This window comes from Channa argus, chromosome 9, assembly GCF_033026475.1.
Source record: "Channa argus isolate prfri chromosome 9, Channa argus male v1.0, whole genome shotgun sequence".
NCBI classification, from domain to species: domain Eukaryota; kingdom Metazoa; phylum Chordata; class Actinopteri; order Anabantiformes; family Channidae; genus Channa; species Channa argus.
In genome coordinates this window covers 6,195,732-6,267,288 of record NC_090205.1, presented here as the reverse complement: position 1 = coordinate 6,267,288, position 71,557 = coordinate 6,195,732, and the positions used below count along the sequence as shown (strand labels likewise).

At 39.2% G+C, this 71,557-nt stretch overlaps 3 protein-coding genes and 4 long non-coding RNA genes across 10 annotated transcripts in view; 6 read left to right on the top strand and 1 right to left on the bottom strand.

The window, feature by feature from the left end:
- Window positions 1-12,575, top strand: part of LOC137133447 (CD209 antigen-like protein E) — a 12,871-nt gene extending 296 nt beyond the window's left edge. Inside the window, exons 3-7 of the mRNA XM_067517108.1 lie at window positions 180-359; window positions 6,378-6,520; window positions 6,612-6,715; window positions 12,131-12,198; window positions 12,406-12,575. Coding sequence (XP_067373209.1) covers window positions 180-359; window positions 6,378-6,520; window positions 6,612-6,715; window positions 12,131-12,198; window positions 12,406-12,575 — 665 coding nt within the window. The remainder of the gene's footprint in view (window positions 1-179; window positions 360-6,377; window positions 6,521-6,611; window positions 6,716-12,130; window positions 12,199-12,405) is intronic.
- A 4,702-nt stretch (window positions 12,576-17,277) lies between these two features.
- LOC137132654 (uncharacterized) lies at window positions 17,278-17,934 on the top strand. The gene is made up of 2 exons (XR_010915166.1): window positions 17,278-17,382; window positions 17,770-17,934. It is a non-coding gene; the product is annotated as an uncharacterized lncRNA (long non-coding RNA).
- A 4,962-nt stretch (window positions 17,935-22,896) lies between these two features.
- Window positions 22,897-27,580, top strand: LOC137132650 (C-type lectin domain family 4 member M-like). Its single transcript, XM_067515461.1, has 6 exons — window positions 22,897-23,013; window positions 23,131-23,232; window positions 24,450-25,766; window positions 26,106-26,248; window positions 26,907-27,010; window positions 27,415-27,580. The coding sequence occupies exons 1-6, from the start codon at window positions 22,944-22,946 to the stop codon at window positions 27,575-27,577; spliced, it is 1,899 nt and encodes a 632-aa protein (XP_067371562.1). The 5' UTR covers window positions 22,897-22,943; the 3' UTR covers window positions 27,578-27,580.
- Window positions 27,581-37,515: 9,935 nt separating this feature from the next.
- On the bottom strand, window positions 37,516-45,480 carry LOC137132653 (uncharacterized). Its single transcript, XR_010915165.1, has 3 exons — window positions 45,206-45,480; window positions 38,282-38,391; window positions 37,516-37,885 (listed from the first exon to the last, which is right to left on the bottom strand). It is a non-coding gene; the product is annotated as an uncharacterized lncRNA (long non-coding RNA).
- Window positions 45,481-46,233: 753 nt separating this feature from the next.
- Window positions 46,234-64,110, top strand: LOC137132651 (CD209 antigen-like protein C). Of its 4 annotated transcripts, none has more exons than XM_067515463.1 (7): window positions 46,234-46,659; window positions 46,774-46,875; window positions 47,469-48,344; window positions 48,704-48,843; window positions 49,522-49,625; window positions 53,665-53,814; window positions 63,644-64,037. In XM_067515463.1, the coding sequence occupies exons 1-6, from the start codon at window positions 46,590-46,592 to the stop codon at window positions 53,807-53,809; spliced, it is 1,437 nt and encodes a 478-aa protein (XP_067371564.1). In that variant the 5' UTR covers window positions 46,234-46,589; the 3' UTR covers window positions 53,810-53,814; window positions 63,644-64,037. The 4 variants fall into 4 exon arrangements, 3 of the variants coding, with proteins under 3 accessions (XP_067371564.1, XP_067371563.1, XP_067371565.1); XM_067515462.1 differs by lacking the exon at window positions 63,644-64,037 and adding an exon at window positions 53,935-54,200 and having other exon boundaries at window positions 46,235-46,659; XM_067515464.1 differs by lacking the exons at window positions 46,234-46,659; window positions 46,774-46,875; window positions 47,469-48,344; ... (1 more) ...; window positions 49,522-49,625; window positions 53,665-53,814 and adding exons at window positions 59,281-60,245; window positions 61,048-61,212; window positions 61,891-62,055; ... (1 more) ...; window positions 62,888-62,991; window positions 63,372-63,524 and having other exon boundaries at window positions 63,644-64,110.
- Window positions 64,111-64,924: 814 nt separating this feature from the next.
- LOC137133601 (uncharacterized) lies at window positions 64,925-70,843 on the top strand. Its single transcript, XR_010915260.1, has 3 exons — window positions 64,925-65,357; window positions 66,015-66,150; window positions 68,347-70,843. It is a non-coding gene; the product is annotated as an uncharacterized lncRNA (long non-coding RNA).
- Window positions 70,844-70,907: 64 nt separating this feature from the next.
- LOC137132648 (uncharacterized) overlaps window positions 70,908-71,557 on the top strand; it is a 3,201-nt gene continuing 2,551 nt past the window's right edge. Inside the window, exon 1 of the long non-coding RNA XR_010915162.1 lies at window positions 70,908-71,046. This is a non-coding gene — a long non-coding RNA (uncharacterized lncRNA). The remainder of the gene's footprint in view (window positions 71,047-71,557) is intronic.

Here is a 71,557-nt window from a genome sequence, read left to right as displayed (position 1 = left end):
TATTGCTGTCTTTTGTCAATTGACTTATGGTTTATTTATACTAATATTATATGTGTTACGATACTTGTCAGTGTAGTCTATCCAGTCTACATTTTACAAATGTAGTATTTTACAAATGTAGACTGGATGAAGATTAAATTATGAGCATCAGATACAAACACGTCACTTCATTATTTCAGATTATAACTCGGTGCTCGTCGCAGCTGCAGAACTCTCCACCATTAAAAACAACTTGACTGAACGTCTCCAGGACGCTAAGAACAAAGTGTCGTCCTTGACTGAAGAGAGAAACCAGCTGAATGCCAGCATCATTCAAATGACTGAAGAGCGGAAGAAGCTTCAGAGTTTGTCCACACAGAGTATATAAATATAAATAAGTATAATTATCCATATAAAACTGTCAATTTATGCATGTTCAAGTTTGCATAGTAGGAATGATGAAAAACCTTTTTTGCATTTATCTAGTAGTAATTTGGAGGGAAAAATTTATACTGTGTACAAAAATGTTATAAAGTTTACATGTTTGTAATTTGTTTTCTTACATGGTTTGTATTTAATATTTATTGCACTTTAATCACAAATGTGGTTGATTTGAACATCGTGCAAGGATTTAAATTTATCATCAGATATTCCTAAATTGTAATGTGGTTAAAACGATCATAAATAATTGGAGAAACTATAACATTTTTACAGATCTGAAGATGGATCAATGGATCTCCACTGATTTTGAAGTAGGGTAAAAAATGTGCTTTATCTTGTAGAAATCAAAATGTCATCTATAATTTGTAAAGTCAGGTCCAAAACTGTGCATCCCCCTTGATAAATGAATTAAATATTTACTTTGATTTTTGATGAAAGAACATTTTACCAGCTGCATGTGCATTAAATACAATGTTAATGAAAAGCAATCTTTGTTTTTTTTTTATATATATTTCAAAATGAGAGGATGAAAACTTTTGTACATGCACTCACCAACACTGCTACACCACAGCTGTTTAAATAGGTCAAACAGTCCTCATGTCTTTACTGAGGACATTAAAGACCAGAATCCTAAACAAGCATCAAGTTCCTCTGAACAGTAAGTCACATACTTACATTACTGTGCTTGTTGTGGTATCGGTTTGTTTTGTTCAGGTCCTGGGTGGAGAACCAGCCTGATAACGGAGGCAAACATGAAACGCCTGAAGAGGACTGTGCACATATCACAGAACACACTGCAGAGTGGAACGACCTGCCTTGTAAAACGTTCCTGCGCTGGATCTGTGAAAAAAAGGACAACATTGGTGAACATGTTGCATCAGAGATATGATGATGCTGACACAGTGTCATCTTTGACCCTGTACTGTTATGGACATTGTATGATCCAGTGGTGATTTATCATACTTTGGGTACAAAAATGAAAACTCTGGGAACAATTTCAAGACAACCTGCAAGTTAGTTTATTTGTTACTAAATATTTGTTCAATTATATAATGGGTAGCAAGAGTAGATGTGCATTAATAAACTGGAAGAAGACTTTCGACTTGAAAGACCTCAAATCAGAACAACTCCTGTTTATAAGTTGTAAAGTGGACAGAAGTTTGTTAAAGTAAACTTTGTTAATAATCACAATGATTCCTTTATAACAGTACATTATAATACAGACACGTGTTTTTTTAGCAGCAGGAACTGGGAGACAGCAGGAACTATTCAGGATGGAAGGAAAGATGAATGCAACAATGTACCAAGACATACTTGATGAAAACCTGTTTCAGAGCACTCTGGACCTCAGACTGGGTTCATCTTTCTAAAGGACAACGACCCTAAGCAAACAGCCAAGATAACAAAGGAGCGGTTACAGGAAAAACTCTGTGAATGTCCCTTAGTGGCCCAGACTTGAACCTGATTGAATGTCTCTGGGGAGAACTGAAAAATGGCTGTGCACCAACGCTCCCCATCCAACCTGATGGAGCTTGAGAAGTGCTGCAAAGAAGAATGGTGCAAAAATTGTCGTGTCAAGCTTGTAGCGTCATACTCAAAGAGACTTGTGGCTGTAATTGGTGCTAAAGGTGCTTCAACAAACTATTAAGCAAAGTTGGTGAAAACTTCTGTAGAAGTGATTTTTGTTTGGAAATTTATTTAAAATAAAAAACAAAGATTTCAAAACATTAGATTCATTTATTGAATCAGGGGTGGATGTGATTGCCAGATAATCGGGTAATCAGTTGGGTCCAGTAAATAACCTCACCATGGAGTGATGCCTTCTTGTTGTTAAATCATCTGCCCACAGCTGAATAAATTAGAAACTAACACAAGCGTTCTGTTATGGCCCTGTATGAGTCTAAATAAGCCTCTTTACCTTTCACACATTTCACGCTGTGTATGTGTTTGTCTCTTTTCTCTATTTTCACACTGTACTGTTTCCTCCTCCATTGTGTCAGTGTCATGATTCTGACTTTCTGTTTTGAGAATGCAGCTTGTTTTTATGACTTTTTATGATCTGTTAGTTGATTTGCATCTTACTGCTGTTGCTGTGTTATCTGTTTGTTCATTGCCAGTCATTTGCACCTCAGGCTCATTGTATAAACTACCTGATCTCTGCTGTGCTTCGCCCCAGTGCCAAGTTGTTAACTGCTGGTGTGTTTTTTCCAGCCGTAGTTCTTGGTCTTGATTGTATAAACCAGCCTGGATTTTGACCTATTTTCGTCTGTGGCAGTGAATTTTATTGGCTGATGAGTTGCGTGTAGGAAGGAGGAAGCCAGTGCAGGCTCCTCAGGACAAAGCAGCTGTTGTGCTGCACATTAATTAAAGAACTGGCTCTAAAGTTGCCCCACAATGGTGGTTTAAGTAGCTTGATACAAAACAGGTGCTGTGCTCTACTTGTTTCAGCTTGTGTAAATCTACCGTAACTAGCAGAAGTTAGCTTAGCGTTACTCAGCCTACCTGTTGTCTGCAAGGAATGCTAACCGTGGCTAGCGTCTCCAGGCATAACTATTAAAGTTCCTATAATGTTAAATAATTATGTTTCACAGCCACCAGGAGCCTGTACATGGTAACAAATCCAAACGAGCAAAATTAAACATTAAAAATGTATGTTCAGAAACACATGGCAAATACATGTTAAGGCTAACTTAGATAAAGCTGTCAAAGGCAGATTGGTGGGGAAAGACCAGCTGGGTGCAGCCGTCTTTACTCTGACCAGACGAGGACTGAAATGCACAGTTTGGAAGTTTGACAGAATTCGTCAGCATTGTGGAGATGATTTATTTTGAATTCAAAGTAATAGTCTCTGGAGCAGACTTTAACTAAAGTGTGTCTGTTGTAGGTGCATCATTCCAGTTTCCTGCCAGTGAACCTGCTGCTAACAGCTAAACTGAAGTGAATGCTGTACACCACAGTGTAGATATTGTTACGTATGTCCGAGGCATCACAACTTTTAAAAACTCAAATATGAGCCTTGTGATACTCACATAACTGCCCACTTCTCTGTCAGATTTGACAGTGATTACAACTACAATGTTTCCGTAACACTAAGCCAAACTGTTTCTCCATTTGTTTGATTTGAATCAAACTCAGTAATTGTTAATGAAATGTGTAGTAAGTAGATGTCACATCAACTCCCTGTATTTTATTGTAATTGCAATTGAACTTTACTCATTCAGTTTGTGTTTATGATGAATCACCACCAGTTAACATAAGCAAATAAAACTTTTACATACATTAGTCCACATTAAGTGAATATTGATGTTAGATTTTGGTATTAAATTCACGTTGCCACAGGAATTCTGTCTGTTAGAGGGAGGCTTCAAACAATGAACAGTTTAGTCAACTGAGCTACTGTATTTTATTATATGTATATAGACGTTGTTAAAATGGCACTTTACTATGTTCATACTAGGCTCATACAGTAACACTACATTTGGATAAAAGGATATTAAATTAAATCAATAGATAGTTATATTGGCACCTATGTGTTTATCACTGCATATAGCAACAATGTGACTGACTATGTTAACGTAACAGTAAACACGATTTAACAATGTAATAGTATCACTTTTATTTTGTTCACCCCGTTGGTGTCAATAACGTTAAATAACAGAAATCCAAAATCACTGAATCAAAAAATCATAAAGGTGTAAACTCAATCATAAAGGAGGAATTATTGGAGCTGTGTAGGACTGAGTTAGTGTAGCTGATACACTCACAACTGAGTAGGAAAGAAATGTAGTGGAGTAAAAAGTATAATATTTCCTTCTGACATCTACTGAAGTAGTACAAGCACAAGTATTTCAAAATTCTTTTACTCAGTTAAACACTTACTCTACAACACAATCATCAAAACGCCAAACTAGGGAATGTTTTATGTAATGTTCATTTTAGTCCTTCAGAACTGAATAATCTGATCAGTGAGGTTGTTCTGGAGGGAACTTGTGGAACCTCATCTCAGAACGACATCAAATGATTTGCCACCCATGTGCAGATTTAAGACAGAGAGAAGGAAAGAAAAAAGTAAATAGACTGTAAATCTACATAAATTAACAAAGGTGCTTTTATAGAATCAAAATCATACAAAATAATACTGTACCTTCATGACTCATTTAGTAATAGTATTCAAATTGTACTCATTTATCAGTTCAGAGAGGAAGCTGTGAGAAGTTATGTTCTGGTGGCAGAGGTCGGTGTATCTTTCTCTGGTCATCCACTCCTCCTGGTTCATGACCTTGGACCCCTTCCCACATTGTGCTGTGACTGGTTTGGTTTCATATTCACAGACAGTGCGTGTTCTCAGTTTCTAGTGTTTATACAATTTCTGCTGAGTCCTTAGGTATTAGACCAGGGTAGTTCAGAACCACAATCCAAACACCTTGATCCATAAAACTACAATAATACAGTTAAATATCAATAATACAGAACAACACAGATTCCATTTTAAACACAGAATCCAAATCCAATTATCCAGAAAACAGAGAGCCAGAGGCAGAGCTCAGAATCCACAGTATCTTTAATAGTCAGGGATTCAGAGGATCAGACAGTCAGGCAAAAACTCACATTACCGAGGTCTTAAGCAGAGAAGGCAGATTAGCAGGCAGATTACAGATTATTATCTGATTCCACTGTTCAATGGTTATGTGGTCAGTTTTAAAAGCTCGGTTAAAGACTGACACAATATTTCCACCAAACAAGACTGTGTCTTAATCCCTTTGTCAGTCTCATCAGTTCACCTTATATCATATATGAACATACTCAGTACCGAGCTAAGGCAACAAGTAATTAATCAAGAATTCAACAAGATAAAAGCAACAGCACCACTCTGCAGGAAATTACCATGTGTTCTGCAGTCGATACAGATTAAAATGTTTAGATAAGAATATTACAGAATCATACCCAGGCGTGTGTGTGTGTGTTTGTGGGTTGCTTGTTTCTTTGGTTGAATGATGGGTAATTAACACACAAACTATACGTTGATGTGATTTCCTGTAAAATTTCAAAAGAACAAGTTTCCTCATTTACACGTAGCATCACTTCTGCTGCAGAGCTGATCTTCAGTAATTAAGTTGCCATTTACTTTCTTCCAGACATGCAGGAGATTAATGCAAATGCTGATCATGACAAGTTTGTTGATTCAAAAATGTCACAAACAGGTAATTTAATATTATACAGATACTGAAAGACTGAATTATCATTATTACTGTTGTATCATATTCACTGGTCTTTTCTCTGTTCAGGTCCCAGGAGCTCAGACAGAAGATTTTATAGAGCTGTTGTTCTTTCTTTGGGGCTGCTGAGTGTTTTCCTGCTGGTTCGACTCGGCTTTGGTGTTTACTGTGAGTCTGGTTCACTGTTAGATCTCAGCCGTTTTCTCCTCTTATACTGCTTTTGTGTTTTTATATAATATATAATAATAATTATATTATTTTTATGTTGAGCAATGAAAAAAGTTTAACAATATCTTATGTAAAAGATTGCGATATATTTTGATGATATGAACTGTGTTAAACATATTCGTTTTCAGTGATGCACCATTACAGTAATAGCAGTAAGAATTGTACATATAGTCTTATATCATTTTGATGAACGTTGTCCAAATTCTTTGGCTCAAACTGTGCGTGAGCTTCTATGCTGCATTTTAAACATGTGGTTTTGCTTTACAAATAGAAATGTATATGTTTTTATTCTAAAGCTTTATTTACAGTAACTAAGAAACTGTCCGATGTGTCTGAAGAGAGAGACCAGCTGAATGTCAGCCTCACTGAAATGACTAAAGAGCTGAACAAGCTTCTGAGTAAGTACACACACAGTGTAAGATCAATGTGGTGAACATAAAAAGTAGATGAGCACCACCACCATGAGTAAACCAATTCTGATTAAGTATGTTTTACATTTTTAATATGTTCCAGGTAAAACGTGTCCTGCAGAATGGAGCATGTTCAAATTTTCTTGTTACTACATCTCCCGTGTCTCTGCTTCTTGGAAAAGAGGCAGACAGGACTGCAAAGACAAAGAAGCAGATCTAGTTGTGATAGACAGTGCTGAAGAACAGGTACAGTGTGGATGTTTTAGGACACTGAGGTCAATGACAAAGGTAAATGTGAACACTAACCTTTTAATAATTTGTTTTTGCTTTCATACAGAAATTCCTCTCAGTCTTCATCACAGCAGGAGCCTGGATTGGTTTGACTGACAGTGAAGAAGAAGGCACCTGGAAATGGATTGATGGATCTTCACTGACTCTGAGGTTGGACCTAAATTAGTTTCAGCAGCACAAACTGTAGCCTGTAACAGGAGCATCCTTTTGAACCAGCACCTTACTGAAAGAATTTCAGTGTGAATCATATGAATAGAGAAAAACAAACATATCTTTGCTCTGCAGTAGCTACAGTGTCCTGCAATGGTGGCAGACGTACAGTAGCATCTGTAAATTCAATATTCAAGTAGCGTGAAGATGCACTTGTGTAAAAGTACTATACAGGTATATTAAATTATATTAAAAGCAAAATACAGTAAAATATATTTCAAATATTTTAAACAGATACATAACAATATAAAAAATGTATTTAAATGCACTTTAGAGTTAAGTCCACTTAAGTGTATTTTAGTAGATTTTTATTTGTATTAATTGTACATCATTAGTAGACTATAAGTACATTGTAAGTACATGAACAGTAGCTCACTTGAAATACATTTATCATAAGGGAATGGAAGTATACTAGGTATATCTTAATTGCACTTTAGTAGAAGTTTCCTGTATTTAATTAGGTGCCTTTGGTCAGACAGATGTAAAGAAATAAGAAACAGCTACTTTTGCTTCATTTAAAGGCAGTAGTCATGTGTATAAGTACTGTGATTCTCTTGTTGTTTAGACAGTGGGCGGCAAATCAGCCTGACAACGGTGGTGGAGACATAAAGTGGGGTGAGGAAGACTGTGCATACATCCGAAGTGGCAGGGAATTGGAAATTAATTGGAACGATCAGTCATGTGATGCTTCTCATCACTGGATCTGTGAGAAATAGCTTCAGCAGTAGTAACATGTACTTTTAGAAAGTCAGATATTATTCCACAAAAAGTCTTTGGTATCTTGTGTCTGAGACAGTAAGTGTAAATGGACAGTTTATCAGTATTGTCTTCTTTAATTGGTGTCCTTGACACTTTATTTTTGATGTTTAATTAATATTTGTATCTGTTTGTGTTTTATCATCCATTGGTTAATTTGAGTGACACCATCTGTGAAGCATCTTAAACTCGTATTTACTTCACTGAGAGTATTGCAGAACATTCTGCTGCTCTTACTGTTACTTCCTTAGTGACTGTAATGCAACAATATTTGTCGCCACCTTCCGACTTTCACACTGCACAGTGTCAGTTATTTAACTCAATATTTGTGTGTATGTAAAATATTGTGCAAATGTATTGATTCAAAAAAATAAATGTAAATGTCTTATTATCTGAAAAATGAAAAGTGTTGGTCTTTTTACGTGAGGATTTTTGCTACTGTTCTGCCGTCCGGAAGATTTACCTGTATTGGAAGGTTTAACTTGCCCTCAGCCCGGGCTGCAAGGCTCAGCCTTAGGGCTGACTACAGTTTTATGTGAGTTATACTCTGCGCTTAGGCTGCATCAAAGAAGACTAAAGTTCAAACACCAGTCCAAAAACTCAGTTCTGAACGGAGGAGCACAGAGATGTAGCTAACAGTGCAGAAACCTCCACAGTCCCTCAGGTGAGTCTCACCTTTACCTGTCTTTGAGTCACCGTGGTGTTTTGCTCTTGACTTTGTCCTGCTCAGCCAAACAGTGTTTCTAGTGTTTCTGTACTGTTAGCTACAGCAGATAACGTTAGGCGATGCAGGCAGGTCAACAGCTACAGCTAGTGTAGCTAACAGCTAACAAACAGTGGGAGCTAACTTTACACTAAAAGTGCTGTTCAGTGGGAACTGGACTGGTGCTTGAACAAGACTTTCAGAGGACAGAGGACAAATCTTGGAGAACTATAAGGTGAAGTCCAGGTTCCACTGAACAGCACTTTGGGATAACCATGACCTGGATCATAGAATCCTCACATTTTGTCCTTTCAGCTTATCCCGTGAGTTCAGTGTCGCCACAGCGGATCATTGTATATATATGTGTACACACACACATATATATATATACACATATATATACATATATATACACATATATACACATATATACACATATATATACACATATATACACATATATATACACATATATACACATATATATACACATATATACACATATATATACACATATATATACACATATATACACATATATATACACATATATATACACATATATACACATATATATACACATATATATACACATATATACACATATATATACACATATATATACACATATATATACACATATATATACACATATATATACACATATATATACACATATATACACATATATACACATATATACACATATATACACATATATACACATATATACACATATACACACATATACACACATATATACACATATATACACATATATATACACATATATACACATATATATACACATATATATACATATATATACATATATATACACATATATACATATATATATACACATATATATATATACATATATATATATATATTCCTAGTTCAAGTACTTACATTACCTGTCAATACTAGTTTTAATATTTTACCACACCCTAGTTCAATTTCCATAGTCTCAATTACACAATCCCTTGTTTAGAATTATATTTCAGTACCACTTTATTAATTTTACATTAAAATGACCACCACAAAACATGTTCATAATTCAGATTTATCATGAAATAACCGTTATGCTCCTTGCACAGTATAAGTCAGCGACATTAATTGCATTCACTCAGCATCTTCATGAGAAAGGAATATTTTACCGAATTTCTCTTAGTAACTATTACTATCAAAACACTCTTTACACTTCAGTAAACTCTCCCAGATGATTAAGATCGGTACAGCACGGCGCTAAAACATCAAATTAATGCTTGATTATCAAAATAACTAATAATAACGCACACAGCAATCATAACCATGCTGAGGAGCTAGCTTACCGAGACAAGAGAAGTATCGTTAACCCGATGACAACGGGACTCCTGACGTTCGACAGCTTCTACATGAAAACTTTCCTCTTTCCTTTTCCATTTTTAGGATTTTCGGACTCCAAATGTTGTTTTAACATCAATATTAGCACTTCCCAACTCAACAAAGTACATTAGCAATGCTCTTTTGTCTCGTGTGTTCGCTCTGCACTGTAAAACTTCCCGGTAAAATAAATTAACTTGCCTATATAAATTCTGATAATAAAATAAAATAACATTAACATGAAGTTGATTTTTGATTTAACATTTTGTTCCATCTACTTCTATTTTAACCTTACCTGTGCAACAAGGGTTACTTGTTGCACAGGTAGTAGTAGTTATAGTACAAGCACAAGTATTTCAAAATTGTTAATGTACTTGTCTTTAAAAATAACTCCACAATCATCAAAACGCCAAACTAGGGAATGTTTTCTGTAACGTTCATTTTAGTTCTTCAGAACTGAATAATCTGACCACTGAGGTTGTTCTGGAGGGAACTCGTGGAACCTCATCTCAGAACGACGTCAAATGATTTGCCACCCATGTGCAGATTTAAGACAGAGAGAAGGAAAGAAAAAAAGTAAATCTACATAAATTAATAAAGGTGCTTTTATAGAATCAAAATCACACTAAATATGACTGTACCCTTATGACTCATTTAGTAATAGTATTCAAATTGTACTCATTTATCAGTTCAGAGAGGAAGCTGTGAGAAGTTATGTTCTGGTGGCAGAGGTCGGTGTATCTTTCTCTGGTCATCCACTCCTCCTGGTTCATGACCTTGGACCCCTTCCCACATTGTGCTGTGACTGGTTTGGTTTTATATTCACAGACAGTGTGTGTTGTCAGTTTCTAGTGTTTATACAATTTCTTGGGGAGTCTACTGAGTCTTTAGAACCTGCTGACAGCCTTACCACCATGCAAGTCCCACAGGCATATTTCTAAGTTGTCCCCAGTGAGTTAGCAGAGGCTGATCTGATCCCACATCAGGGTGATGTTTTCTCATCCAATCCTTGCACACACTGGACCAGTGTTTCAGTTGCTGTAAGAGAAAATGCTTTATTTCAGCTAAAATGAAAATGGTTACTGTCAGACTAATCAATGCAGTAATGCACATGTAAAAAGGAAACCGAACAGCCTTAAATAACTTCAAATGATTTTACTGAAATGGAATCAGGTAAAGCTTTTAACAAACGTTTAAGTTGTAAAATAATAAACTGACGTTGCTGTGATATGTTGTCAGATGGTTTAACAACAAACCTGGCGGCTTTTTTACTGACTGGAAAAAAAAAAAGACCAACAATATGAGCTTTTCAGGTGTGAAGGTGTGTACACTGACAATTTTGTGGGTTTTAGAATGATGGAGCAAATATACAACTGTAGAGCTCAACATTATAGTCAAATTTATTCACTGTTAGATTTCAGCTTCTCTCTCATCTTATACTCTGTTTTTGTGTTTTTAAAATTACCATTATATAATTTTTATGTTAAGAAATGAAAAGTTCAACAATGTCATGTAAACCATATATAATGTGATATAATTCCATGCTGCAGTTTAAATGTGGTTTTGCTTTACAAATAGAAACATATATGCTTTTATTCTAAATCTGTAATTACAATAACATAAAACAGAAGTTGAGAAATGATATTTGTCATGTAAAAAAACTAAAATAATGTGAACTGTGAATTGTTTTAGCTGTGTCAGACCATAACTTAGATCCTGGTTCAGCTGCACATTTTTCTGTTATGAAAGACAACCAGACCTAGTGTCTCCAGACCAGTGATAAACTGTCAAGTGTGTCTGAACACAGACCAGCTGAATATCAGCCTCACTGAAATAACTAAAGAGCTGAACAGGCTTCACAGTTCATCCAAACACAGTGAGTACGCACAGTGTAAGATGACTATGGTGAACATAAATGTAGATGAGCCCCAATCTGTACTATAGGTTCTACAAATCTAATCACTTCAAAGGCTCTACAGAAAATATCAAATGTATGTATCTTATGGAATCAGGAACTGAAAATAAAGTAATAGGAATTTCAGGCTTAATGGTTTTCAAGGAACAGTGAGCAGAGCCTAGGAGGAGTGTGTGGCAGAGGAGAGGGTGGATAGGAGTAATCAAGATGGCATCAGAGCAAGAACCTCATAGGTGTTGATACTGTACGGGAGAATGACAGACAGAGACAGCAGGGCAGCCAGTAACAGCAGACGGGGGAACTGAGATGGGCATGAGAATAAGAGTTTAGAAGGCAGTAATTCCACAGAAGCACAGAATATAATCTAGAATCCAATGACTTTTGGATGAGGATGGGAGGTGCAGGGGAAAAGATCTGGTCAGTTGTCAAACTTGAGACAAAGAATGGTAGGTGTGGGTCATTTCATATTGCTTCTCTTGGTAGCGACTATCTAATCTGTTGCCTGCTACATAGAGTTCTTTCAGGGACTTGGGGCAGGACTGTCATGTACATGCCTCCTTCAGTCAGTGGATGAGACCTCTGTAAAGTGCATCGTACAGAACTGTGTCATTTCAAGGGCTGTCGGCCGCTACTCTATGAAGTTCAACGAGAGCGTCAACGGCTGGCTGGGAGCCTTTGGACAGGGTGAGAAGGTTGAACATGGCCTCGACCTCTGGGCTAGCAGGGTCAAGCCGCTGTAGCCCAGAGTTGAGCCTGGCCTGTAAGCAAGGCTATGACATAGGGCACTCTGGATTTCTCAAAGGGAAAAGATGAGGGCTGGAGCAAAAAACTGGATCTGGCAATGGGTAAGGATCACCTGACAATACCCCAGTTCTCCCCCATACCATTCAGGTGGAGGGACCTTAGGTTCTCTGGATGGGCTGGAGCTGAAGCTGCTGATAAATAGTGCCATGGTGAGAGGATATAGTGAGCTGCAGAAGTTGCTGAAATGGGGGTTTCAGGGAATATCTGATGGCAGTGAAGGTCTTTCTGTAATTATCCAACACACAGAGATCCAATAGCAGTACAGGGCAGGAAGTGCAGCTCACTGATTTATAGTGAATCCAAACTTACAGCAAGCGGATACAGGAAAGAAACAAAGTAGGTGAACACACCCATCAATATAGAAAACAGATCAACATACACACAGAAAAGACTAATGAAGAATCACTCTGACGAGGCTTAAACAAGGCAGACAAGGTACATAAGATAAACTCACTAACAAACACTAAACTAACACACTCAGACCGCAATAAAGCTGGTTGTCAGGGAATGAATGGGAATAGGTAAAGCCAGGAGACACATTAGCTATAAACACTAACAATTACAGACATTATAAACAGGAATGGATCATTGATGTGGATCAGGTGTGATGACCGGTGCCAGCTGAGGAGCGGAAAACCAAGAGGGGCCAGAGACAGATGGAGGCAGAACAGGGAAGCCTCAGCTGGTGGGGAGGAGAACTGCAGGGACACATACAAACAAAAGTAAATCTGACCAAAGGAACGAAAAACCTAGCTCCTGACACGCTCAGTAGTTTAAGAAGCAAGGCCCAAAAAATTTAGAACTACTACCAGTCTAACTCCGTATCACAGAGAAACACCAGGGTAGTTCAGAACGACAATCCAAATATCTTGATCCATATAACTACAATAATACAGTTAAAAATCAATAATACAGAACACAGTACATTTTAAACACAGAATCCAAATCCAATTAGAGAGAGCCAGAAGCTGTCATGGCTATGGTTAGGGATGGACCCAAGAGAGGAGACAGTGCCAGGGATGAACTAAAAGGGTTTTATTGACAGAGACTTAAAAGGGCAACTGGAAATCGCTCCTAACAGGAGTGTACAGAACACAGGTTCAGAACAGATAAGACTCAGGCAAACTAACCAAAGCATGAAGGGTTTAACTTAATAAAAAATAAGATGACAAAACTAATGTCAAAAATAAGGGATAACATCATAATTTACCAAAATTAGTACTACTAAGGCTCAAGGATAAATAAGACTGGGAAAAGAAAGAATAAAACGATCACACAGGAGAAAACATATGCTACTAAATAAATAGGGCACTGATAAACTGCTAACAGGTAAACACACGTAGTAATGACTAAAGCAAAGGGAGCACAACTTAAAACACACTGGCAGGAAAAGATAACCACAGTAACAGAGTCGGGGAAGCACAGAAACTAACATCGGAACTAAGGGGAGACAGACGCGAACAAACTGAACATTGAGCACTGGCAAACTGAAGAACACACAGGCATATCCCAAACACGAAAAAACCAGGACCAAACCACCAGAGACAACTCGAGGCTAGATCTAGAACACTGAAACAAACAAAAGGCAAACCTCAGACCAAAGTGATAAACAGAGTCCCAATTACAAAGTCTGGAGGGTAAGAGTCAGGTTTCCAAGAGTTCAGAGTGTAGACTAGTGATGACAACAAAGATCTGACCCCAAAGTGAAGGGAAGACTGGGCTTAAAAAGTGAGGGGGACAGGTGCAAACAATAAAGGACAATGAAGGTAAAGCTGGGGAAAAGAACAAGGCACAGGAAGTGGGGAGATGGGGCCACAAAATAAAAGTCCAAGGACAGGAAGTGTGTGGGATCATGACAGAGGCAGAGCTCAGAATCCATAATATCTGTAACAGTCAGGGATTCAGAGGATCAGACAGTCAGGCAAAAACTCACATTACCGAGGTCTTAAGCAGAGAAGGCAGATTAGCAGGCAGATTACAGATTATTATCTGATTCCACTGTTCAGTGGTTATGTGTTAAAGACTGACACAATATTTCCACCAGACATGACTGTGTCTTAATCATTTTGCCAGTCTCATCAGTTCACTTTATTTCGTATATGAACATATACGATATAAGTACTATATCAAGTAATCAGCAAGCTACAAGCAACAGCACCACTCTGCAGGAAGTTACCATGTGTTCTGCAGTCGATACAGATTAAAATACTTAGATAAGAATATTACATAATCATACCCAGGCGTGTGTGTGTGTCTGTGGGTTGCTTGTTTGGGTGGGTTGATTTCCTGTTAACAACTGATGTTATAAATGATGGATAATTAACACACAAACTATATTTTTGATGTGATTTCCGTGGAAATTTCACAAGAACAAGTTTCCTCATTTACACGTAGCATCACTTCTGCTGCAGAGGTGATCTTCCATAATTAAGTTGCCATTTACTTTCTTTTAAACATGCAGGAGATTAACGTAAATGTTGAACATGACAAGTTTGATGATTTAACATAATCAGACAGGTAATTATATGTTAGACACACGCTGAAAGACTGAAATATCATTACTACCTTTGTATCATATTCACTGGAGCTCAGACAGAAGATTTTATAGAGCTGTTGTTCTCTGTTTGGGGCTGTTTGGAGTGTTTTCCTGGTTGGACTCGCCCTCGGTCTCCACTGTGAGTGTAGTTCACTGTTAGATTTCAGCTGTTTTTTGTCTTATACTGCTTTTGTGTTTTTAAAATTCCCTTTATATTATTTTTATGTGGAGCAATGAAAAAAGTTCAACAATATCTCATGTAAAACATTGTGATATAATTTGATGGTATAAACTGTGTTAAACATATTTGTTTCAGTGATGCACCATTACAGTAATAGCAGTAAGAATTGTACATATAGTTTTATATATTTTTGCTGAACGTCTGGTGCCCAAAATATTTAGCTCAAACTGTGCGTGAGCTTCTATGCTGCAATTTAAACATGTGGTTTTGCTTTACAAATAGAAATGTATATGTTTTTATTTTAACTGAAAACAGAAATTCAGAAAATTATATATGTCACGTAAAAATATCAAAATAATGTGAACTTCGTTGTTTTATCTGTTTCAGACCGTAACTTAGATCGAGGTTCAGCTGCAGATTTTTCCGTTATGAAAGATAACCTGACCCAGTGTCTCCAGGCCAGTGATAAGAAACTGTCCGATGTGACAAAATTCTTACACGTAAAGACTCAGCTGTTAGTGCAGCTTCTCACTGTTTTAAATGTGCTATATAATTTAAAAAGTTCAAAATAAGAAAAGTGACAATTCTATTGCATTTGTAACCAGCTCCTGTGTGTGTGGTTAACAATGTTGTATTTGGCCATTTTATGCAGATTTTAGAGCCATGATACAACGTGCTACATATGAAAAAAGCTATGGACCACATTGGGTTGTCATACAGAGATAGAGCTGCACACACACATCAGATGGTTGCACTTGCTGATGATCGTGAGACATTTCAAACATTCACCACAGACCTGTGCTGATCTGGAGAACATGCAGACTGATAAGAAGGAGCCACTGAAACACTTGCAACAAAGATGTGCAGATTAGATGGAAAAGCTACTGATGATTTTAAACATTTGTTACCAGCTTCTCATGTTTAGTCCTGGGTTACTGTACATTTCCTGTTAATACTGGTGAATTGAATTCATTGAGAGCATCCTGAGCAGCTGCATCACTGCCTGGTTTGGGAACTGCACCGTCGCGGATCGCAAGACCCTACAGAGGATAGTGAGGACAGCTGAGAAGATCATCGGAGTCTCTCTGCCCTCTATCATGCACATTTACACCACACGCTGCATCCGCAAAGCCAACAGCATTGTGGACGACCCCACACACCCATCACACACACTCTTCACACTCCTGCCATCAGGAAAGAGGTTCCGAAGCATTCGGGCCACCACATCCAGACTATGCAACAGTTTTTTCCCACAAGCCATCAGGCTCCTCAACACACAGAACTGAAATAGAACTTAAACACACTGCAAACCGAACTCAGCACATTCTCATCACTCACTACTCATCTCATTCCACCACCACTTATTTATTATTTATTTACTTTTATCATTCTACATTTACTGCACTACACTGTTTACCTGCTGCTTTTTTTTTTTTTTTTTTTTTCACATTCCAATGCAATTGCACTTTTTTTACATGCTGGACATTTAAATGCACTATACCGTTTACATGCTGCTCTTTTTTTTTTAACACCCCTAGCACACTTAACTGAACTGTACTGTACTGTAAAATAGTATACAGTAGGTTTACTGGTCGGCACTGTCTTGGGTCTTGTGTCTTGTGTCCTGTCCTGTGTTACTTGTGTTGTCTGTCTACACTGTACGTCTGTACTGCTTTTTCGTCTGCACTGTTTGCACTTGGTTGCACTCGATGCACTTTATTATAGCTTGTGTTGTTTGTAGCACCTTGGTTCTTGGAGGAACGTTATCTCGTTTCTACTGTGTACTGTGTACCACTGTGTATAGTAGAAATGACAATAAAAGCCACTTGACTTGACTTGACTTGAATTATGTGAACTTCACTTGGCTTATTTAACTGAACTAAGTGCTTCGATCTTCTATTAGTGTAGTTTGCTGTGTCTTCTAAGTAGAATTGACCACTGTCAAAACCACAAGGCCCATCACTTCCTCTAAAGCTCAGGGTTCTTAGTATCTGAAACCAAAGTATTTTTATCATTTACATGTACTGTGCTGCAAAGCTGACCAGAGCTCTGAGGCAGTTAACAAACCTGTGATTAATGGAGGAAATGTATATCAATGTTGAACATAACAAGTCTGTTCACTCAAGTCCTTCAACAAATCAGACAGGTAAGAATGTTTAATTAGTTGGTGAGTGGAGATTAAATCTGTTTTAATCATATGTTATTTCTGATCTAAGACTGTGCTTACTGGTCTTTTTCTGTTCAGGTCCCAGGAGCTCAGACAGGAGACTTTATAAAGCTGTTGGTCTCTGTCTGGGGCTGCTGAGTGTTTTCCTGTTGGCTGGACTCATCGTCCGCGGTGTCCACTGTGAGTTTGTGTTTTATAAGTTAATACCAGAGTCACTTTATGAGTTTCAGAAGTATTGTCATTTACATGTACAAATTAACTTTAGAATTTCAAAACTTTTATGGTATTTTAAAATGTAAAAATTGAATTATTTTTTGTAAAAAAGACAAAGTACTAAAAAGACAAAGTTCTGCGCAAGACAAACAGCAACTTTACCTTCACTTATTCTCTAATATTAGATTAGCATTATGCCTGTAAGCAAATGTGTTTTATTACATCAGATTTTTAGCACATGGAACTTAACTTATGGGCATCAGTTCATTGTAAAGATTGGGGGAAAAATAGGAAATAATCTGATCTGGCTAAATAGTATGTAGTATTACATTATATGAATTCATGTGGCTTTAGATTATAACTCAGCACATGGTGCAGCTGCAGAACTCTCCAGCATCAAAACCAACCTGACTGAACTTCTCCAGGACAGTAAGAACAAAGTGTCTTCACTGACTGAAGAGAGAGACCAGCTGAATGCCAGACTCAATAAAACAGCAGAGAAACTGAACAAGTGTCAGAGTGAGTGAGTGTGGGCAGTGAGGGACAGGACATTTGATCTTTTAAGGATTTAGACTTGTGAACTGTTCACTATATGTTTAGGATTAAGGACACGTTCACATTCTGTGAGCACATTAAAATGTTAAGATGTGAAGTAGCTTAAGTAGCTCCCAGCAGGACTCATGTGCTTAAAACTCGTAGATTTCACTTTAGTGTGTAACCTAACTGAACCGAGCACAGACGGGCTGATTGGTGGAGTTTATTGTTTATCAGTCTAGTTCTGTCAGTGACATAATGCATTAAAGTTGTGTTGTGAAAATTCTAAGAAAACACTGCTTTGTTCATGGTTTGCATATCCATAGTCCCAGATCTTCCATTTTCCCTTCTTTTCAAAGAAACTAGCTCTTATGATTACTGTATTATTGTTATTACAATTTTTTATTTTAGAAACAGACTATAAAACCCTATAATTTATCCCAGTGAAGATACAACTTTATGTCACTGTGAATGTTGCATTTCATATTAGAATGTGGGCTTACTTATCATATCATACACACAAAAACATACAGTTGTATTCATTCTGTATCTGAACAAAACAAATAAACATAATTTCTTTTGACCATGTTATAGTAATACAACTAAGAATAAATCATTTAAATAGTAAGTAGTATTACGTTATATGAATTCATGTGCTTTCAGATGATAACTCAGCACAACGTGCAGCTGCAGAACTTGCCACCATCAAAACCAACCTGACTGAGCTTCTCCAGGACAGTAAGACCAAAGTGTCTTCACTGACTGAAGAGAGAGACCAGCTGAATGCCAGACTCAATAAAACAGCAGAGGAACTGAACAAGTGTCAGAGTGAGTGAGTGTGGGCAGTGAGAGACAGGACATTTGATCTTGTCAAGGATTTAGACTTGTGAACTGTTCACTATATGTTTAGGATTAAGGACACGTTCACATTCTGTGAGCACATTAAAATGTTAAGATGTGAAGACACTTAAAACTCCTCTGTTTGCATGTTTTACTTCATACCATCTTTCTCTGGCAGTAGATGGAGTTGTGTCTTGATACATTTCTAATATCTATTGTTTTACGTTGCAGAGAAAACTTGTCCTGCAGGATGGATGATGTTCAGCTACTCCTGTTATTTCTTCTCCACTGAGTCTGGTTCATGGACAAAAGGCAGAGAGGACTGCAGAAAGAGAGGAGCAGACCTGGTGGTCATTAACAGTGCTGAAGAACAGGTGCAGTGTGTCCAAACAAAGAATGATGAACATGATCAGGAATTTTTACATATTTTTTATTAAAGTGACAACATGTAAAGTGATAGTTTTGCACAAAAATGCTTTCTGCAATTCAGATGATGCTTTAATAGTTTCTTCTGCTAATTTCAGATCTAAAATAATCTTCAATCATAATTAAATGAATCTGTACTTTATATTTTTATACATTGTTGATGTTGCTGGCCAATCTAATAGTTAAGCCACTATTATAATAAATGTGGATGATATGGACATGAGGAAGACATATGAGCATGTGATTGCTTTCTGAATCCACTGTATCATGAATGGAAGTGTTTCAGCTTTTTTTGTGGATATGAATGTGTGTGTGCTGTGTCTTTGTGTCTCACTCCTGCTGGTTACAACTACAATATAATTGCAGCGATTGTCTTTTGTTTCAATTGAACAGACATTTCTCTCTGCATTCACCACAATGGGAACTTGGATTGGTTTGAGTGACAGTGATGAAGAGGGGACCTGGAGATGGATCGATGGAACTACACTGACTTTTAAGTAAGACGGAAATATGCTTCATTTTGTTTAAATCTAAATACATCTGGAAATAATGTTTTTTTGGTCCAATACAACTGAAACACGTGAGTGAAAAGAGACAAACAGATAAAAGAGATTAAATAGAACATAGTAGGCATAAAAGGGAAATAAGACATAAAAGCTCAAGTTAGCATTTTGCTCTGAACACCACTGACTGGAGACTCTCAGAGCTGCTAGAATGACTGCTGACGCACTTCCTGTCTGTTTCAGTACTGTTGGCTCTGACTGCACCACTGCTGTCATAACATTTAATAAGTTATCAGCATAGAGACCATCAAGAGTCTTTTTATGTCAGATATTCACAATTTCACGATTGTTTTTGGTTTTGTTCATTCACCTGTTAGAAACTGGGATAAGGGAGAACCCAATAATTGGTTTGGGTTTTCAACTAGCGGAGAGGACTGTGCAGAAATTGATGTTCAAAAAGGTTATAAGTGGAATGATCTGTCCTGTGAAGCATCTCAGCGATGGATCTGTGAGAAAAATGTGCAATACTTTTTAATGTTTTGACATCATATATATGGAAATGTTTTCTGTAAGACATGAATATGTCCTGTCTCTGTCCACCACCTCTGTCATTTATATTTCATTTACATACAATCATTTTCTGTGTTGAGCAAACTGCTAGCAATAGGTCCTTGACATATATACAAACACCATGGACTAATCAGAGAGCAGGCTCCATTTCTGCATGTTTGATTTGCAGGGAACAAGGCTTCATTCTAGATTTCTCTGTAGCCTTGTGCCTGGTGAGTCCACATCTTGGTTGGTTAAGTGAACAGTGCACAGACTGGCTGATGGCTGGTGATGTTTATCTGTTTGTCAACCTATTTTTATCAGTGACATAATGCATTAAAGTTGTCTTGTGAAAATTCTAAGAAAACCAGCAATTTAATGAATAATAATGCAACAAATAAGAATAAATCATTTAAAATAATGAAATATGACTTCTTCTTGTTCATTTGTTTCCATTGTACCACTATAACCTCATATCACTGTTGAATAATATATGTGGATAAGGGTCATGCTTTCATGCCTTGTTTCTTAATGGCAGTATATACACACAGTAATGGTATGTTTGTACTGTCAACACAAAGTGTCCAGTTCATTCTAGTCAGTTGTAGACATGGTTACCTAAGTTCCCAGACCACCGTCGGGTATTGACATACTTAACATTGACATATGTTTGAACTTTGAGTAAAATATAAATATTCTAGTTAGTACTTGAGTAAAACATTTCCTGTGGTACTTGTGCAGACTTTCTAGGCCAATACTTACATTTTTACTTTAGTGGGGCCCTGGTGGAGTATTGGGTTGGGATGCAGAAGGCCGCGGGTTTGGATCCAGCCACCAAGGGCTGAGCCCTGATAAAATGGGAGGCCTGCAGCAGGAAGGCCATCCGGTGTGAAAACGTGCAAATGTTCCTGCTTCCAGCGTAGGACTCATCTGAGATGGTATCTTCCAGCTTCAACTCAACTCAACTCATAAGTCCACAAATTAATTTAACTTAATTTAACGAATTATGTAAATGACTATTGACACAGCGTCATTGTTTGGTTCATCAGCTTTATTCCTCTGTAGTGACCACAGTTCTGCACATCTCCCTTGTTCTTAAAAATGGGCACCAGTACACTTCTCCTCCAGTCCTCTGGCATCCTCTCACTCTCCAAGATCTTGTTAAACAAACTAGTCAGAAACTCTACTGCCACCTCTCCTAGACACTTCCATACCTCCACAGGTATGTCATCAGGACCAACTGCCTTTCCACTCTTCATCCTCTTCAACGTCCTCCTCACTTCACTCTTACTATTTTTTGCTATTTCCTGCTCCACACCAGTCACCTCTTCTACTCTTCATTCTTTTTCATCTTCTTTTTCAGTATGATTCAAAAAGCTAACGAATGAAAAGATCAAGGCTGATGTTAAGGATCTGAAGAATGGGGCAGCAGCAGCAGCAGCACTACTATCTGTACTACCACTCTTCCATCTGATTTTTCCAGCTCTTTCACAGAGGACTAGCTGTATTTCAAACCAGTTTTTGGACTGCATGTGTTATTTACTTGTTGTTGTGGATGCGGGTGCCGAATAAAACATTGGTCCTGAGATCACTTCATGTGCTGTCACCTTAGATGAAACACTGATGACATCCCAGATCATTGTCACTATGCCTTTGCAAAACATGTACACAAATTTGTTTCACTGTAGACTTGCACACACCAAACTCTGGCAATAAGTTGAAATTGTTGTCAAATTCAGAGTTACAACTCTGGGGACTGTGGCCACATCGGGTTGCATAACATCTTTCATCTTTCCACACAGCTTCATAAGTTCTCTTCAGGACATCAGGAAAGTCTCTCTCCACTCACTGTCTGTAAGACAACTCTCTCCCATCAGTCCTTACTTCAGACACACATCCAGCAACCACGTGAACAGCTAACGTTAAACAAAGCTAGAGATAAATCCAGATGAATGAATGTGCTTCATTATAAAGCTCTGACTGGTCAGGCTCCATCATATACAGAAGACCTCATAGTACCATATCATCCCAGGAGACCACTTTGATCTCAGAATGCAGGCCTACTTGTGGTTCCCAGAATTTCCAAAAGTTTACATATACAAGTTAAAAAGTAGTTGTCCTAAAATTGCTCCCTAAGTTATTTCAGAGGGTTTTGATATGTTTTTACTAGTTTCAACAAAAGTAAGATGAAAATCAATTAAAAACAGTTCCAGATATCCCATGTTCCCTCAGTCTATTTGAAAGAATCATGTGTTTTAAAAATCCTCTTTCATATTTGATAATGAATTCAAAATAACAGCATAGATTTTGGTTCAATTGTCTAAAATTGTATGTTTATGTCTAATAATGACATCTTGTGGCCATGTTAATTATCACTTTTCAATCAGAAGAAAAGGTATCTTATAATCCACAAAGCCTCCTGACAGTGTGTCAGTAAATGTGACCTCATTGTCCATTTCTCTTTTCATAAATAATGTCCTAAACTTCTTGTTATGATTCAGGTCTTCTTGACTGTGGGGTGGTATAATGAAACTTCATCAAAGTGACATCAAAGTGTGTCATTTCCTCTAATGCTCAGCTTCCTCAAAAACTGAATCCAACTTTCTTTTTTCCCATTTTACTGCCGTCTGTGCTGCAGAGCTGACCTTCTAGTAAGGGCTGAGCACGTTATAATCAATGGAGGAAATACATATGAATGTTATAAATGACAGGTCTTTTCTCTTAAGTTGGCCAACAAGTCAGACAGGTAAGAAGGTTCAATCAGACATAGATGCTTACAAACTAAGTGGGGAATGAATCTGATATTATCTGGTCTTACTATGAACTCACTGACTGTATTCACTATTTTTTTTTCTCTGTTCAGGTCGTTTGAGCTCAGAGAGGAGATTTTATAGATCTGCGGTTCTCTGTCTGGGGCTGCTGAGTGTTTTCCTGTTGACTGGATTATTCATTTTCCGTCTCCACCGTGAGTCTGGTTTCCATAAGTCAACATTCTTATCTTAAGCATTATCCTAAACCGAACTGTATTTTAGATGTTTAAGCTTAATATGTTTATGTTTTAAATCTGCCACAAATGTTTTTTTAACTAACTGTCAAAACAACACTGAATGAAATATACAAAGTTAAAATACAAGTACACACAGAATTTAAATTCAAAGTTAAATTTAGTTCTAAAGATTTGTATTTATCAAATCATTTCTTTTTATTAAATTATTTATAATATATAAATGTAAAATTACAACACTAACTAAAAAGACAAAGCTAATATTTTTATAGAAAAAATGCATATAGCTGTTCTGATTTTGTTATACATTTCTACAACAATATAGCTGACAGGTATCCTATATTGACAAAAGTATTTGGCCACCTGCCACATGGTATTCAAATGCACATACTTCAATATGGAGTTGACCTCCCATTTGCAGCTATAACAGCATCTACTCTTCTTGGAAAGCTGTCCACAAGATTTTAGTTTTTCTGTTTGAATGTTTTCTCTAATTGTGTAGAACATTTATGAGGTCAGTCACTGATGTTGGACAAGAAGGCCTGGTTCACGATCCCTGTTAAAGTTCATCCCAAAAGGGTTCAGTAGGTTTGAGGTCAAGGCTCAGTGTCGACTCCTCAAACCATGTCTCTATAGTCATTGCATTGTGCACTGGGGCACAGTCGTGATAGAAAAGGTCCTTCCCCAATAAGTTGGAAGCAGAGCATTGTCCAAAATGTCTTGGTATGGTGAAGCATTAAGATTGTCCTTCACTGGACCTAAGGGGCATAGCCCAAACCCTGAAAAACGAGGTGCCTTATAGCTAAGGTGGCATCCTATCACAGTACCATGCTTGAATCTTTTCAGAACAACCCAATTTTTTTTTTTTTCACAAATGTTTGCAAATGGAGGTGATTGATTTTATAAACCTGTGACAATGGGTCTGATTGAAACACCTGAATTCAGTAATTAACAGGTTTGGCCAAATACTTTTGTCCAAATAGTGTATTACAATTTGTTTGATGCTTCATGGGACTTTGGAAAGTGTACAATTTTAGTGGAGATATTTAAACCACAGGATTTAAATTAGGAGCATCAGTTCATTATAGTCAAAATATAAAAAATAGTAAATTAGTTAAATTGCATTATATGGTTCTTGTGTTTCACACACTCTTTATTATGTTTCGACCATAACACAGTAAACAGTGCAGCAGCTGAACTCTTCACTATCAAAGCCAACATGACTGGGAGTCTCCAGGACAGTAAGAACAATCTGTCTTCCCTGGCTGCAGAGAAGGACCAGCTGAATTCCACAGTGTCTTCCCTGACTGCAGAGAAGGACCAGCTGAATGTCAGAGTGTTTTCCTTGACTGCAGAGAGAAACCACCTGAAATCCAGAATTAATTTCCTGACTGCAGAGAGATACCAGGTGGATAAAAGGCTGTCTTCACTGACTGCAGAGAAGGACCAGCTAAATTCCAGAGTGTCTTCCCTGACTACAGAGAAGGACCAGCTAAATTCCAGAGTGTCTTCCATGACTGCAGAGAAGGACCAGCTAAATTCCACAGTGTCTTCCCTGACTGCAGAGAAGGACCAGCTGAATTCCAGTCTGTCTTCTCTAACTGCAGAGAAGGACCAGCTAAATTCCAGAATGTTTTCCCTGACTGCAGAGAAGGACCAGCTAAATTCCAGAGTGTCTTCCCTGACTGCAGAGAAGGACCAGCTAAATTCCAGATTGTCTTCCCTGACTGCAGAGAAGGACCAGCTAAATTCCAGAGTGTCTTCCCTGACTGCAGAGAAGGACCAGCTAAATTCCAGAGTGTCTTCCATGACTGCAGAGAAGGACCAGCTAAATTCCACAGTGTCTTCCCTGACTGCAGAGAAGGACCAGCTGAATTCCAGTCTGTCTTCTCTAACTGCAGAGAAGGACCAGCTAAATTCCACAGTGTCTTCCCTGACTGCAGAGATGGACCAGCTAAATTCCACAGTGTCTTCCCTGACTGCAGAGAAGGACCAGCTAAATTCCACAGTGTCTTCCCTGACGGCAGAGAAGGACCAGCTGAATTCCAGTCTGTCTTCTCTAACTGCAGAGAAGGACCAGCTAAATTCCACAGTGTCTTCCCTGACTGCAGAGAAGGACCAGCTAAATTCCAGAGTGTCTTCCCTGACTGCAGAGAAGGACCAGCTAAATTCCAGAGTGTCTTCCCTGACTGCAGAGAAGGACCAGCTAAATTCCAGAGTGTCCTCCCTGACTGCAGAGAAGGACCAACTGAATTCCACAGTGTCTTCCCTGACTGCAGAGAGAGACCAGCTGAATTCCAGTCTGTCTTCTCTAACTGCAGAGAAGGACCAGCTAAATTCCAGAGTGTCCTCCCTGACTGCAGAGAAGGACCAGCTAAATTCCAGAGTGTCCTCCCTGACTAAAGACAAAGACCAGCTGAATTCCAGAGTGTCCTCCCTGACTGCCAAACTCAGTGAAATCACTAAAGACAGAGACAGGCTTGACAGTTTGTCCAGTGAGTATGGGCAGTAAGGGACAAGGCACATGACACCTTACTGATGCCAAAAAACTATACACAGCTATAAACAATAGTACACAGTACAATCGTCCATATAAGACAGTTTAGACACTTATGTTTGCACAAATAATGTTTCCCAAAGACTTTGAAAGCATTGGTCAGATTCTAAGTGCAAGTTAATAAACTAATGTTAACATGTTGAGGTTATTGTTATGTAATTCTAAACAGGAGTCAGACACTACAAATCACCTCTGTGCCACATTTGTATGTTTTACCTCATGGTGTCTTCATTTTGTCTTGACCGATTTCTATTGTCTTCTGTCTTATATGTGACAGAGAAAACTTGTCCTGCAGGATGGACACAGTTCAGCTGGTCCTGCTATATTCTCTCGAGTAGGTCGGACTCTTGGACAAATGGAAGAAGCGACTGCCAAAATAAAAGAGCAGATCTGGTGATAATAAACAGTGCAGAAGAACAGGTAGAGTGTTAGTGTCCACATTTATGTGACTGAACAAGGAATGAGATTAAAGGACATAAAGGGCCAAATCTGATGTTGAAACCAGTGCATTTATAGCCACCTACAACCATGGACCATGACTGAGACTAGGGAACTCAGCAGTGGAGCTGCATTTGCTGACACAATTTAAAGGTGACTAGTGAAGTTTTAATAGGAAGGAGGTCGGCTGGAGACCTGTCCAGAGTTTACCCACCTCTCACCCTATGAAAGCTGGGATAGGCTCCAGCCCCCTGCAGCCTTACGCAGAAGAGGTGGTTACAGATAATGGATGGATATTTTTTCTGCCTGAATCTAGTTATAGTCTAAAGGTTTCAGTTCTAGCTCCTAAGTTGTTGTTCCTGGCAATAAGCCATTTTAATAATTGTAATTTTATATTAGGAAGATATTTTAGCATTTGATTGTTCTCTGAATCCATCATAACATAAATGGAATAACTCCAACTTTTTAGCTTATGTGGTTGTTGTGGATGTCAATTTGTTATATTTATGCTGTATTTTTTCTAAGATTGAAAGTGTGTGTTATCCATCTCTGTACTTCTGCCCTAACACACATACTGTAGGTGTAATGTGGTTAAAACTAGAACATAAAAACTGTGAAATTCTGTCTCTGTATTGAACAGGAATTTCTCTCTGGATTCACCAATCAGTCAGCATGGATCGGTTTAAATGATAGAGCTGAAGAGGGAACCTGGAAATGGATCGATGGATCTCTACAGACTTTTAAGTAAGACAGAAATGTGCTTCACCTTCTTTAAATCCAAATATCTCTGTAAATGTATGTTTGGACCAACACAACTGAAACAAAGAGGTTTCTAGAAAGAGCTCGTGGTTTTACTGAGGAACAAAAATGACAGAAATAGAAGCCGACAACCTTTTCACACTGTTTCACCTGCACAGTGACAGAGTTAGAATTTGGCTCTGAACACCACTGACAGTAGCTCACTTGAAATACATTTATCATGAATGAATGGAAGTATACTAGATATATCTAAATTGCACTTTAGTAGAAGTTTTCTGTTTTTAATTAGGTGCCTTTGGTGAAACAGATGTAAAGAAATAAGAAACAGCTACTTTTGCTTCATTTTCATCAGTCATATGTATAAGTACTGTGATTCTCTTGTTGTTTAGACAGTGGGAGGCAAATCAACCTGACAACGGTGGTGGAGACATACAGTGGGGTGAGGAAGACTGTGCACACATCCGAAGTGGCAGGGAATTGGAAAATAATTGGAATGATTTTTCATGTGATGCTTCTAAACTCTCGATCTGTGAGAAAAAGCTTCAGCAGTAGTAACATGTGCTTTTAGAAAGTCAGATATTATTCCACAAAAAGTCTTTGGTATCTTGTGTCTGAGACAGTAAGTGTAGCGTACGGCTTTTTCTCACCAGTTTCTGTGCTGTGTAACTGTGTAAACCAGTGTGAGGATCCACTTGTTCTACACATTAATAGTCTTTTAAATCTATGCTCAGTACACAGCTATTTAAAGTTGCATTCACCCTTCAGCAGTAAATGGACAGTTTATCAGTATTGTCTTCTTTTATTGGTGTCCTTCAAATTTTATTTTTGCTTGTTAAAAAATTGGCCTTTTTATCCTTTTTTGTGACTTTTACATTTTTGATGTTTAATTACTATTTGTATCTGTTTGTGAAGCACTTTAGTGCAGCCTCTTGCTGTTTCAAATGTCCTATGTAAATAAACTATAATTTCTTCTTTTCCTTTCGGCTGCTCCCTTTCAGGAGTCGCCACAGCGAATCATGTGCCTCCATCTAACTCTATCCTCTGCATCCTCTTCACTCACACCAACTAACTTCATGTCCTCCCTCACTACATCCATAAATCTCCTCTTTGCTCTTCCTCTAGACCTCCTGCCTGGCAGCTCCAACCTCAGCATCCTTCTACCGATATATTCACAGTTTCTCCTCTGAACATGTCCAAACCACCTCAATCTGGCCTCTCTGACTTTATCTCCAAAACATCTAACATGAGCTGTCCCTCTGATGTACTCATTCCTGATCCTCTCCATCCTCGTCACTCCCAAAGAGAACCTCAACATCTTAAGCTCTGCTACCTCCAGCTCTGACTCCTGTCTTTTCTTCAGTGCCACTGTCTCTAAGCCGAACAACATTGCTGGTCTAACCACCGTCTTGAACACCTTTCCTTTCATTCTCGCTGATACTCTTTTATCACACAACACACCTGACACTTTTCTCCACCCGTTCCAACCTGCCTGCACTCGCCTCTTCACCTCTTTTCCACACTCACCGTTGCTCTGAACCGTTGACCCTAAGTACTTAAAGTCCTGCACCTTCTTCACCTCTGCTCCCTGTAACCTCACCATTCCACCTGGGTCCCTCTCATTGACACACATGTATTCTGTCTTGCTGCGGCTAAGCTTCATTCCTCTGTTTTCCAGAGCAGACCTCCACCTCTCTAGATTTTCCTCCACCTGCTCCCTGCTCTCACTACAAATAACAATGTCATCTGCAAACATCATAGTCCAGGGAGATTCTTGTCTAACCTCATCTGTCAGTCTGTCCATCACCAGAGCAAACAAGAAGGGGCTCAAAGCCGATCCTTGATGCAGACCCACCTCCACCTTAAACTCCTCTGTCACACCTACAGCACACCTCACCACTGTCTTACAGCTCTCATACATGTCCTGCACCACTCTAACATACTTCTCTGCCACTCCAGACGTCCTCATACAATACCACAGCTCCTCTCTCGGCACCCTGTCATACGCTTTTTCTAAATCTACGAAGACACAATGCAACTCCCTATGACCCTCTCTGTACTTCTCCATCAGTGTCCTCAAAGCAAATACTGCATCTGTTGTACTCTTTCTAGGCATGAAACCATTTTGCTGCTCACAAATACTCACCTCTGCCCTTAGCCGAGCTTCCACTACTCTTTCCCACAACTTCATTGTGTGACTCATCAGCTTTATTCCTCTGTAGTTGCCAGTTGAAATAAACTATTATTTCAATTATTATTATGTTTTTTACTAATTAGTGATGGAGATTTCTGATGTTCATTATCATCCATTGGTTAATTTGAGTCTGACACCATCTGTGAAGATTCTTAAACGTATTTACTTCACTGAGAGTATTGCAGTACATTCTGCTGCTCTTACTGTTACTTACTTAGTGACTGTAATACAACAGTATCTGTCGCCACCTTTTGACTTTCACACTGCACAGTGTCAGTTAGGATTTGGCTCTGAACACCACTGACTGGAGACTCTCAGAGCTGCTAGAATGACTGCTGACACACTTCCTGTCTGTTTCAGTACTGTTGGCTCTGATTGCACCACTGCTGTCATAACATTTAATAAGTTATCAACATAGAGACCATCAAGAGTCTTTTTATGTCAGATATTCACAATTTCATGATTTTTTTTTTGTTTTGTTCATTCACCTCTTAGGTACTGGGATGAGGGAGAAACCAATAATGTGGCTAGGTGTTCCTTTATTGGAGAGGATTGTGCAGAAATTAATGTTCAGAAAGGATTGATTGATTACATGATGATAGTTTGAATACATGGTAATGTCTAATATTACAACCCAGCAAATATGTCTATTGGTAAATTATAAGTCAAATAGTTGGGAAATAAGATTCATTATTTAACAGAACATATTCAGCTCAATCTGCCATATACAAAAGACTAGAAAGGAAAAATAGAACACATTATTATATTAGGTGCAGCATTATAACACAACTGGCAAAAGGTTCTTAACATATATACAAACAATCAGGCTGCTGTCCTCCATTTCTGCATGTTTCTTAGCAGGAAACAATACTTCATTTTAGATTTCTCTGTAGTCAGGTGCCTGAGTAATGTTTTTCTTTCCCCCACTTCTCCGTCTCCTCCAGGGTCCTTTAAGCAGTTGCACCCACTCTAATCCCAGCCATTATGCAAATCATTAAATCATCACGTGCAACAGTGTATGGGAGTAGAATAGCAGCTTAATTCTTTTATATATACAGGGATTTGTGCGTCCATGCATGCTGGAATTTGTATTTCAGTCTGCTTGTATGTCTGTACACAAATCTGTAACTGTAAATAATTTGTGTGTATTTAAAATAATGTGCAAATGTATTTTTTTTAAAAGTGTTAATGTCTAATAATCTGAGAAAGAACTTAACTAAAAGTGCTGAAAACCCTTCCAATGGCTGTCTTTTTATGGGTGGATTTTTGCTCTTGCGTCTGCGAGTTTTGTCTGTATCGGAAGGTTAGATTGCCCTCAGTTCAGGCTCCCAGGCTCAGCCTTACAGGCTACATACGGTTCAGCTCAGTGAGCCTCGCAATTGAGTTGGCCGTGGTGTTTTGCTCTTGACTTTCTCCTGCTCAGCCAAACAATGTTTCTGTACTGTTAGCTACAGCAGATAACGTTAGCCGATGCAGGCAGCTCAACAGCTACAGCTATTGTAGCTAACAGCTAACAAACAGTGTGTCAGCCTCTGGTGGAGGAGATGTTTTCCCGGTTTGGGGTACTGGATGAACAATACAGATATCTGGGCAGAACTTTGAGAGCCAGCAGTTTGCTGAGGTGTGCCAGCGGCTTGGGCAGAAAAAGACCTGAACCACACCACAGTGTGATAGACTGGTTGGATGGGTTATTTTCGCACCCTCCCCACCCAACTCGGCATCTTAACCAGCTGGCATCAGAGTGACCGTTCCCGTGGCAGCTCCAGACAGCAGTGGACTTGGTTTTTGGGGCACCCCCAACGCCTGAGATTGATGGTAACCCAGAGTTGGGCTACCTCCTCTGGTTCATCACCTGGCTCGAGAGTCTCAGGGGGGACACTGGGGTCTGACAAAAGTGGTTGTACGATCGTCTGTGCCATGGACACCCTTTTTCAATTGGTGACAAGGTCTGGGTTCACTACCCCATGTGGAAGCGGGGACTCTCCCTAAAACTCACCAGCCACTGGCAGGGACCTAGAGAGATCCTTGTCCAGATCTCTGAGTTGGTGGATCGGGTCTGCATGCCGGGATGGGGCTGGAAGATGGTGCTGCACAGAGATCTGTTTGCATAGTACCATCCTGTCTTCGACTCCAGTGACTGAACGTCAGGACAGTCCTTTGTCGGCCACCCCCATTGCCAATGCAAGGGGAAGGGGGCATGGGCATGGATAGTAGATCAGTTTCGGGACTGGCACAACGAGCCCTGGGGCATTATGAGTAAAGTGTAAATAGTTCTGTGTGTTTAAAATGTTTAATGTGCCAGGGTGACGAGGATAGCTGTAAAAAGGCAAGAGCTGTCTGTTTATTATCTCATGCCAATCAGCTCGAGACATTTGGAGTTGTGCGGTGTATAGGGCACAAAGGCTCTCATCCTCCTGCTATTTTGGAAAGTTCGTTCCCGTATTCGTTCCCGTGGTCCAAAAGCCCTTTGGTGACACAATATTCAATAACTCTAAAATCCCTTTCAGTGAATATATATCCACTGACGCTTGATTCAATAACTAGTGTTATTCATGAGCATGTAGTCAAACTTTGGTCTGAGCTTCACAGGTAGGAAATCATATGTGTGACAATCAAAACATGGGCATGGCGTGGTTATGAGGGTCCGTGATGAACCTTGAGTTCTTACTGGCATTTAGCAGTACTCATAATCCTTAGCGTAAATTATATAGTCGGCAACAGAGAGAGTCAATGGGAAGCAGTTAGTCACTAAACCAGAGCGGCAGGCAGAGGCAGCGTGGTCCAAACCGTGGATGGCAACGACGAACTCTCATGAAGGCTGAAAAACGGCGATGATAACGCAGACAATCTGGTAGCTTGGTGAGGGAACTGAAGAGGTGTATAAGCAAAGTGAACAGAGCAGGTGAAACTGATAACCGGTGATTAGTAAAGCGGAAACAATGTGACGGGACAAGGAAACAGGAAGTGGCTGCAAAATAAAAGTCCTGAAGGAGGAAGTGAAATTGGGGATCTGACAATCTCTAAGAAAAATAAGTGTAACACTGGTAAATGTTTTGACATCATACATATGGAAATTTTTTATGTAAGACGTGAATATGTCCTGTCTCTGTCCATCACCTCTGTCATTTATATTTCATTTATATAATAATGTCGGTGTTGAAAAATGTCTTAATTTCATGCAAATAATTTCATGCAATTTAAAAACTGCAATACAGCAACATTTCCGAATTTTGTAGTTTTTGTCGACATCTATTACAATGATGACACCCTGAGTACATAGAAACAAACACTTAATACAACCTGCCAATATTGGGACAAATATGTACATTCATAAATTAGAAGACAAATCTTTTGGAAATAGTTCGTCTAGCTCATGCTATTTGCTTTATATGGGTATAAATTAATAGTAACATTAATCACATAATTACATAGCACATTTCTTAAGAATTTTGGTTTAGTCTCAGAGTTTAGTTCCCATGATTAAACCTTGATATTCGTTCCCAAATTTAGTTTTTTCTTTAGTACTTTAAAAGTAGACAAAAGTTTGGACGCTCAAGTTTATTCCCAGAGATTAACCTATAGTTTTCTTGGTTTTGTCTCAGAGTTGGGTTCCTGAAGTTAACTGCCAAATTTGAATGTATTATTACTATTTTTTGGCTGTAAGTCAAAGATGTGGACAGAATCTTCAAGTTTAGTCCCTGGGTTTAACCCCATAGTTTTGACCTTGACTTATATTTGTAACTTTACTTCCTAATTTTAGTCTGAATTCACTGCCCGAATTGAACCTGAATTTAGTTCCCAATTTTAATAAAGTGTAGAATCTGAATTTTGTCCCTGTTTTGTTCTGAAGTTTTTCACTCATAGCCCCATTGCACTTTGTTTTAAATTGCATCTCGGGCATTCTGATCACAAGTGTACAGTACTAAATACAAATGAACATAAGCACCAATATGGATGGTGATGAGCACATGAGTCCATCTGACCAAAGCATTTCTAGTGTAAACTCCAATGTTTTGTGATTCATCCCCACTGCAGAAAAATGCATCATGTTGAGAGCATGGCAGACCACCTGACTCCCCTTCCAGTCCAATGGGTCACGGCCTTATGTCTGAGCTTTGGGTCTGCATTTCTAACTTAATGTATTAGTGAGGGCATTGTCTTCTTTATGCTTTTTTTTTATTCTTTATACTTTGTAATAAAACTGCTCAAAAGACATTCTGTTTATTTCAATAACAATCATATTTTTAATTGCTTGGTATTTGTGAAGATGTTTCACATATTTCAGGACAGAAAGAGGTCGCAGACAACGCTACAAATACTCACGATGGTCAAATCTGTAAATTTGTCGAAAAACAATCTTGATCTTTGTGTGAAAATGAGACAAAAGGGTTTCATACACTGGTAAGCCATTTTGCTATTTTAAAAATTAAAACATGAGTGACTGTTTCCTGCTTTAAAAACTGATTCTGGGGTTGTCAAACTGCTTATAAGATGTATAGACTAAACACCAAGGCCTCCTGAAAACTAAACATCTGAAAAAACCAAATGCATTTAAGCAAAAGAAAGCAGGCTTATGATTAAAGTGGCTTTACACTCACAGGATAAACCAAAAGGAAAACTGGGTTTGGGACCAGCTGGGGATGGGGATGGGCTGGTGGGGGTTCAGTGTCTTGCCCAGGGACACTTCGACATGTGGTCGTGAAGAGCGGGGCGTGAACCTCCGTCCCTATGGTCGGTAGGCGGCTGCTCTACCAACTGAGCTTTATCTCCTCAAATTCTTTAAAACATTTGTTTTACTCAGATTTTTAACAAATAATTAGATACAATAAACTATTTTCACCTAGGTAGTCTCTTTATTGAATTTATTTGTGATGTTTCTTCTCCACACATCACAGAAACTAATAATTTTCTGCATCTGGTTTGTACTTTTTCATTCACAGAAACAGCTGCTCAGCTTTGAGCTTTTAAATTATCAACCTAAATTTTCTTATCTATGAGTCACACTAATGCTCTGTTTTCACTGAAACTGTTGTACAAGCTGTAGTTTGTGCTTTAAAAAGTCAAACCTCAGAGTCTGAAGATCCATTAAGCCATTTCCAAATAATAAAAATTCAGTGTTTAGCTTTGTCAGTGACCTCAGTTTCCTAAAATGTTCACATTGTACCTGTTCTGCAGCACTGTCTATCACAACTAGATCAATTTCTGTCTTTGCAGTCCTGTCTGCCTCTTTCAAAAGGACCAAACTCACTGGGGATAAAGTAACAGGAAAAATTTAACATTGTCCATCCTGTAAAACACGTTTTATTTATAAGAGAAAACAGACATCAGTCAGACGAGATAAAACTCCATCTGCCACATAGTGACAGTATAACGTAACTTTAGCACAGAGGTTTTTATTGTGCATGAATCAAATGACACACTCACTCTGTAGCCTGTACAGGTCTTCAGATGTTTGTATGAGGCTGGCAATCAGCTGTTTACTCTCTTCAGTCAGTGAAGACAATTTGTTCTAACTGTGCTGGAGAAGTTCAGTCTTATATCATTATAATTTCAGACCACACCTTAGTATTTCTTTTAGTATATAGTTGAGGGCTAGCATGAGAATGTAAATCACTCTGCTGCACCCCATCCCCCTCTCTCTGCTTTGCTGTGTTCGCCCACAACTGTCAGATATTAGTCATTGTCAAATTAAAATACAAATGGTGCAAACCTTACTAATGAAGCAGAAATTGTTAAAAAGTGTGAACATCACTTGAAAACCTTTAGAATGTCACTGCACTGTTTAATGATTATGACTTCAGCATCTCTCCACAAATATTTGAAAAATGTTTGTCCTAAACGATTTTATATAAAAAAATGAAGGTCTTGAATGAACAGACTTGTCACTTTCAACACTGACATTTATATGCTCCATCGATCATAAAGTCGTGTGTGACACATTTGTGGTCATTTTTGTCAGTGGTGGGGCCTTTAACTGTCCATGACTCTACTAATGTGTAGACAAGTCAAAAGATGCCAGCATTGGTAACTGATCAAATGTACCCAGTGAAAAACAAGTTTGACTGTTATTATTTCAAGGCTTAGTACATAGAGAGCAAGAAAAAAGGATTTTGTACGTGTGGAGAATTTAAAGGATGTGTGCCACATTCTCTTGGACACAGGAAAGTACATTTGAAACAGGATGTCTGGTAGTTTTTAAAGTAACAAGTTACCCTGAGATACATAATGGTGAAATGTTGCCAAAGGTCAGGAGAAAGAAAGGTCTGATCTTCTGTAGAGCCATGTGCATTAACCAGCCACACTCACATTGGTTGAGCAGGTAGTTGGAGGTTGAAAAATGTCTGTTCATCTATAGCTGTTTAAGATAAGTGACAGCAACCAAAGTTAAACTGACTGTAAGCTCTGCTCTGCTAACGTCTTAAGGTCCAGTTGCCAACAGTCATTTCTATAAAGACTTTTTGGATTTGTTTAATATTTACAAGTGATGTTGGCAATAACCAAGTCAGATCTAAAGGTGAAATATGAGAAGCTGCTAGCTCAATATTTTCTTCACTGATCTTTGGTAAAGGGGTTTTTCACAGTCCTGCAGTCAGGTTCATAAATATTGAAACAGCAATGTGATTTTTGGCATTTGGCCTCTGTAAACCACTACAGTGAATTTGAAACGGAAAACTTGCTTTAACTCTTTCAGCTTTAATTAAAGGGATTTAACAAAAGTGTGGCATTAACCATTCAGGAATTACAGCCAGGGACAGTTGGGTTTACTGACTGATCCACAGACTGGGATAAAGATCTTGGGGAGTGCTAATGGGCAGTGATAGGATCTGAAAAGTATTGTGGTCTAGCATTTTCTCATAATACTGTAACAGTATTACTGCACTCTACATTCTGTCTTACAGTTATGAATATTGCACTTTATCTAACATTGCTTCCTTTGTTTAGGCCTGGACCTGCTCTTACTCCTGCCCCAAAAAACAGGACCACAACTGTATTCTTCTGAGAATTTCTGGCCAGTTATGAGGGATTTCCCCTTCCAGGAAATGTAATCAATATGGGCCCAGGTCTCCTAATATTTCCAGTTATTGTCATGTTCTATTATTCCCCAACTAACTGTTTTCTTCCACTTTACCAGTGAACATTTGTCCCACTGTTGGAACCTGGTGATACATAGTCTGTACGAAATAATTAAACTGTAACTTGCAGGTTATAGCCTGAAGTGCTACCATGCTTTCAGAGTACATGGAGCACATAGCAACTTTGTAATTTGGAAATTAACGTAAAAAAGCAGGCCAGGTAACTGCAGGATTGATCAGAATTGTGTGAAGTTGTGTGCACCGATGGGAAAAGGAAAGAAAGTTCTTGGCAGGTTATTTGCCAATATTTAGCAGGAAATCCTATAGAGAAATCCCTTTTACAAGCGAGACCAATGGCCAAGCAGCAGACATACAATATCAACACGGACAAAACATAGAAATAACAATAAAGCCGGTCTGCGGAGAGAAGTAAGCATGGGCTGGAGACAGAGTGGGAGCAAAAGAGAGGTCTTGATGAGATAATGTTTCAACAGAACATGTAATGTGTCAGGATTATCAGGATGATATTTTTTCCCTTTCCTTTGTTGGACAGGCATGTGTGCCGTTGTGTGCTCTTCTTTTCATTCTTCTCCGCCTTTCAGTCAGACTTTCCTCACTTGTGAAGCAGAGTCCTCCCCATATAGGAAACAACAATTTTTTACCATAAATTCACAGAGTGGTGGTAGTTCTTTATGACCTGGGTTAGGATTGAGCCTGGGACCTTTACTCCTTTCCTTACCATGACATCACCCATGTCATGGTGTCAAGTCTGTCTCGGGATATTCCCTTTTCTCATGAGACAGAGCTACTCACTGTGCGGCATACATCATTGGAAAACAACACTACAGATTATCTGCTAAGGCATGGCTGCCATCTTCTTTCCTTTCGATGATCTGGCTCAGATCCTACACAGATTGGAGCATTGTCCGGGTAGCACAGGATGACAGCTTCTCAACCTGAGAGAAGCCATTTTTGATTTGTGATGCCTTTGTGCTGTGGGTTGAAGTTTTTGAAGGTCAAACAGCAAAAAAACTATTGCAAGAGGGTTCAGATCAGTCTGAACAAGAACACGTTCATGTACAAATTATTTATAAAAGTTCACGACTTCCTTGGATATAGACCAAACCCCAAAGGTGTTGCAGTGGGGGGGAATAAACCCTGGTCATAAACTGGTCAAAACCAGTCTCATAACCTTGTGTCACAGACAAAATCAGCCCCCTGTGGTTTTATCGCACATAGTAGAATGTTCCAACAAAACCTCGCACCTCTCTAGACATAACACATCTTTATTAAGTTATACAGCCATGTGGTTAGTCATAAAGGCAGATTACATATTACATAATCTTTGGTATAAACTCAATTAAATTGTCGTTAAACATCAACAAGATCTCCACAACAAATACCTTTCTAAAAGCAAGGATACATGATGTACACTAGCACTGAGCCATTTTCTCACAAATCCAGTGCAGAGAAGCATCACATGACAGATCATTCCAGTTATTTTTAGTTTTCTTTTGAGTTCGGATGTGGGCACAGTCTTCCTCACCCCACATTGTGTCTCCAATACCATTGTCAGGCTGTTTTGTTTCCCAGTACCTAAAAAGAAAAAGAATCAAACTTTAGGCAAAACACGCAAAGACCAAGGTCAGCAGATGGATTAAAGCTGGGGACCTTCTAGTTGTGAGGTAGCACCGCCAACCACACCACCACCATGCTGCTTCTTTCTAGAAATATTTGTGAACATTTTTCACAAGTCATAGGACCTAAAATCTGTTTTTTGAATCTGGGTTTTATTCCTACATTGGGGTAGTTTCATTGCCTTGTAGTTTTAAATGAACTGAATGGTTGATCAAAGTCTTAATTGAGCTGAATATTCTATGATTCACTCTAATGTTAAGTTATTATTCAGAATTCTTTCAGTAAAGTGTTAAGTCAACAGTTTGCTAATGTCAGAGGCTTTAATATGTGCTAAAAAACACATTAGGGTCAAACCTCTGAGTCAGTAAGGCTCCATCAATCCATTTCCAGGTGCCTTCCTCTTCCCTGTCAGTCAAACCAATCCACCACCAGGTGCCTAGTGCGGTGAAGTTAGAGAGGAATATCTGTATAAATGCAAATAAATAAATAAGTAATATTACATTTAAAGTAATAATGTTTGCATTTACTGTATTTATACTGAAAAAAAGGAAATACTTCTATTTCTCTATAGCTCTTCATAACTTTCACTGATAAGCACCATATGCCACATGCAATGCACACTCTGGAGCACTGAATATCCACCTGTGAGCGACTGTGTTGGTGCAGCAATCAAGTAGTTACAAAATTTAAGTTTAACATAAGTGATGCTGTGATTTCATTAGCAATAGAGTAGAACTATGAGTGATCAACTGGAGGATACAGAATGGTCAGAGACCCAGAAAATGCTGTTTGGTGGCAACTGGACCTGCTATTTAGTTTTGTACAACTCTTCCTTTTTTATGATCATTTGGGGCATTGATGCTGTTCTGTTCATTGTCATCCCACATGTGGCTCGAGTATCTTAGAAACTTTTGAAGAATTTTAAATAAACGCCGCATCCCTGAACATTTCAAACCCAGCAACACACTGTGGCTAAAAGAGGTCCACCCCAAAGACAAAACACCCAGACATAAGCAGAGCAATGTGATATACGCAATCCAAAGCAGCAAGATATGTACAGATTTGTACATTGGAGAAACTAAGTAGATGCTTCCCTGGTACATGGCACAACACGGTAGAGCCAACGCCTCAGGACAAGATCCCAAAGTCCATATGCATCACTCCTTTGAAGAGTGCATATACATGCACTTATATAACCAGTTCACTTCCACCTTCAGCTTTCTCGGGTATCATGTTATGCAGATCTCACCTGGTTACCAGAAATCTGTGTATACATGCAGCAGAAGAGTAATTGATTTCTCTTCCACCTCTGACTTATTTTTAAAGACAAACTCAAAGATATAGTGAGAAACAATGCTGCTCTCTGACCTCTCTTTCTCAAGCCAAACATCCTGACCCCCTTGTCCAGAGGGGTTGGTGTTCTGGGCCTATGTACATAAGTGGATTAATGATCTCACCCTTCAGGGAGATGATTAGAAACCTGGTTACACATATACATAGCAATGACATTGAATTAATTCAGTAAAAATCTGTGTGTGGAAATCCGGTTTCCCCAATCCACTACCCTCTTTTTGAAAACCAGCTATCCTGTTTACGTGACAGTTAAGAAACCAGCTTATGTATACGAAGATTGAATTGTGCCAACTGAACTTCTTTCTTCTTGATTGGAAACCTTTTGCTACTCATCCAAGCTGTTGCTTCATTCTGCTTAGAATAACCTTATGCTAAGCATAATTTTAACCTTTAATTTGTTAATTTAAAGTCCTGAAACAGCAAACTACTACTAACTAAGGGAAAAATAAGTTGATTTTAAATTTCATGGCATCAACACATCTCAAAAAAGTTGGGACAAGGCCATGTTTACCACTGTGTGGCATCCCCTCTTCTTTTTATAACAGTCTGCAAACATCTGTGAACTGAGGAGATAAGTTTAGGAATGGGAATGTTGTCCCACTCTTGTCTAATACAGGCTTTTAATTGCTTAACTGTCTTTGGTCTCCTTTGTCGCATCTTCCTTTTTATGATGCGCCAAATGTTTTCTATGGGTAAAAGATCTGGACTGCAGGCTGGCCATTCAATACCTGGATCCTTCTTCTACACAGCCATGATGTAACTGATGCAGTATGTGGTCTGGCATTGTCATGTTGGAAAATGCAAGGTCTTCCCTGAAAGAGACGACTTCTGGATGGGAGCATATGTTGTTCTAGAACTGGGATGTACCTTTCAGCATTGATGGTGCCTTTCCAGATGTGTAAGCTGCCCATGCAACCCCATACCATCAGAGATGCAGGCTTCTGAGCTGAGCGCTGATAACAACTTGGGTTGTCCTTGTCCTCTTTAGTCCGGATGACATGGCGTCCCAATTTTCCAAAAAGAACTTCAAATTTTGATTCGTCTGACCACAGAACAGTTTTCCACTTTGCCACAGTCCATTTTAAATGAGCCTTGGCCCAGAGAAAATGCCTGCGATTCTGGATCATGTTTAGATATGGCTTCTTTTTCGACCTAAAGAGTTTTAGCCGGCAATAGCAAATGGCACGGTGGATTGTGTTCACCAACAATGTTTTCTGGAAGTATTCCTGAGCCCATGTTGTGATTTCCGTTCCAGTAGTATTCCTGTATGTGATGCAGTGCCGTCTAAGGGCCCGAAGATCACGGGAATCCAATATGGTTTTCCGGCCTTGACCCTTACGCACAGATATTGTTCGATTCTCCAAATTGTTGGATGATATTATGCACTGTAATGATGATAACTTCAAACTCTTTGCAATTTTTCTCTGAGAAACTTCTGATATTGCTCCCATATTTTTCGCCGCAGTATTGGGGGAAGTGGTGATCCTCTGACCATCTTGACTTCTGAGAGACACTGCCACTCTGAGAGGCTTTTTTAATACCCAGTCATGTTGCCAATTGACCTAATAAGGTGCAAATTGGTCCTCCAGCTGTTCCTTATATGCACATTTAACTTTTCCGGCCTCTTATTGCTACCTGTCCCAACTTTTTTGGAATGTGTAGCTCTCATGAAATCCAAAATGAGCCAATAATTTGGCAAGGCATTTCAGAATTTCATACTTTCAAGATTTGATATGTTATCTATATTCTACTGTGAAAAAAAATATACGTTTATGAGATTTGTAAATTACTGCATTTCTTTTATATTCTCAATTTGTACAGTGTGCCAACCTTTTTGGAATCGGGTTTGTAATAATAAATCCTTCTCCAGCTGTGGCCGGGACGTGTGGGGGAGGAGGAGGGCAAAAAGGAACAATGGACAATAAGCGTCTTTAGTTTCTCTTGCGACAATCTTCTTTAACAAATACCTACACGGCAAGACAGTACAGAAGCACATTCTGGTAAACCCCTTATGTGTTACGTGATAGAGCCATAAAGCTATGTCTGTCTTCTCCAAGAATTAGAATGAGACGGTGCCTACAGCCCGTTAAGTGCTGGTGACCTCTGACACCAGAAGAAAGAAGAGAGAACACCACAGAAGATTGGTCATAATGTTTATTAGTTAGCATAGTTTGTTTTGTTGTTTTATAAGTTTATAGGTTACTTGGCAATTGTTTCCAATATTAAGTTAGTAATTGTTTCTAATATTGGAACACAATCAGGGCCCGGTCATTATGTATGAGCCAACCAGGGTTCCTTCGATTTACCTAGTTTTTGTAAAAATAATGTTTTTACGACAACTACAACTAGACAACTGACATAATAAATGACATCATCCGTATGCTTATAATCAATCCAACCTCACAACACAAACCCAGTAAACCCTGGTTGGCTCATGCATACAGCTATTAGAGATTTGTGTTCAGCTATTAAAGTTGAGAGAAAGAACGGTCTACAAGATTCAAAGATTCAAAAATTCAAAGTGTTTAGTGTCATATGCACAGACAGAAAGCATGTTTCCCTGCACAATGAAATTCTTACTTTTCCGTCGACTCTAAATGTCATACAGTAAGTGAAATGGAACGAATAGGACGAAAAATAGAAATCAAATAAAATAAAAAATAAGAGCAAAAAAATAAGAGAAATAAGGCAATACAAAGTGAGGTAATGCAGTTCTGAAAAAATGAGTGTGCAAATGCAAAATGTGATTCAACGTAAACAGTTGTGTCCATGTAAACAGTTATGTTCATGGTTGCAAACTCCTATCAGCTGTTCAGGAGTCTGATGGCAGAGGCGAAGAAAGAGTTCTTCAGTCTTGAGGTTCTGCATTTCACACTTCTGTACCTCCGTCCTGAGGGTAGAAGTGTGAACAGTCTGTGCTGGGGGTGAGAGGGGTCTCTGAGTATGGAAGCAGCTCTCCCGTGGTAGATGCTCTGCAGAGAGGGCAGTGGAGTCCTGGTGATCTTCTGTACAAGGTGGTGTGGACCGCAACAAGATAGAAGAGAAAGGTCCAGTGTGTTGCTGTGGAGGCACACGGTTTCTTATTGGGTTCAGTGGAATTGAGTTGTGAACGTGTTTGTGAAATTAGTATTTGCAAACGTGTACTGTAGAATTATGTTCAGTGTTTGTCATACAACGATCTCTGGAGTGGATAATTGTTGGACCATCGGATACGAGTAAGATCACCTCTACATAAGCCAAACTACCTAAATATAGTCACCCGTCTGTCAAAGGCTGCCAATGATGGTAAACCACTGCCTTGTCCCTGGGGGTAGACCGAGTCCTTTGGTTTAATCTTCAGATCGACTAAAGGCTCTCCTCCTCCTCCAATGGCTAGCTTCTCAGATCCCACCAGCATAGGAACTCCATCAAAATAGCCAAAATTTGTGGAATTGCATGTGTGGAATCTCCCGTCCCTCTGCTGTATTACAGATGGAGAAAGCACCTTTAACACACTGCAACATATGTTTTCTTTCCTATACAATTATTATATTAATTCATTATTTAAATTTGATACTCTCCAAAATCAAAGAGCATAAAAGCCAGCAGTACTGTAATTTGTTGGAAAGTTTATTTAAACACGTATTATATTTTTGGAATTCAAACTTATTCACGATCTTTGCTCAAACGTGTAGCTTTCCAATAATAGCACTGGAATGAGAAATATATGTTCATTTTGTAGTGCTCTTCCTGTCCTTCTTGATTTAGAGGCCTGACTGTGTTTGATTCTGTTTATCAGGACAGGTCTTTGCATTTAGCTTTCAATCTCTTCTGCGCTCCAACAGTGGACACTATATTTAGTTAGAGTAAATACTACACTTAACAAATTTAAGCTCCTTCTAATGTGCTTGAATAATTCCATCTTCATACTTTGATTTCAGTAACGATCAAGGGCAAAAATCAAACTTTTACTTTTCTAAATACATTTTATATCTAATCTAATCACATGAATTTCTCATGTGACATGTGAACATCAGCGGTAGAAATAAGCCAAACATTACCAGCTGCAACATTAATGACCATACTAATGCATCAAAATACAAAAGTATCACTTTCACTAATGTGAAATAAGCTAATGTGTAAAAATTGTGGCCATTTAAACTTAATTTATTTACAACTGTTATCAGAGACAACGAACAATCCTCAAAATGTTTCCATTTTTTAATAATATTAATATTTTAATAATATGGCATCAGTATTGCATTGCTTAGAGTAACATGCACAATCAGACCAAAAAAAGGGAAGATATGAAAAATTAAACTTTACACCAAAAATGAGGAAAAGGCCCCAGTGGCCCCTCATTTTGACACATTTAGCAAAGTCAGCAACAAATCTCCTTAAACTTCCTGTAAAGGCTCTATACTGTGCTCCACTGCTACTGAGGAGCCTCATTACACTTCTTTTTCTAGGACCCCTGGTTAACCACTGTTTGTTTGATGCTTTTTAAACTGGGCATACGAGGAAAATCCACTTAATGTGCTGTAGGAGTAAAAGTGTAAGATTGTGGTGGAGATATTTAGAATATGGAACTTAAATCATGTGCATCAATTTATTTTAAAGTTTGGGGGAAAACATCTGACCCGGCTAAATAGTAAGTAGTATTACATTATATGAATTCATGTGCTTTCAGATTATAACTTAGAATATCAACCTGACTGAGCCTCTCCAGAACTGTTATACCAAACTGTCTTCACTGACTGAAGAGAGAGATCAGCTGAATGCCAGACTCAATAAAACAGCAGAGGAACTGAACAGGCTTCAGAGTGAGTAGGTGTAGGCCTTTAATGTTTTCAAGGATTGAGACATGCTTCCCCTCTGAGAGTTGCCCCCTTACTGTGGTGGACTCCCCCAAGTCATGGACAGTCTCTCTCACTTTTTAAGTTGTACTACCTCCCATTGCAATCCCATCCCAATTCCATTCAGAGCTTTGGAAGCTAGGTCTAGGAACATGGAATTTCACCTTTCTGTCAGGGAAGTGAACTGGAGTTGTTGTGAGAGGATGAGTGATACCAACTAGATATAGTGGGGCTTACCTCTACACATAGCACTGTCTCTGGAACCAAACTTCTCGAGAGTAGTTGGACTCATTTCTTTTTTTGGAGTTGCCCAGAGTGAGAGGTGTGAGGCAAATCAGGGGATACTCAAGTCCCCGGCTGTGTAATGTAGTAACATGTTCTTTTAGAAAGTCAGATATTATTCCACAAAAAGTCTTTGGTATCTTGTGTCTGGGACAGTAAGTGTAGCGTACGGTTCTTTCTCACCAGTTTCTGTGCTGTGGAAACCAGTGTGAGGATCCACTTATTCTACACATTAATAGTCTTTTAAATCTATGCTCTGTCACGTTTAGGTTAAGGGAGGACCCAAGTGAAGAGACTATAAGAGGGATTGCAAATAACGAGGGGATTTATTGACAGATGTAAATAGTTTACAGAAGTTGCTCCTAACAGGAGGATACCAGGAACCGGCTACAGAATAAAGAAAACTCAAACTAACCAAAGGGACCAGAACATGAGGGGAATTAACTTAACAGATAGTAAGATAGTAACTTAGGACAACAGGCTCAAAAAACAAATAAGACTCGGATAAACATAAAATCTAATAACAGGTAAGTACACGGAGGGGGACTAAGGAAAACTGATAACCAGAGGGAAACCAGATAAATAAGGCACAGAAAAACAAAAATCACTACACAGGAAAACAACGAGAAGTCTAAGGAAACAAACAGATAAACTAAATTAACAAGACACGGAAAAACAAAACAGCAAGCAGGCACATCACCAAAATTCAGACCAAAGGGGAAAGGTGCACAGGGTCCCAAAAACAAAAGTCCAGGAGATACAAGAGTCCCGAATGCAAGAGTCCATGAAATACACTAACAGCTTTTACCTAGAGTCCAGAGCCTGAGGGGTTGGTTAGGGTAATAATGATGACAATGACAGCGGTGACCACGACGAAGACAGTAACCACGATGGCAGAGACCACATTAACAATGACGAGGATCTGGCAGGGGAGTGAAGGGAAGACTGAACTTAAATAGAGGGTGGAACAGGTGCAAACAATGAGGGACAACGAGGGCAAAGCTGGGGAAAAGAACCAAGGACAGGAAGTAAGGAGAAGGGGCCACAAAATAAAAGTCCAGGGACAAGAAGTGCAACAAGACCCTGACATGCTCAGTACACAGCTATTTAAATTGGCATTCACCCTTCAGCAGTTAATGGACAGTTTATCAGTATTGTCTTTTTTTATTGATGTCCTTGACATTTGATTTTTGCTTGTTTTAATTGCCCTTTTATCCTTTGTATCCTTTTGACTTGTACATTTTTGATGTTTAATATTTGTATCTGTTTGTGAAGCACTTTAGTGCACATTTCAAATGTGCTATATAAATAAATTTTATTATTATGTTTTTTAACAAATCAGTGATGTTCAGTATCATTGGTTGGTTAATTTGAGTCTGACACCATCTGTGAAGCTTCTTAAACTCATATTTACTTCACTGAGAATATTGCAGAACATTCTGCTGTTCTTACTGTTACTTCCTCAGTGACTGTAATACAGCAGTATCTGTCTTAACTGTTTTGGATGGAGGCCATCTCTCCTAATCAAACCGGGTTTTGACCAAAAAGGTTTCCCACAGTCTGTGTAAGCTAAGATAAGACTTTGTTGATCCCACAATGGGGAAATTCCAGTGTTCCAGCAGTAAAAAGAAAAGAACCAGATATCACTCCACACATTAAGTCAAAGATATTTCCCCTCACCTAAACAAATAGAGCACAAAAAAGTTTCACAACAGACACATGAGTTTTTCCCATAATAACCGTACACATTACAAAAAAGTGACTCCCATTTGTGTCTCACTGTATTGGTGTGTTGTACAGTCTGATAGCTGAGGGGAGGAACGACCTGCGATAGCGCTTTTTCATACACTGGAGGTGTAACAATCTTGTGCTGAAGCAGCTGCTCAGAGCCTCCACAGCGTGAATCAGGGGGTGGGAGGTGTTATACATGGTGGATGTCAGTTTGAGCAATATATTCTGTCTGCCACCTCCTCTCATCCATATTGTCCTAAACTCCTCGTTATAATTCAGTCCTATGTGGCTGTAGGGACGTGTGTCTTAAAATGCTGCTCCGTAAAGATTTGGCCCTCAAAATGATTAATTTCCTCTTAAGCTCAGCTTCCTCAAAAACTGAAACCAACTTTCTACATTGATATTTTACTGCAGTCTGTGCTGCAGAGATGAGCTTCTAGTAAGAGCTGACCACCTTATCAATGGAGGAAATACAAATGAATTTTAAATTTGACAGGTCTTTTCTTTCAAGATGGAAAACAACTCAGACAGGTAAGAATGTTCAGTCAGACATAGATGCTTACAGACTGAGTGGGAATAAATCTGATATTATCTGGTCTTACTATGAAACCATTGACTGTATTCACTGGTCTTTTCTCTGTTCAGATCTTTGGAGCTCAGAGAGGAGAATTTATAGAGCTGTGGTTTTCTGTCTGGGGCTGCTGAGTGTTTTCCTGTTGACTGGACTCTTCATCTTCAATCTCCACTGTGAGTCTGGTTTTCATAAATTAACATTTAATTTGTTCTTATAAGGAGCATTATGCTACTCTGAATGATATAAGACTATAAAGTTCAAGCTTAATATGTTTTTTGTGTTAAATCTGGAGAAATGTGTTTTGAGACAATTGTACAAACAACACTAAATAAAATACACAAAGCTAAAATACAAATACACACAAGTTAAATTCTAACATTTAGTCCTAAACATTCAAATATCACTGTTTATTAATATTGTTACCTATTGCTTTAGTTTTTCTTTTTTAAATTTTAAAACTTTTATAAAAAAAATTAAAATTGCTTTTTAAAATGTAAAATTACAACATTAATTAAACAGACAAAGCTAAAATGCATGTAGCTATTCAGGTTTTGTCATACATTTCATTGTTTGATGAAATGTGATTTGTTTGATGTTTCATGAGACTAATAAAACACTAAGGAACATGTTTACAAGTGTAAACTAGAAATAATCTATGGAACATAGGAAGCATTAGTTCACTGTAGCCATGGAGGAAAAAAATAGGAAATAAGGTGAATTGTATTATATGATGCTTGTCATTCACACATTCTTTATTATCTTTTAGACCATAACACAGTAAACAGTGGGAAAGCTATGAAGGCCAACATGAATAAGAGTCTCCAGGACAGCAGGAACAATATGTCTTCCCTGACTGAAGAGAGAGACCAGCTGAATGCTAAACTGTCTTCCCTGACTGAAGAGAGACGACGACTGACTGCTAGAATTAATTTCCTGACTGCAGAGAGAGGCCAGCTAAATTCCAGAGTGTCTTCCCTGACTTCAGAGAGTAACTGGCTGAATTCTAGTCTGTCTTCCCTGACTGCAGAGAGAGACCAGCTAAATTCCACATTGTCTTCCCTGACTGCAGAGAAAGACCAGCTGAATTCCACATTGTCTTCCCTGACTGCAGAGAGAGACCGGCTGAATTCTAGTCTGTCTTCCCTGACTGCAGAGAAGGACCAGCTAAATTCCAGAGTGTCTTCCCTGAGTGCAGAGACAGACCGGCTGAATTCTAGTCTGTCTTCCCTGACTGCAGAGAAGGACCAGCTAAATTCCAGAGTGTCTTCCCTGAGTGCAGAGAGAGACCGGCTGAATTCTAGTCTGTCTTCCCTGACTGCAGAGAAGGACCAGCTAAATTCCAGAGTGTCTTCCCTGACTGCAGAGAGAGACCGGCTGAATTCTAGTCTGTCTTCCCTGACTGCAGAGAAAGACAGACTGAATGCCCAAATATCTAACGTAACTAAAGAAAAGGATCAGCTGAATGCTACACTGTCTTCTCTGACTGAAGAGAGAAGCCATCTGAATGCCAAAATATCTTCCCTAACTGAAGAGATGTGCCAGCTAGATGCCCAAATATCTAACGTAACTAAAGAAAAGGATCAGCTGAAATCCAGACTCATTGAAATGACTAAAGACCGAGACAGACTTGAGAATTTGACCAGTGAGTGTGGACAGTAAGGGACAAGGCACATGACAGTTTATCTGCTGTAAAGCACTTTGGAGCTTTAAAACTCCTGGTGGTTTTTAAAGCTCTATATAAATAAAGATTGAATTCAACTGTATTTTCCATATTAGATTCAAGTCCATTTAGAAAAACTTATGTTTGCACAAACAATGTTTGTGTAAGTTAATAAACTAATGTTAACATGTTGAGGTCATGTTTCTGTGATTCTAACCACGAGTCAGACACTAAAAACACCTCTGTGCCACATTTGCATGTTTTACCTCACACTGTCTTTTTTTGGCAACAGATGGAGTTTGTCTTGACTGACTTCTATTGTCTGCTGTCTTATGTTACAGGGAAAACTTCTGTGGGATGGACAAAATTCAACTGGTCCTTTTATTTTCTCTCCACTGAGTCTGGTTCGTGGACAAAGGCCAGAGAGGACTGCCAGAATAAAGGAGCAGATCTGGTGATCATAAACAGTGCAGAAGAACAGGTACAGCATGTGTGTGTGTCCATGTGTGTGTGGCTGAACAAGGAATGAGGACTGATTAAAGGACATAAAGGGCCATTTCTGCAGAACCACCTACAAGCACGTTAGCACGACTAAGACTAGTGGGAAATGGGTAATTTAAAGTTGACATTGTCTTTGTAGGGAGGAGGTCAGAATGAGTTCCCCCCATGATCTTTACCACTCTGGTTTCCTCCTCCCATGTTTGCTTAACTGGTGACTCTAAATTTCCTGTAGGTGTGAATATGAGTGTGAATCCTTGTCTGTCTGTGTCTCTCACTGTGTTGGACCAGAGACAGACTGGAGACCAAGACAGTTACTGTCTTGTTTTTGTGCCTAATTCTAGTTATAGTCAAAAGGTTTCATTTCTAGCTTCTAAGTTGTTGTTCTTGGCAATGAGCCAATTTAATAATTGTAATTTTATATTAGGAAGATATTTTAGCATTTGATTGTTCTCTGAATCCATCATAACATAAATGGAATAACTCCAACTTTTTAGCTTATGTGGTTGTTGTGGATCTCAATTTGTTATCTGTTACGTTTACACTAGTTTATATTTTAAAAGTGTGTGTAATCTGTCTCTGCCCTAACACACATGTGAAGGTGTAATGTGGTTAAAACTAGAACATAAAAACTGTGGAATTCTGTCTCTGTATTGAACAGGAATTTCTCTCTGGATTCACCAATCAGTCAGCATGGATCGGTTTAACTGACATAGCTGAAGAGGGAACCTGGAAATGGATCGATGGATCTCCACTGACTTTTACGTAAGACAGAAATGTGCTTCACCTTCTTTAATCCAAATATCTCTGTAAATGTATTGTAACGGCCTGGCTAGTGGGTTGGTTTGGGGGCTGGCTCAGTGAGCCCCAGGGAATTATGGGTAATAGCCATGTTAATAGTTCTATGCGTTTAAAGTGTTTAATGTGCATTATTTGTGTTAAGATTAGTGTTATTAGGTGTGTTCAGATGTTCTGGTTTTGTTATACGTGATGTATGTGTTGGCTGGCACCGTGAGGGAAAGTGCTGTGTATAGGAGTAGCCTTCACGGTGACCAGCCACTTTTTGTGTGTTCAAAAATAAAGCCCAGCTATATCTATTGCTAGAGGTAACTGTAAAAAGACAATATCTGTCTTAGCATTAGTTCCTGTTAAACAGCTTGAGACACTTGGAGTCATGCGGTGTATGGGGCACAAGTGCTCTCCCTTCTTCCTGCCATTTTGACAAGTTGCTCTTGCATTAGCCTGCTAGCACCCATGCTAGCTGATTAGCTAGTTAGCTAAGTCAGTTAGGGTTAGCCTTAGTTTCCGCTTCGCCGCCTCCCACAGTTGCTCCCATAAGCCGTGAGGCGCTACATTGGTGTCAGAAGTGGGATTCCACCGTCTAGTAGACTTCGTCATGGAGCGAAGCATAGGCGAATTAGAGCGTGCAGTCCTAGAGAGCAGCGTGCTGCTGGAGCACCTCAAGCAGGGGGCTTGGCGAAAGACTGGTGAGTTGCACCGACCTGATGGCACCAGGGTGCCACGGTCTACACATCGTTACCCCAACCACGAGAGACAGGAACTGTTACCCTTGACGCCGGTCAAGCTACCGCGCTACAATGGCCTGACCCCCCTGGAACCTTACCTCGCCCAGGTTGATTTGGCTGCTCTCCACGGGGGATGGAGTGGCGAGGAAACGGCTACTCATCTGGCCCTGGCCCTGGAGGGTCCTGTCTTGCAAGTGCTCGCCGACCTACTCCCAGAGGATCGTCGGGAGCTCCGAGCCATCACTGGTGCTCTCAAACGGCGCTTCGGGTATAGGACCGCTGTTGAGCAGAGCAGAGAACAGCTAGCTGGACGCTACAGACAAGATGGAGAGAGCGTAGGGGCCTTCGCCACTGACGTGCCGCTCTACACCCAGCCCATCTACCCCACCTTCCCAGCTGCAGCCCGAGAGGAACTAAGTCTCCACTCCTTTCTGCGGGGGCTAGCACAGGAGCGGCTTTGCCAACATGTCCGCCTGGCCATGCCCCAATCACTGGATGAGGCCCTGAAGGAAGCTGAGTGTGCGGAGGAGGTGCTGGGGGCTGGGTCAGCACCAGGCCGGTCCCTGTCCAGGCACAGACCAGTCAGGGCAGCCAGCTGGGAGGTCGCTGGTGAGAGCTTGGAGGGAGAGGGGACCAGTCGGGCCCAGCAAGCTGTCACACAGCGACGGTCAAGGGACGACCGCTGTCACCGCTGCAGGGAGCCGGGGCATTTTGCCGCTGCGTGGTCTACCTGGACGACCTGCTGGTGCACGTCAAGGGTTTCGAGAATGCCATCAGCAACCTCTCAGGAGTCTTCACGGCCATACGTCAGGCTGGACTGCGGCTTAACCCAGCAAAATGCCACTCGCTGGCCAGAGAGACTCAGTTCCTGGGGCACATGGTCAGCGAGCGTGGGGTGACCAAGGACCAGGCAAAGGTGGCCCTAATTAAGGAGTGGCCCCAGCCGACCACCACGAGTGAGCTGAGGAGTTTCCTTCGCCTAGCTTCCTACTACAGGAGGTTTGTGAAAGACTTTGCCACCATCGCCAGTCCCCTCCACCGAGTGACTGAGAAAGGCCGGCGGTTCGAGTGGTCGGAGGCCTGCTCGGTGGCTTTCCAGCAGTTGAAGACAGCCCTCTCAGAGGCTCCTGTCCTGGCATACCCCGACCCCCAGCAGCCGTTCGTTGTGGATACAGATGCCAGTGAAGTGGGAATCGGAGCGGTGCTCTCCCAAGGGGGAGAGACAGGAGAAAGAGTGGTGGCCTACTACAGCTGTCTGAGTCGGGCTGAACGCAACTACTGTCACTAGGTGAGAACTGTTGGCGGTGGTCTTGGCTGTACGACACTTCAGACCATATCTTACATTTACATTTACATTTAGTCATTTAGCAGACGCTTTTATCCAAAGCGACTTACAAGTGAGGTACAAGGGAAGCAAAAATCTAAGTCAAGGAGAAAACATCAAAGCAAAGTCCTATTCACGAGATACAAGTGCAAGAGAGCAGAAAGTTTTTTTTTTTTTAAAGATTTAAGTGCATAGGAAGATGCGGAAGAGTTCAGTTTTCAGCAGTTTTTTGAATATTGGGAGAGAATCAGCTGAGCGTGCAGCGTTTGGTAGCTCGTTCCACCATCGTGGGATCACTGCGCTGAACAGTTTTGCTTGGTGTCTTCTATGCGGTGCTGGGACCACCAGACGTCGTTCGTTGGCAGACCGCAGCGGGCGAGAAGGATTGTAGACTTGAATGAGTGAGTTGAGGTAAGCCCTGTAAGCAAGAGACAGAGCTTTGAACCTGATGCGAGCAGCAACAGGAAGCCAGTGTAGAGATCTAAAAAGTGGTGTGACATGGGTCTTTTTTGGCTGATTAAAAATTAGGCGAGCTGCCGCATTTTGGATCATCTGCAAGGGTTTGATTGTGGATATCGGTAACCCCATCAACAAAGCGTTGCAGTAATCAAGACGAGATGTGACCAGCGCCTGTACAATGAGTTGGGTTGTATATTCCGTGATGTAGGGTATGATCTTCCTGATGTTATAAAGAGCAAATCTGCAAGCCCTAGAGACTGAGGAGATGTGGTCCTTAAAGCTCAGTTGGTCGTCGATGATGACCCCCAGAATTAGTGGGGACAATCACTGTAGATCCAATGTTGATGCTGATGTTGTGTTGCATCAAAGGTCTGGCTGGGAAGACAAGGACGTCGGTCTTAGAGAGGTTGAGTTGAAGGTGTCTCTCACTCATCCAGGCTGAGATGTCTGAGAGACAGGCAGAAATGCGCGATGAGACAGTGGCGTCGTCCGGTGGAAAGGACAGGAAGAGCTGTGTGTCATCAGCGTAGCAGTGATAGGAAAGACCATGTGAGTGAATGATGGCACCATGAAGTATAGATAGAAAAGAGGAGAGGACCAAGAACTGAGCCCTGCGGCACACCGGTAGAGAGGCTATGAGAGTGAGAAAGATGCCCCCGCCAGGATACCTTGAAGCTTCGTCCTGATAGGTAAGAACAAAGCCAGTCTAGAGCTGATCCAGAGATGCCCAAGTCAGAGAGTGTGGACAAGAGTATCTGATGGTTCACAGTGTCAAAGGCTGATGATAGATCAAGTAGAATTAAGACAGATGATTGACCTGTGGCTTTTGCAGCTCGAAGATATTCCACAACAGTCAGGAGTGCCGTTTCCGTGGAGTGACCCCTCTTGAAGCCAGACTGGTTGACATCGAGGAGGTTATTCTTGGAAAGGAAGTCTGAGAGTTGGTTGAAGACTGCTCGTTCCTTTGTCTTGGCCAGAAAAGGAAGGAGGGAGACAGATCTGTAGTTCTCCACTACAGAGGGATCAAGAGAAGGCTTCTTGAGCAGTGGGGTAATCAAGGCCTGCTTGAAAGAGGTTGGAAAACTCCCTGTTTTGAGAGATGTGTTGATGACTGATATCTTCTTGACACCAGATTCACCTTGAGGACCCACCCAGCGCTGAAACAAAGAGGTTTCTAGAAAGAGCTCATAAAGGCCTTCATGGTTTTACGGAGGAACAAAAATGACAGAAATAGAAGCTGACAACCTTTTCACACTGTTTGACCTGCACAGTGTCAGAGTTAGGATTTGGCTCTGAACACCACTGACTGGAGACTCTCAGAGCTGCTAGAATGACTGCTGACACACTTCCTGTCTGTTTCAGTACTGTTGGCTCTGACTGCACCACTGCTGTCATAACATTTAATAAGTTATCAACATAGAGACCATCAAGAGTCTTTTTATTTCAGATATTCACAATTTCACAATTGTTTTTGTTTTGTTCATTCACCTCTTAGGAACTGGAATCGGGGAGAACCTAATGATGGGGTTGGGTATTCAGCTGGTGGAGAGGACTGTGCAGAAATAGTTCCAGAAGGTCACAAGTGGAATGATCTGCCATGTGGACATTCTCTGCAATGGATCTGTGAGAAAAACATCTAACACTGGTAAATGTTTTGACATCATACATATGGAAATGTTTCATATAAAACATGAATATGCTCTGTCAAGGCCTGTGTGTTTTTGTGCTTTGCTTATTATTGTTGTAACTCTGTCTCCCTCTGTAGGTGGCTGCTTATCCTCCCTGTCATTGTCTCACCCTGGACTGATGCTGTGGATGGATGCACAGCTGTCTGCACTTGCTGCTGATTAGTATGAACCTTTTTAATCCTGCCTCAAAGTGCACTCTGTGTCTGTGCGTCTTTGGAATTCTCCCTCACACTGAGGCCTTTTGTTGTATTTTGTGTTAATGTTCCTCTCTGAGGTGTTTTTAGTTTGAGCAGTCAGCCTTTGTTTTCTCCGATTGTCCTAATTAAACTTAATTTACTTCCTTTCCTCAGCCTGTGTGTGTTTGTGTGCTCATTCTGCTTTTGGGTCGAGGTCTGACTTACAGTAATATATCTTGTCCCTGTGCACCACCTGTTTCATTTACATACAAACATGTTCTCTGTTGAAAGATCATCTCATGCAAAGTAAAAACTCCATGAGAACAACACTTCTAGTTTTGTGATTTCTTCCACACTGGTGATACTCTGAATACATGGTAATGCCTAATAATACAACCCGGTAAACATGTCAGTCTGTCAATTAGAGGTCAAATATTTGGGAAATAAGATTTGTTTGTTTTTTTTGTTTTTTTTATAAACCTGGATTCATTTACTTGAACATATTCAGCTCAATCTGCCACATACAAAGGACTAAAATAGACAACACATTATTATTGTAGCATTATGACACAGGTCTTTAACATATATACAAACACAATAGACTAATCAGAAAATGCATTTCTGCATGTTTCCTCTGCAGGGAAAACTGCTTCATTTTAGATTTCTCTGTATATGGATATAAGTATATAAGTAGAATAGTAGCAAAATTATGTATATGTGTAATGTGAAAATTTATTCACTCAAAAAACTAACTGTAAATGTCTAATAATCTGAGAAAACACTTAGGTTATAAGAAAAATTGCTGGAAACTGCTGATTTTATCGGTGGAATTTTGCTACAGTTCTTCCGTCTGCAAGATTTGTGTGCGCGTAAACCGATTAGTGTGTATTGGAAGGTTTGTTAGCCCTCAGCTCGGGCTCCCAGGCTCAGCTCACAGTTTGCCTTACAGTCCACGCTCAGGCTTAGTGAAGAGCACATGAAGCTCCGAGGCCGGTCAGTAAAGCCAGTGCTGGACGGAGGAGCGCAGAGCCGCCTCCACAGTCCCTCAAGTGAGTCTCACCTTTACCTGTCTGTGAGTCACTGTGGTGTTTTGCTCTTGACTTTGTCCTGCTCAGCCAAACAGTGTTTCTAGTGTTTCTGTACTGTTAGCTACAGCAGATAACGTTAGCCGATGCAGGCAGGTCAACAGCTACAGCTAGTGTAGCTAACAGCTAACAAACAGTGGGAGCTAACTTTACACTAAAAGTGCTGTTCAGTGGGAACTGGACTGGTGCTTGAACAAGACTTTCAGAGGACAGAGGACACGTAATACATGTAATATGATTAAATTAGCTTTCTAGCCATTGCTGCACAGTAACAGTACTGCAATACACAACTATACATATCCATTATATTTTCATAGTATTTGTATGTGATAGGCACAGATACAAATACACCAATGTTAACCTTTCTGCATTTCAAAACTGGTTTACTGACTGGAGCTACAGTCAGTAAACCAGTTTTGAAATGCAGAAATTCCACCTGGGAAACAGCCTTTTTACATATATGTACAGACATGTATCATTCATTGTGTCCAAGAGGGACATGTGATCACGAGGCTACAGGCTAAAAAGACTTGTGTGTAGCTGGAGGGTTTGTTGACTTGTGTTTTTTTTTTTTTAATCAATGTATTAAGCTTTGGTTTGTGGATGCAGATTGCACCAAAATGTTTAACGAAAGTGATTTGTGTCCTGTTTGTAGTCGGTTCCTTCATGGGAAAGCTGATGCAGAAACTTGCTCACCCTGACATCGTCATCATGGAGGACGAATTACTGAGGCTGCGCACAACTGCACCTTATAAACTGGTGATAACCAACCAGGATACAACCAGCAACAGGTTAGACAGTATAGTACAGTACAGCCTGTAACTTGTCCAGTCACACACTTTAATGGTTTTGCCTGTGTGGTTTATCATATTTAACATGAAAGAATATTAAAGCACTGGCTTTAGGCTCTTTTATTGAATTCACATTCACACTGGTTCATACACACAGCTAATGCTGCCAGGGAGTTTGTTACGGCCCACCAGGGATGACCTTCTCCTCCAGGGTCACCTGACCTCAGTCCAGCTGTACAAGTGTATGAAGGCAGATGGTTAATGTCGTGGATAAAGCATCAGTCAGACAAAAAAGCAAAAAGACTCTAATACTCTCCCATCTTTCTCCTCCTTAGCAACAGTTCAGGGACAAACATCATCTCCTGTTCTGTTCTCCTCTTTCTTGCCAAAAATTCTATGCCCCTACTGTTTTCAACAGAGATGCTGGGAAATGTTTAATTCTGGGACAAACGGCAGGTTCTCCTGACCTGTTCCATTGTTACTGACGCACACACATTTCCCATGTACTGAAGAAACACCATATATAATAATACAAGTACTCCTTCATTTCTACATGTAATACAGTTTATATTATACATGAACTCTAATATGTAATGTCTAACCACTACAGTCCCTCCTCCTGTAGTAGACGAGACTACGTAACACTTCAAAGCAAACAAGTAAAACAGAAACAAGTTTACAGACCATAAACCTGCCTCATATTAGAATCAGACCATCATCCTGTCAGATTAATAACAGTCTGGGCCTTGTAAGCTAAATTACTAGTAGTTAATTAGAGTTAACAAATGTCATTGATAACAAAATGAAAAACAGATGGAAGGATTAAAAAATAATCACTTCAGAGTCTCAAAAGGCAACTCTCTCACCGTACAACAATCTCCTCAATTTTAACTATTCACAATTGTCAAAAAACTTCAATGCAAATGTGTCATTTCTTTAAATTACAGTTCAAGAAAGATAATTTCATTTGAATCAATAAAACCCCAATGAGGCCAGTTGTGGGGAAAAACATCTCCATGTGAACAATCACCACTGGTGGCTTGCAGAGATCCTGATTTCAAAACAAAAGCAGACATGAGAATCATAAAAACTCAGCAAGTAATGTAGATGCTCAGATCTAAACCAAAAATCTGTATTCATGTATGTATGTGAAATAAACATGTAGTCAGGGTATAAGTGAGTAAATAACAAGTGGATGACTGATTTCCATCTTATTTGTGTCACATGAACATGTAGTGTCAGAGTCCACTGTCCATCGATCAGCTCCCTCTGATGCTTCGCACTCTTCATCATCATCTTCTGTTCTCCTCCGCTCAATGGTTGAACAACAGTGGAATATCCCTCAATCCACTCTGTTCTGTCTGACTGACAATTAGGGATTCTGGCTTTCACAGCATCTGGTCAACTCATGAGTTCAAAGGATTATACTTAAACAGTGCTTGTCCTTTACACTGTCACACACAGCCTGACTTATATCCTATGTACAAAAGAGTGCATTGATTTAAAGCTCCCATAAAATTGAATGTCAGGCATCAAACTATTACAACATGTGTCATGTTAATGCAGTAAACAGTAAAATTCTAAGACACTTTTCCCCATTTTGACTGACAGTGTAGAGGGAAGCACCTGGAAAAGGACTGATGGAGCTTCACAGACTCAGAGTTTGGACTTAACTGTTTTTTGCAGCATAAACTGCCTCTGAAATGAGCCACCTGTTGAATGAAGCCAAACAGGGCACATGTATACAAGGTCTATGCAAGAATTATTATTATTATTATTATTTAGAGTCCAGTTAGTAATTTTGTTTTCATAAGTTATTTAAACTGATATACATCAACTTTATTGGGAGGTCTGAGAGCTTAGTTTTTCTATCATTTATATCAGACTACATTGTTTTGAAGAATCTAAAACAATATTACAGTAAGTACTGGCTAGTAAATGAGAGCATCGCTCATTTATTTCTAACATTGAATAAACAAGTGCTATTTCTATGCCTCACTCACATTAGAGCCCATTTTACATAAGAATTACACAAGTTACAATGTTTTTAAAAGCATCTTTCAAATGTTACAATAATCTTAAAAATACAGAAATACGTTTATTTTAAAATGTAAATTGCTAAAAGTTCAAAATCTCAAATAATCTACATATTGACAGCACACAAAAATAAATGATTCAAGTCACACACAAAATGACAAAAGATTTTTGTTCATCTGTTATCATGAATGTTAAACAACAGTGAGTGTTTGTTCAAATTGTGTGTTTGCTTGAATCTAACAGTGACATTTTGTGGCCACGTTAGTTATGACTCTTTCTCCAAATCCTCCTAAAGGTGCATCAGTGGTGGCAGAATGAATTTTACTTTGTTCTTCATTTATCTTCCTAGTGAATAAACTGAATAATTTATGAATAATTGTCTTCATTAAAGACGGATAAACAGTAACAACATGTTCTCATGTTTCACTTCTTTATAGCTGTGGTGTGTCTTCAAATAATGTTGCTTCCTCTGTTGGTACCTTTGTATCATTGGCTGTATTCACAGGTCTTTTCTCTGTTCAGGTACCAGGAGCTCAGAGAGGAGATTTCATGGAGCTGTTGTTCTCCAGGCTTTTGTCCTGTTGGCAATTATGTAACACATCACAACATTAGATGCAACTGCTCAATGTTGTGATGGACGGGGGTTCAGCATGTACAACCACATACACTGCAAGCTGTGATGACCCGTGTGGTTCGATACCCGTCTATCAGGGCTGACTCCTGTCCACTAAGTGGTATTAATGTTACCATGCACAGAGAATCTGACTATGTCATCTCCGGCCTTTGGACGCCATTAGTGTACAAACACAAGCATTTGCCTACATTGACAGGTTCATATGGAAAACTGTGTTTGCAGCAGTGTTTTCTGGGATTCTTTGTGTACTGTGGGTCTTGTACCTCACTGCTGTCACTCACTCATTTGAATGAGGCTGATATTTATACATGGTAAAACAAGACAAAACGTAACACTGCTAATCATAAATACAAAAACACACAAAGTAACATATAGTAACAAAATATTACCAGTATAACCCTAACTTTACTATGGTCTGTGACCATGAGATGGTGGGAGCTGCACCATTTAATAAACTCTTTTGGTAATAATGTGGTGTATCGACATATCTTCCTCTCTGTGTCAGAGCCTGAAAATAGCAGTGTTATCTTGAAATTGCAGTATGTGGTTGAAAGCATTTGTTCTTCACACATCTATTTTTATGCAATGTAGAGCTCACACTCCCCTGAGCAACACCAGTACTGATCAGGTTAGAAAACAGAAATACAAATTAATAATAAAATGATTTACACTCATCTGTCCTAATTAACTAACTTAAGTATTAGATAAGGTCGTATTGTATCAAATGCAGAATTAAAATCAATAAAAAGAAGGTGAGCATACGTAAGGATAAGACGAGTGAAGCTTTTTACAGAAAAAATGTCGGTGGTCTGGAATTGGTTTAGATCTTTTACGGATTTGACAGAGTCAGTAACTGCACATTGGAAACACACAGCTGCAAAGCTGAAGACACCTGCTGAAAGACACAGAGAAGAAGAAGAACAACCACAAGGGAATGAAGTAGAGTAATTAAGCATTTAAGTTGTGTCTACGTATGTACAAATCAATTGAGACATTCAAAGAAACAGTTGATTTAATTTAATTAAGTTTAAAATCTGCTCTGCTCTAATTTGGAAGACAAACAGGTTTATGGACATAAGTGCAGAGAGATGGATCAAACAGAGAACAATCGTGCTCTTCTCTTTGCCCAAGAGTTCAAATTCAGCAGAGACAGAAAGACTCAATAGAAATGTCTCACGTGAAGCAACACACACAGTGAAAGTCTGTTGTGTTTTTGTGGCTGGGTTGTCTTAATCACACATTCTCGTGTGTCTACTAATGAGAATTGCCCACTACCAAAACCACAAGGCCCATCTCTTCCTCTTAGTATCTGAAACCAAAGTGTCTTTATCATTTACATGTTCTGTGCTGCAAAGCTGACCAGAGCTCTGAGGCAGTTAACAAACCTGTGATCAATGGAGGAAATATATGTCAATGTTGAATATGACAAGTCTGTTTACTCAAGTCCTTCAACAAATCAGACAGGTAAGAATGTTTAATTAGTTGCTGAGTGGAGATTAAATCTGTTTTAATCATATGTTATTTCTGATCTAAGACTGTGTTTACTGGTCTTTTTCTGTTCAGGTCCCAGGAGCTCAGACAGGAGACTTTATAAAACTATTGGTCTCTGTCTGGGGCTGATGAGTGTTTTTCTGTTGGCTGGACTCATCGTCCTCGGTGTCCACTGTGAGTCTATGTTTTATAAGTTAATACCAGAGTCACTTTATGAGTTTCAGAATTATTGTCATATACTTTACAAATTTAACTTTTAAGGTTTCTTACTTATGTTTTTAAATTTCAAAGCTTTTATGGCATTTTTAAATGTAAGAATTTAATTATTTTTAGAGTAAGTAGATTTGACTAAAAAGACAAAGTTTAGCAGGAAAAGTGGATGTAGCTGTTCAGCACCAGACAAACAACTTCACCTTCACTTCTTCTGTAATAGTATATTAGCATTATGCCTGTATGCAAATGTGTTTTATTATTTCAATGTCATCAACAGCATTTCTACATCAATATAGTCAATAGGTATATTGCTATGTTTACAGAGTTGTACCATCACAACAGGCAAAACAGGCAAATGTCTGATGCCTCAACCAAAAATGAGGAAAAGGCCCCAGTGGTCCCTCATTTTGGCACATTTAGCAAAGTCAGCAACAAATCCCCTTAAGCTTCCTGTAAAGGCTGTATACTGTGCTACACTGCTACTGAGGAGCCTCATTACACTTCTTTGCCCAGGACCCCCTGGTTAACCACTGTTTTTAATGCTTTTTTAAACGGGGCATAAGAGGAAAATCCAATTATTGAACTGTAGGATTAAAAGTTTAGGATTGTGGTGAAGATTTTTAGCATATGGAACTTAAATGGGCATCAGTTCATTATAAAGATTTAAAGATTTAAAGATTATAGCAAAAGAAGAAGATAGCAAAGAATAAGACCTGGCTAAATAGTATGTGGTATTACATTATATGAATTCATGTGGTTTCAGATTATAACTCAGCACATGGTGCAGCTGCAGAACTCTCCAGCATCAAAACCAACCTGACTGAACTTCTCCAGGACAGTAAGAACAAAGTGTCTTCACTGACTGAAGAGAGAGACCAGCTGAAAGCCAGACTCAATAAAACAGCAGAGAAACTGAACAAGTGTCAGAGTGAGTGAGTGTGGGCAGTGAGGGACAGGACATTTGATCTTTTAAGGATTTAGACTTGTGAACTGTTCACTATATGTTTAGGATTAAGGACACGTTCACATTCTGTGAGCACATTAAAATGTTAAGATGTGAAGTAGCTTAAGTAGCTCCCAGCAGGACTCATGTGCTTAAAACTCGTAGATTTCACTTTAGTGTGTAACCTAACTGAACCGAGCACAGACGGGCTGATTGGTGGAGTTTATTGTTTATCAGTCTAGTTCTGTCAGTGACATAATGTATTAAAGTTGTTTTGTGAAAATTCTAAGAAAACACTGCTTTGTTCATGGTTTGCATATCCATAGTCCCAGATCTTCCATTTTCCCTTCTTTTCAAAGAAACTAGCTCTTATTATTACTGTATTATTGTTATTACAATTTTTTATTTTAGAAACAGACTATAAAACCCTATAATTTATCCCAGTGAAGATACAACTTTATGTCACTGTGAATGTTGCATTTCATATTAGAATGTGGGCTTACTTATCATATCATACACACAAAAACATACAGTTGTATTCATTCTGTATCTGAAAAAAACAAATAAACATAATTTCTTTTGACAATGTTATAGAAATACAACTAAGAATAAATCATTTAAATAGTAAGTAGTATTACATTATATGAATTCATGTGGTTTCAGATGATAACTCAGCACAACGTGCAGCTGCAGAACTTTCCACCATCAAAACCAACCTGACTGAGCTTCTCCAGGACATTAAGAACAAAGTGTCTTCACTGACTGAAGAGAGAGACCAGCTGAATACCAGACTCAATAAAACAACAGAGGAACTGAACAAGTGTCAGAGTGAGTGAGTGTGGGCAGTGAGGGACAGGACATTTGATCTTGTCAAGGATTTAGACTTGTGAACTGTTCACTATATGTTTAGGATTAAGGACACGTTCATATTCTGTGAGCACATTAAAATGTTAAGATGTGAAGACACTTAAAACTCCTCTGTTTGCATGTTTTGCTTCATACCATCTTTCTCTGGAAGTAGATGGAGTTGTGTCTTGATACATTTCTAATATCTATTGTTTTACGTTGCAGAGAAAACTTGTCCTGCAGGATGGATGATGTTCAGCTACTCCTGTTATTTCTTCTCCAATGACTCTGGTTCATGGACAAAAGGCAGAGAGGACTGCAGAAAGAGAGGAGCAGACCTGGTGGTCATTAACAGTGCTGAAGAACAGGTGCAGTGTGTCCAAACAAAGAATGATGAACATGATCAGGAATTTTTACATATCTTTTATTAAAGTGACAACATGTAAAGTGATAGTTTTGCATAAAAATGCTTTCTGAAATTCAGATGATGCTTTAATAGTTTCTTCTGCTAATTTCAGATGTAAAAATAATCATAATCATAATTAAATGAATCTGTACTTTATATTTTTAATACATTGTTGATGTTGCTGGCCAATCTAATAGTTATGCCACTATTATAATAAATGTGGATAATATGGACATGAGGAAGAAATATGAGCATGTGATTGCTTTCTGAATCCACTGTATCATGAATGGAAGTGTTTCAGCTTTTTTTGTGGATATGAATGTGTGTGTGCTGTGTCTTTGTGTCTCACTCCTGCTGGTTACAACTAAAATATAATTGCAGCGATTGTCTTTTGTTTCAATTGAACAGACATTCCTCTCTGCATTCACCAGAATGAGATCTTGGATTGGTTTGAGTGACAGAGATGAAGAGGGGACCTGGAGATGGATCGATGGAACTACACTGACTTTTAAGTAAGACGGAAATATGCTTCATTTTGTTTAAATCTAAATACATCTGGAAATGATGTGTGTTTGGTCCAATACAACTGAAACACGTGAGTGAAAAGAGACAAACAGATAAGACATTAAATAGAACATAGTAGGCATAAAAGGGAAATAAGAAATAAAAGCTCAAGTTAGCATTTGGCTCTGAACACCACTGACTGGAGACTCTCAGAGCTGCTAGAATGACTGCTGACACACTTCCTGTCTGTTTCAGTACTGTCGGCTCTGACTGCACCACTGCTGTCATAACATTTAATAAGTTATCAACATAGAGACCATCAAGAGTCTTTTTATGTCAGATATTCACAATTTCAGGATTTTTATTTTTTTGTTCATTGACTGGTTAGATACTGGGATGTGAAGCAGCCCGATAATCTTCTTAAATATTCGACTGATGGAGAAGACTGTGCAGAAATTAAAGTTCAACAAGGTCACAAGTGGAATGACGTGCCATGTGGATTATCTATGAAATGGATCTGTGAGAAAAAAGTGTAACACTGGTAAATGTTTTGACATCATACATATGGAAATGTTTCATATAAAACATGAATATGCTCTGTCAAGGCCTGTGTGTTTCTGTGCTTTGCTTATTATTGTTGTAACTCTGTCCCCTCTGTAGGTGGCTGCTCTTCCTCCCTGTCATTGTCTCACCCTGGACTGATGCTGTGGATGGATGCACAGCTGCCTGCACTTGCTGCTGATTAGTATGAACCTTCTTAAACCTGCCTCAGAGCAGACTCTGTCTGTGTTCTGTCAGCTCCCACAGTCCGAACTGTCTGGTTTATCCTCTTTCCTCTGCAGTACTCAGACCTGATCTGTTTACCCTCTGGTGTGCTCTGCCTTGTTTAGTTGACTTTCATATAGTACTGGACCCCTGAGTTTGTCAGCTTTATCCCTCATCCCTCCTTTTGTTGTATTTTGTATTAATATTTCTCTCTGTGAGGTGTTTTTAGTTTGAGCAGTCAGCCTTTGTTTTCTCCGATTGTCCTAATTAAACTTAATTTACTTCCTTACATCAGCCTGTGTGTGTTTGTGTGCTCATTCTCCTTCTGGGTCGAGGTCTGACTTGCAGTAATATATCTTGTCCCTGTGCACCACCTGTTTCATTTACATACAAACATGTTCTCTGCTGAAAAATCATCTCATGCAAAGTAAAAACTCCATAAGAACAACACTTCTAATTTTGTGATTTCTTCCACATTGATGATACTCTGAATACATGGTAATGCCCAATAATACAACCCAGCAAACATGTCAGTCGGTAAATAAGAGGTCAAATAGTTGGGAAATAAGGTTTTTTAATATTTAATCAGCCTGGATTAATTTGCCAGAACATATTCAGCTCAATCTGCCACATACAAAGGACTAAAAAAATAGACAACAAGTTATTACTGTAGCATTATGACACAGGTCTTTAACATATATACAAACACAATAGACTATTCAGAGAATCCATATCTGCGTGTTTCCTCTGCAGGGAAAACTGCTTCATTTTAGATTTCTCTGTATCCTGGTGCCAGGTGAAATCACATCTTGGCTGTGTACAGACTTGATTTGTGTGCGCGCAAGCTGTGCTGGAATTTTTATATAGAAGCAGAACAGTAGCAGTATTTGTATGTGTACAGGGATTTGTGTGTCTGTACTGTTGTGGCAAAAATGACAATATCTGGTCTTAGACACCTCAAGTGTAATCAGTAAAGAAGCTTCAACATCCAGGACGTCTTTTAGTGTTTTATCATCTTGCAAGAGAAAAGTACATTGACAGTATCAATTCTCCATCCTATGCAGTTCTAAACTTCATACATCACACATTAGAACTTTTTAGAACCTTCTGTTGCTGGGCAGAACATTCTCCGCCCCCAGCCCCTTTTTCCTTTTATGGAACCTTTTCCCTTTCCAGCACTTTGATAAGCAGCTGTGTGCATGAAGTGACTCTGGGTCACTGCAGTGTGGGATGGTCTGCTGTTAGACAGTAACTGACCTTGGAGCAGTTGTGCAAACACTTCGACACAAAACATGTATATGAGACAAAGTTTGAACAACATTTCAAAAGTACAGTGAGTACAAGTTGCCATTATTTTAAAGCCTCACAATTGTGATTTTATCGGTGGAATTTTGCTACAGTTCTTCCGTCTGCAAGATGTGTGTGCGCGTAAACCGATTTGTGTGTATTAGAGGGTCTGTTCCCCTCAGCTCGGGCTCCCAGGCGGTTTAGCTCACAGTTTGCCTTACAGTCCGCGCTCAGGCTTACGAAGAGCACATGAAGGTCTGAGGTCGGTGAGTAAAGCCAGTGCTGAACGGAGGACCGCAGAGCCGCCTCCACAGTCCCTCAGGTGAGTCTCACCTTTACCTGTCTGTGAGTCACTGTGGTGTTTTGCTCTTGACTTTGTCCTGCTCAGCCAAACAGTGTTTCTAGTGTTTCTGTACTGTTAGCTACAGCAGATAACGTTAGCCGATGCAGGCAGGTCAACAGCTACAGCTAGTGTAGCTAACAGCTAACAAACAGTGGGAGCTAACTTTACACTAAAAGTGCTGTTCAGTGGGAACTGGACTGGTGCTTGAACAAGACTTTTAGAGGACAGAGGACACGTAATACATGTAATATGATTAAATTAGCTTTCTAGCCATTGCTGCATAGAGTAACAGTACTGCAATACACAACTATACATATTCGTTATATTTTCATAGTATTTGTATGTGATAGGCACAGATACAAATACACCAATGTTAACCTTTCTGCATTTCAAAACTGGTTTACTGACTGTAGCTCCTCTATTCCACCTGGGAAACAGCCTTTTTACATATATGTACAGACATGTATCATTCATTGTGTCCAAGAGGGACATGTGACAGGCTAAAAAGACTTGTGTGTAGCTGGAGGGTTTGTTGACTTGTGTTTTTTTTTTTTTTAATCAATGTATTAAGCTTTGGTTTGTGGATGCAGATTGCACCAAAATGTTTAACGAAAGTGATTTGTGTCCTGTGTGTAGTCGGTTCCTTCATGGGAAAGCTGATGCAGAAACTTGCTCACCCTGACATCGTCATCATGGAGGACGAATTACTGAGGCTGCGCACAACTGCACCTTATAAACTGGTGATAACCAACCAGGATACAACCAGCAACAGGTTAGACAGTATAGTACAGTACAGCCTGTAACTTGTCCAGTCACACACTTTAATGGTTTTGCCTGTGTGGTTTATCATATTTAACATGAAAGGAGATTAAAGCACTGGCTTTAGGCTCTTTTATTGAATTCACATTCACACTGGTTCATACACACAGCTAATGCTGCCAGGGAGTTTGTTACGGCCCACCAGGGATGACCTTCTCCTCCAGGGTCACCTGACCTCAGTCCAGCTGTACAGGTGTATGAAGGCAGATGGTTAATGCTGTGGATAAAGCATCAGTCAGACAGGCAAAAAGACTCTAATACTCTCCCATCTTTCTCCTCCTTAGCAACAGTTCAGGGACAAACATCATCTCCTGTTCTCTTCCTCTTTCTTGCCAAAAATTCTATGCCCTTACTGTTTTCAACAGTAGCACACACATTTCCCATGTACTGAAGAAACACCATATATAATAATACAAGTACTCCTTCATTTCTACATGTAATACAGTTTATATTATACATGAACTCTAATATGTAATGTCTAACCACTACAGTCCCTCCTCCTGTAGTAGACGAGACTACGTAACACTTCAAAGCAAACAAGTAAAACAGAAACAAGTTTACAGACCATAAACCTGCCTCATATTAGAATCAGACCATCATCCTGTCAGATTAATAACAGTCTGGGCCTTGTAAGCTAAATTACTAGTAGTTAATTAGAGTTAACAAATGTCATTGATAACAAAATGAAAAACAGATGGAAGGATTAAAAAATAATCACTTCAGAGTCTCAAAAGGCAACTCTCTCACCGTACAACAATCTCCTCAATTTTAACTATTCACAATTGTCAAAAAACTTCACTGCAAATGTGTCATTTCTTTAAATTACAGTTCAAGAAAGATAATTTCATTTGAATCAATAAAACCCCAATGAGGCCAGTTGTGGGGAAAAACATCTCCATGTGAACAATCACCACTGGTGGCTTGCAGAGATCCTGATTTCAAAACAAAAGCAGACATGAGAATCATAAAAACTCAGCAAGTAATGTAGATGCTCAGATCTAAACCAAAAATCTGTATTCATGTATGTATGTGAAATAAACATGTAGTCAGGGTATAAGTGAGTAAATAACAAGTGGATGACTGATTTCCATCTTATTTGTGTCACATGAACATGTAGTGTCAGAGTCCACTGTCCATCGATCAGCTCCCTCTGATGCTTCGCACTCTTCATCATCATCTTCTGTTCTCCTCCGCTCAATGGTTGAACAACAGTGCAATATCCCTCAATCCACTCTGTTCTGTATCCAGTAATTTCTATCAAGGTTCCCCAAAAACCTTGTCGTTATTTTTTTAACTGTGATCAGTTAAGGAGCTTTGGCTGATTTAAATTAATTTAATTTCAGTCCTAAATATTAGCGTGCAATAAGCTCAACACACAGAGATTGATGCATCTGGCAGATTAGCTCTAATAAAGTCCACATCTCAGCTGAGTTCAAAAAGATCTCATCCTAGTCCTCCGCCGCAGTCTCCTTTGCCTCATGTTTTGTCGCATTAATTTGGCAGTGCAGCATCACATTCCCGTTCACACATTCACAGGAGCTTGATCCAATGTCCACCCCATTAGTATGCATCCAAAATTGCAGGCGAGTGGGTTTTGGAGTTGAAGCTGACATTATTCTCCACACAGTTTGTCCTGATCTTGGGAGGTGATTAGGCTCAGATCAGTATCAACATTAGTTTTTCCGTCGGGCTTAAAAATAGTGTGTCTGAGATCAAACAGCATGATCTGCTGTCCCTTTTTTCCCAGCAGAGGAGTTCTCCACTCTCTCAAGTTGCTGTGATGTTAGATGTTTAGGAGTTTGCTCTTCCGTGTTCATGTCTCATCTCAGCTTTTTGAATCCTTTGGTCGACACCGTGCCAGGTCCGGCTGTCTGCTCCTGTTTAGATTATTAGCTCTTCCGTCACATGCTTCTATATTATTTATCTATCTGTGTCTAGCTTGTGTTGTTCCTTGCACGAGACTGATAATTAGGGATTCTGGTTTTCATAGCATCTGGTCAACTCATGAGTTCAAAGGATTATACTTAAACAGTGCTTGTCCTCCCATAAAATTGAATGTCAGGCATCAAACTATTACAACATGTGTAATGTTAATGCAGTAACCAGTAAAATTCTAAGACACTTTTCCCCATTTTGACTGACCGTGTAGAGGGAAGCACCTGGAAAAGGATTGATGGAGCTTCACGGACTCGGAGTTTGGACTTAACTGTTTTTGCAGCACAAACTGCCTCTGAAATGAGCCACCTGTTGAATGGAGCCAAACAGGGCACATGTATACAAGGTCTATGCAAGAATTATTATTATTATTATTATTATTATTATTATTATTATTTAGAGTCCAGTTAGTAATTTTGTTTTCATAAGTTATTTAAACTGATATACATCAACTTTACTGGGAGGTCTGAGAGCTTAGTTTTTCTATCATTTATATCAGACTACATTGTTTTGAAGAATCTAAAACAATATTACAGTAAGTACTGGCTAGTAAATGAGAGCATCGCTCATTTATTTCTAACATTGAATAAACAAGTGCTATTTCTATGCCTCACTCACATTAGAGCCCATTTTACATAAGAATTACACAAGTTACAATGTTTTTAAAAGCATCTTTCAAATGTTACAATAATCTTAAAAATACAGAAATACGTTTATTTTAAAATGTAAATTGCTAAAAGTTCAAAATCTCAAATAATCTACATATTGACAGCACACAAAAATAAATGATTCAAGTCACACACAAAATGACAAAAGATTTTTGTTCATCTGTTATCATGAATGTTAAACAACAGTGAGTGTTTGTTCAAATTGTGTGTTTGCTTTAATCTAACAGTGACATTTTGTGGCCACGTTAGTTATGACTCTTTCTCCAAATCCTCCTAAAGGTGCATCAGTGGTGGCAGAATGAATTTTGCTTTGTTCTTCATTTATCTTAATAGTGAATAAACTGAATAATTTATGAATAACTGTCTTCATTAAAGACGGATAAACAGTAACAACATGTTCTCATGTTTCACTTCTTTATAGCTGTGGTGTGTCTTAAAATAATGTTGCTTCCTCTGTTGGTACCTTTGTATCATTGACTGTATTCACAGGTCTTTTCTCTGTTCAGGTCCCAGGAGCTCAGAGAGGAGATTTCATGGAGCTGTTGTTCTCCAGGCTTTTGTCCTGTTGGCAATTATGTAACACATCACAACATTAGATGCAACTGCTCAATGTTGTGATGGACGGGGGTTCAGCATGTACAACCACATACACTGCAAGCTGTGATGACCCGTGTGGTTCGATACCCGTCTGTCAGGGCTGACTCCTGTCCACTAAGTGGTATTAATGTTACCATGCACAGAGAATCTGACTATGTCATCTCTGGCCTTTGGACGCCATTAGTGTACAAACACAAGCATTTGCCTACATTGACAGGTTCATATGGAAAACTGTGTTTGCAGCAGTGTTTTCTGGGATTCTTTGTGTACTGTGGGTCTTGTACCTCACTGCTGTCACTCACTCATTTGAATGAGGCTGACATTTATACATGGTAAAACAAGACAAAACGTAACACTGCTAATCATAAATACAAAAACACACAAAGTAACATATAGTAACAAAATATTACCAGTATAACCCTAACTTTACTATGGTCTGTGACCATGAGATGGTGGGAGCTGCACCATTTAATAAACTCTTTTGGTAATAATGTGGTGTATCGACATATCTTCCTCTCTGTGTCAGAGCCTGAAAATAGCAGTGTTATCTTGAAATTGCAGTATGTGGTTGAAAGCATTTGTTCTTCACACATCTATTTTTATGCAATGTAGAGCTCACACTCCCCTGAGCAACACCAGTACTGATCAGGTTAGAAAACAGAAACACAAATTAATAATAAAATGATTTACACTCATCTGTCCTAATTCCTTAAGTATTAGATAAGGTCGTATTGTATCAAATGCAGAATTAAAATCAATAAAAAGAAGGTGAGCATACGTAAGGATAAGACGAGTGAAGCTTTTTACAGAAAAAATGTCGGTGGTCTGAGAGTCAGTAACTGCACATTGGAAACACACAGCTCCAAAGCTGAAGACACCTGCTGAAAGACACAGAGAAGAAAAAGACCAACCACAAGGGAATGAAGTAGAGCAATTAAGCATTTAAGTTGTGTCTACGTATGTACAAATCAATTGAGACATTTAAAGAAACAGTTGATTTAATTTAATTAAGTTTAAAATCTGCTCTGCTCTAATTTGGAAGACAAACAGGTTTATGGACATAAGTGCAGAGAGATGGATCAAACAGAGAACAATCGTGCTCTTCTCTTTGCCCAAGAGTTCAAATTCAGCAGAGACAGAAAGACTCAATAGAAATCTCTCAAGTGCAGCAACACACACAGTGAAAGTCTGTTGTGTTTTTGTGGCTGGGTTGTCTTAATCACACATTCTCGTGTGTCTACTAATGAGAATTGCCCACTACCAAAACCACAAGGCCCATCTCTTCCTCTTAGTATCTGAAACCAAAGTGTCTTTATCATTTACATGTTCTGTGCTGCAAAGCTGACCAGAGCTCTGAGGCAGTTAACAAACCTGTGATCAATGGAGGAAATATATATCAATGTTGAACATGACAAGTCTGTTTACTCAAGTCCTTCAACAAATCAGACAGGTAAGAATGTTTAATTAGTTGCTGAGTGGAAATTAAATCGGTTGTAATCATATGTTATTTCTGATCTAAGACTGTTTATTGGTCTTTTTCTGTCCAGGTCCCAGGAGCTCAGACAGGAGACTTTATAAAGCTGTTGGTCTCTGTCTGGGCCTGCTGAGTGTTTTCCTGTTGGCTGGACTCACCGTCTACTGTGTCCACTGTGAGTCTGTGTTTTATAAGTTAATACCAGAGTCACTTTATGAGTTTCAGAATTATTGTCATATACTTTTACAAATTTAACTTTTATGGTTTCTTACTTATGTTTTTGAATTTCAAAGCTTTTATGGCATTTTAAAATGTAAAAATTTAATTACTTTTAGAGTAAGTACATTTGACTAAAAAGACAAAGTTTAGCAGGAAAAGTGGATGTAGAATGTTCAGCACCAGACAAACAGCAACTTCACCTTCACTTCTTCTGTAATAGTATATTAGCATTATGCCTGAATGCAAATGTGTTTTATTATTTCAATGTCATCAACAGCATTTCTACATCAATATAGTCAATAGGTATATTGCTATGTTTACAGTGTTGTACCATCAGAACAGGCAAAACAGGCAAATGTCTGATGCCTCAACCAAAAATGAGGAAAAGGCCCCAGTGGCCCCTCATTTTGGCACATTTAGCAAAGTCAGCAACAAATCCCCTTAAACCTCCTGTAAAGGCTCTATAC

What these genes read in the sequence shown, in the direction of transcription:
- LOC137132651 (XM_067515463.1), top strand. Translation starts at nt 46,590, where the DNA reads ATGGAGGAAATACAAATGAATTTTAAATTTGACAGGTCTTTTCTTTCA. An exon ending in ATGGAAAACAACTCAGACAG is followed by an intron (nt 46,660 to 46,773) that starts GTAAGAATGTTC and finishes TTCTCTGTTCAG; the next exon opens with ATCTTTGGAGCTCAGAGAGG. An exon ending in CAGACTTGAGAATTTGACCA is followed by an intron (nt 48,345 to 48,703) that starts GTGAGTGTGGAC and finishes CTTATGTTACAG; the next exon opens with GGAAAACTTCTGTGGGATGG.
- LOC137132650 (XM_067515461.1), top strand. Translation starts at nt 22,944, where the DNA reads ATGGAGGAAATACATATGAATGTTATAAATGACAGGTCTTTTCTCTTA. An exon ending in TAAACAGTGCAGAAGAACAG is followed by an intron (nt 26,249 to 26,906) that starts GTAGAGTGTTAG and finishes TGTATTGAACAG; the next exon opens with GAATTTCTCTCTGGATTCAC. An exon ending in GGATCTCTACAGACTTTTAA is followed by an intron (nt 27,011 to 27,414) that starts GTAAGACAGAAA and finishes CTTGTTGTTTAG; the next exon opens with ACAGTGGGAGGCAAATCAAC.